This window comes from Cyprinodon tularosa, unplaced genomic scaffold, assembly GCF_016077235.1.
Source record: "Cyprinodon tularosa strain WSP-4 unplaced genomic scaffold, ASM1607723v1 ctg1147, whole genome shotgun sequence".
Taxonomy (NCBI): domain Eukaryota; kingdom Metazoa; phylum Chordata; class Actinopteri; order Cyprinodontiformes; family Cyprinodontidae; genus Cyprinodon; species Cyprinodon tularosa.
The window spans coordinates 1-72,089 of record NW_024037945.1 but is presented as its reverse complement, the minus strand read 5'-3'; the positions used below and the strand labels follow the sequence as shown (position 1 = coordinate 72,089).

Here is a 72,089-nt window from a genome sequence, read left to right as displayed (position 1 = left end):
TTATATGTGAGAAGGAGGATTTTAAATTCTATTCTGGATTTAACAGGAAGCCAATGAAGAGAAGCCAGGATAGGAGAGATATGATCTCTCTTTTTCATTTTCATTAGAACTCTGGCTGCAGCATTTTGGATCAGCTGAAGGCTTTTAACTACAGTTTGTGGACTTCCTGATAGTAAAGAATTACAATAGTCCAGCCTTGAAGTAACAAATGCATGGACTAGTTTCTCAGCATCACCCCTGGACAGGATATTTCTAATTTTTGCAATGTTCCTCAGATGAAAGAAGGAAATTCTAGAAACCTCTTTGATATGGGATTTAAATGACAGGTCCTGATCAAAAATAACACCAAGATTTTTTACTTTATTATCTGAAATCAGTTTAATCCCATCCAAATGAAGTGACTGGCTAATCAGTTTCTTTTTCAGAGACTCTGGTCCAAAGACTATAACTTCTGTTTTGTCTGCATTCAGAAGCAGAAAATTAAGAGTCATCCAGGTTTTTATGTCTTCAAGACATGCCTGTAATCTATGTAATGGGTTAGCTTCATCTGGATTTATAGACAGATATAGCTGGGTATCATCAGCATAACAGTGGAAATTAATCCCATGCTGTCTAATAATTCTACCAATTGGGAGCATGTATAAAGTAAAGAGAATTGGTCCTAGCACTGATCCCTGTGGTACTCCACAGGTAACCTTTGAGCGTGTTGAAGATCTATCATTAACATGAACAAACTGAATTCGATCAGATAGATAAGATTTAAACCAGTCTAGTGCTGTTCCTTTAATTCCAACAAAATATTCAAGTCTTTCTAAAAGAATATTATGGTCAACTGTATCAAATGCAGCACTAAGATCCAACAGGACGAGCACAGATACAAGTCCATTATCTGAGGCCATGAGAATATCATTAGTGACTTTCACCAGAGCTGTTTCAGTGCTATGATGAGCTCTAAAGCCAGACTGAAACTCTTCAAAAAGTTCATTATGGTGGAAGTGATCGCAAACTTGTTTGGCAACTACTTTCTCAAGAATTTTGGATAAGAAAGGAAGATTGGATATAGGTCTATAATTGACCAAGTCATCTGGGTCAAGAGACGGTTTCTTAAGCAGAGGTTTAATTACAGCAATCTTAAAAGCTTTAGGTACATATCCCTGTAACAGAGATAGATTAATCACATCTAAAATGGAGGAGGAGATCAAAGGGAATACCTCCTTAAATAACCTGGTTGGAACTGGATCTAACATACAAGTTGAAGGCTTAGATGAAGACAATAATTTTGCTAATTCAGAGAGTTCAACTGGATCAAAGCAGTCTAAACCCGGTTCAGATTCCATGACTACCTCAGGTACAATCGCGGATAGAGGAGTGCTTATGATCTTATTTTTAATAAGATCAATCTTATTTATAAAGAATCCCATAAAATCATTGCTGCTAAGAGCAGGTGGAATGGACGGTTCAACAGAGCTATGGCTCTGGGTGAGTTTGGCAACTGTATTAAAAAGAAATCTAGGATTATTCTTATTCTCCTCTATTAATGAGGAGAAGTATGCTGCTCTTGCTTTACAAAGGGTCCTCTTATACAGCAGTAAACCATTTTTCCAGACTAGGAAGGACTCTCGCAGGCCTGTGGAGCGATATTTTCTCTCCAGTTTCCTAGCATTTTGCTTCAAAGTACGCAGCTCTGCATTAAACCAAGGAGCAAGCTTTCTATTTTTAACGGTTTTCATTTTCAAAGGAGCTGCGTTGTCTAAGGCAATACGCAGAGAACTAGCAACCCCATCAACAAAATCATCAACCTGTGAAGGGGAATAAGCTAAGCTTTTGCACTCTGCAGCACTGCTCAGTGACAAAGAGCAGAGAGAAAGTGAAGCAGATTCTTTAAAATTTATAACTGCACTATCTGATAAAGATCTACTAAAATTGAACCTTCTTTTGGGGGAGGAGAACTCTGTTAAAGTAATCCTGAAGGTTATTAGAAAGTGGTCAGAGAGGACAGGGTTGTGAGGAAATACTGTTATTTCTTCACATTCTATGCCGTATGTCAGCACAAGATCCAAAGTATGAAGATGAGAATGCGTGGGACTATTCACATTTTGAACAAAGCCAATAGTGTCTAAGATAGCATTAAAGGCTGCTCTTAAGCTATCGCCTTCAATGTCAGCATGGATGTTAAAATCTCCCACTATGATGACCCTGTCAGTATTTAATACCAAATCAGAAAGGAACTCTGAAAACTCATCTAAAAATTCAGAGTAAGGACCTGGTGGACGATACAAAGTTACAAAAAGAAGAGGTTTTCTTGCCTTGAAATTTGGATCAGGGAAATTAAGGGTTAAATGTTCAAAAGAGTTGTAGGAATTAATTGTTTTGGGAGTAATCAGTAAGTCAGACTCGAAGATTGTTGCTACTCCTCCTCCTCGCCCAGAACTTCTGGGGATGTGAAAATTTAAATAGCTTGAAGGAGTTGCCTCATTTATGCTCACATAATCCTCTTGCTGCAGCCAGGTTTCTGTAAGGCAAAACAAGTCAATGTGATTATCACAAATCAAGTCATTAACTAGTAGACTTTTAGAGGAAAGCGATCTTATGTTAAACAGACCGCATTTAATTGTTTTAACTTTTTCCCCAATTGGAGTTATTTTGATTTTAATTAGATTATCATGATTTACTCCTTTGGGAATCTTTGCTAATTTATTAGATTTTGGTCGTGGGCAAGACACTGTCTGGATGGAGTAAAGAGTGGGTAACAGTAGAGAAGCTGCAGAGATGTGTGTTAAACTACAACTCTGCTTCCTGGTCTGCACCCTGGGTGGTCAGGGTTTAGGAACCCAGAACCCACTGTACCAGCATAAGGTCTGACAATGGGTGCTAGGATTTCATCCCGATACCTAATGACAGTCAGGGTGCCGTTGTCTAGCCTGTATAGGTCTGTGCATCCCTCCATGGACATGCCTCCCCTGACCATCACTGACCCACCACTAAACCGGTCATGTTGAACGATGTTACAGACAGCATGTTCTCCAAGGCTTCTCCAGACCCTTTCACGTCTGTCATTGTTGCTCAGGGCGAACCTGCTCTGATCTGTGAAAAGCACAGGGCGCCAGTGGCGGACTTTTCAATTCCGGTGTTCTGTGGCAAATGCCAATAGAGCTCCACGGTGCCGGGCAGCGAGCACAGGGCCCACTAGAGGACATCGGGCCCTCAGGCAACCATCGTGAAGTCTGTTTCTGATTAATTGGTCAGAAACATTCACACTAGTGGCCTGCTTGAGGTCATTTTGTAGGGCTCTGGCAGTGCTCCTCCTCGCACAAAGGAGTGGATACCGGTCATGCTGATAGGTTGTAAACTTTCTATGACCCTGTCCAGCTCTCCTGGTGTAATTGCCTGTCTCCTGGAATCTCCTCCATGCTCTCGAGTTTGTGCTGGGAGACACAGCAAACCTTCTGGCAATGGCACGTATTTATGTGCCATCCTGGAGGAGTTGCACTGCCTGTGCAACCTCTGTAGGGTCCAGGTAACGCCTCATGCTAACAGTAGTGACAATGACCCTAGCCAAATGCAAAACTGGTGAAAAAAGTCAGAAAAAATGAGGAGGGGATAAAATGTCAGTTGCCTCCACCCATAAAACCATTAGTTTTGATGTAGTCTCGTTGTTGCCCCTCTAGTGCACCTGTTGTTAATTTCATTAACACCAAAGCAGCTGAAACTGATTAACAACCCCCTTTGCTACTTTCCTGACCAAATCAATATCCCAGAAGTTTAATTGACCTGATTTTATACTCTGGTTACAAAATGTTCCTTTTTTTTTTTTTTTAAAGTGTATGTAATTGAGGGAAATGAACTGGAAATAGATTACAAACCAATAAATGTTTAACCAACATTTAAGTTAAACATAAAATACCTTTTAGACATGGACTCTAAATCAGACGATTATTCTTTATTATCAATATATCTTAAAGAGACTAATTTGAATATTTGCAAACTTTACTAGGGACAGATGGTGCAGGGAGGATGATGAGTAGATATTCAACAACTCTTTTTTATTTTTTAAATTTTAGTGGCCCAAAAGAGTCTGAAAATGCAGGGTAGACAATAAAAAACTTTGAGCAACATGTACAATAAGCCCAATTTAAAAACCAATCAAAATGCTGCTCGCTGAAATTTTGGACCTTGAGTGTGAGGCCAGACGGGCTTTCATTGATGCTGAAGTTATAAGGGACCAACCTGCAAAAATCTTTGATGCATATCTGTGCTTCAAAGATGTTCCTAATGTATGTTTGAATTTATTTATTTATATTTTGGTGGGGTGGGGTGTTAGTGGCACTGTCACTGGTTGATTGACTCTGTCTAAGGCAATTGATGAGTTACCATGAATAGTGGATGGCACCAACAGCAGATACATTGAGGAAATTAAAGGAAGTTGGGCAGACTTTTGTTCAAAGGCGCAGTTCTTTGGTGTGAAGAAGAAAGCCCTGAAACACTTCTTTCCCCTTGGATGTCCATGGTGGTACTGTAAGTAGCTGTCCCTTATGCAAATGTTTAATTATTTAAGTCATATTAACACCATTACCTTTATCTTTTAATTCTTTAGTGGAACACAAGCTCACCCTTTTCAAAGTACTTCCTTCCCTTTTCCCCTCACCAACCTTACTACCAAAGAAGCTTGGAAGCAGCTGTGAGGCACTTCTGCGTGTCCTCAAGGTAAAAGCCTTCCTTACTGTTGTACATGCTCATATTTACAGCAATATAGTTTATGCAAGAAGGTATAAAGTACCTCAAGGGTCTCTCAAATTGCTTACTAATATATATGGGTTTTATATTTTATGTTCTTTGACAATCATACGAGTTTTGCCACTTTTATTTTACAAGTTTTCACAAATGTAGCACTTTTTTATACAAGTTTTGATCTAAGCACGAACATGTTTTTACTCTGTGTCCATAAGCTCTGAGCATGATGTCACCTGTTTTTGTACTCACGAGCTCTCGGTACCATGTTCTGAGCATGACTTAACTTGTTTTGGTATCCACAAGCTCTCAGAGCCATGCTCTGAGCATGATATAACTTGTTTTTTGTATCGGCTGTCCACAAGCCCTGGGTGAGATCAGGGGATGCCGGTACCATATTTTGGTTACTGTAATCATGCGCTCCAGGAGTGAGAGGGAGCGATCATTTTCCTGATTCGGCGAAAGATTTTCCTTAAAAGTTGTACCTCAAGGGTCTCTCAAATTGCTTACTGATATATATGAGTTTTATATTTTATGTTCTTTGACAATCATACAAGTTTTCACAAATGTAGCACTCTTTTTATACAAGTTTTGATCTAAGCACGAACATGTTTTTACTCTGTGTCCATGAGCTCTGAGCATGATGTAACCTGTTTTTGTATTCACGAGCTCTCTATACAATGCTCTGAGCACGACATAACTTGTGTTGGTATCCACAAGCTCTCGGAGCCATGCTCTGAGCATGATATAACTTGTTTTTGGTATCGGCTGTCCACGAGCCCAGGGCGAGATCAGGGGATGCCGGTACCATATTTTGGTTTCTGTAATCATGCGCTCAAGGCGTGAGAGGGAGTGATAATTTTCCTGATTGGGCGAAAGATTTTCCTTTGAAGTTGGGCATAAAGGACGGAGTGGCGGTTGGCACTGGCAGAGTCTGCTGGGGTTGCGTAAAAACGCCTAGCTGCTCATGTTGATAACCTGCCGGGGTCGACAGGCTCTCCGATCCTTTGTGTCACAGTAAGGGGAACAATATAATTTGTATCGGAACAATATAATTTGTATTCAGCACCGTTCTTTGGTTGATGTGCTTGCTTTGCTGTTTTCTGTGGTGGAATAAAACAACACATTTTACCCTAGCAGAAACAGTGTGTATGTATCTGTGTGTCATCTTTATTACCGACTCATCCCGATCCTGTCTGAATTTCACACTACATTTTCATATAAGGAAATAGAAAAAAAGCCACAAAACCTTTCAATAATTAATTTCCAAAACATTAAAAAATATACCATCTTTCATCAGGAAGTCCATAAACTGTAGTTAAAAGCCTTCAGCTGATCCAAAATGCTGCAGCCAGAGTTCTGATTTCTGAAATTAAAAAAAGAGATCATGTCTCTCATATCCTAGCTTCTCTTCATTGGCTTCCTCTCAAAGCAAGGATATAATTTAAAATCCTCCTCCTCAAACGGCCAAGCTCCATCTTATAGAAATCTGATTGTTCCTTATGTTCCTAACAGAGCACTTTGCTCTCAATCTGCAGGTTTACTAGGTGTTCCTAGAATTTCTTAAAAGTAGAATGGGAGGCAGATCTTTTAGTTATCAGGCTCCTCTCCTGTGGAACGACCTACCAGTTTTAATACGTGGGGCCTTTTAAGGGTGGACTTAAAACTTTACCTTCAGAGGAAAATCAGAGGCAGACCCAGCAGGACGCTGCACTCGTCTGCGATGAAGGCCGACCAACTGCTGCCTGGTACACGAAGCCTGGGCCGACAGCTCCAGGGCTGCATGTGCAGCGGAGCCAAACAACTCTCCAGGAACCACTAGAAGGCCAATCAGGTTTCTTCTACATGCCTCTGTTAGAGGAGACTGAGCCAGACAAACCTGGCGACGTGCCTGAACAAGGGTAGACAAGACACGTCCAATGTCCCTTGACAGAATAGCAAATGCATGGAGAGATGTGTCCATCAGTCCTTGAGTAGGGGCATTGATCGCACCACCTTCCAAAGAAGCTGAGAGACCCAGCAATAAATGCGACAATTACCAAGTCCCTCCAAATATGACCCAGAGTAATAGGCTCTACAGAGCAGCATATCAGTGACACGGTACTGAGGACAAGGACATCTGGCATTAGCTCTCAAAGCCTCTTGTGGCACCACAATGAGGGAAGCTATGGCCATCTCAATAGAAGGCATATGGCCCAAGCCAAAATTGGGCGCATCTTGCATGGCTGCCAGTGCCCTGCAATCAGAGGTTTAGCCGTGAAAAGGCCTTAGTGTCCGCCCAACAGGCATGGACCTCCTGCATACTCTGCAGACGGGGGAACCATAAAGGACGACCTTACAGTAGAACGCCCAAAGAAAGCACTGGAAGCCGCAGGTTGGTCCTGTGCAGTATCCAGCTGCAACGGGGCAAGAGCAGTTCTCAGAGCGCCCACTATTGAACCATCTTCCTCTGACTGAGAGCCAGAAGAGATATGCGAGCTGGTTTCTGAGAGAAGTGAGCCGGCTGCTTATTAGTAATATAGGCAGGCCCGGAAAGGGCTGCCAATAAACAAAATGCAAGCCCGGAAAACGGCTGCTATCAGAAAATATAGGCAAGCCCGAAAGCAGCTGTACAATAAACAAAAAGCCAGCCCGAAAGCGGCCGCACAATAAACAAAAAGGAAGCCCGAAAGTGGCTGCACAATAAACAAAAAGCAAGCCCGAAAGCGGCTGTACAATAAACAAAAAGCAAGCCCGCGAAGGGGCTGTACAGTAAACAAAAAGGCAAGCCCGCGGCTGCCAGTTAATAAGCTGGTTGGAGTTAGCTAACGCCGAAGCATCAGCAACAGGGAATCGCGGTGAGAACGTGTCTCCGCTTGCCGTCGATAAGGAGAGAAATACTTACTGGACAAAGAAACCAAGAAGTGTTAAGAGCTTGTGCTTTTGAGCTTGATTATATAGGCTCACAGGTGCACCGGGGGTCATACGTGACTATGTTGGTTTAAGATTCTCAACCTGTGCATGTGCAAGAGTGATAATTCGTGCTTTAAGCACAGCCTCTGGGGATCAGTAGGGATGAAATAGAACCATTTTTATATCCTTCATTCCTCTAGTTGCTTGGTTGTAGCGGCACTGGACACACACAGTTATAGCAACTGAAACACTTGTTTTATCAGGTGCCAAACCAACTGGGCCAGAATACGTACCTACATTATTTCCTAATCTAAGTTCTCCAACAAGCAAAGGAGGATGTATCCAATGGCCAGATTTGAACACACTCAGTCTCTAAAAAGCAAGAAAGATTAATGCTGATGAAGGAGCAACAAGAAAGACTGGAGAAGACAGAAGGTGAATGCCATTAAACTATTTATTTTAGATCTTTAGTTTGTCTTAAAATATTGAGAAAACATGGAAAAAGATTGTTTTTAATTTACATGAAACCATATAAAGAAGCACATTTTTACAATCCACAAGGTTTTTATTGCTGTTCATTTATTAATTTAGAAGTGATAACAATAATTGAAAACATCCACAGCAGAATATAATGCAAAAAATCAGTTGAATAAAATAGGCGACAGTTACTTTCAATCATAGCAGGTAAATAGAACATCTACAGAATCAAGATCAAAACTATAAGAATTAGTGTAAAGGAAAATTATACTTTAAAAAATTCTTTAAAAAGCAGATACTTCACACTTCTAGAGAAGTGTCAGATTTCTTAAATAAATCATTAAGACAAAGGCTTTTTACCAAGTTAAAGCAGGTTCAAACTGATTAGTAAAAATAACATTAATCTTGTTTATATTTTTAAACAAACATATTTTATCACTTTTGGACTTTTACCTGAACTGCAGACTCCAGCCTCTAAACTGAGTTCTTTGATGTCCCGTAGTTTAACCAAATAATCCCAGCACCCCCTTTCAAGGTGGCTGGAGCTACTTTGCAACATTAATTAGCTTGTAGCTGACTAACTCTGAGACTGACACACACTTATACACTCACCGGCCACTTTATTAGGTACCCCATGCTAGTAACGGGCTGGACCCCCTTTTGCCTTCAGAACTGCCTCAATTTTTTGTGGCATAGATTCAACAAGGTGCTGGAAGCATTCCTCAGGGAGTTTGGTCCATATTGACATGATGGCATCACACAGTTGCCGCAGATTTGTCGGCTGCACATCTATGATGCGAATCTCCCGTTCCACCACATCCCAAAGATGCTCTATTGGATTGAGATCTGGTGACTGTGGAGGCCATTTGAGTACAGTGAACTCATTGTCATGTTCAAGAAACCAGTCTGAGATGATTCCAGCTTTATGACATGGCCCATTATCCTGCTGAAAGTAGCCATCAGAAGTTGGGTACATTGTGGTCATAAAGGGATGGACATGGTCAGCAACAATACTCAGGTAGGCTGTGGCGTTGCAACGATGCACAATTGGTACCAAGGGGCCCAAAGAGTGCCAAGAAAATATTCCCCACACCATGACACCACCACCACCAGCGTGAACCGTTGATACAAGGCAGGATGGATCCATGCTTTCATGTTGTAGATGCCAAATTCTGACCCTACCATCCGAATGTCGCAGCAGAAATCGAGACTCATCAGACCAGGCAACGTTTTTCCAATTTTCTATTGTCCGATTTCGATGAGCTTGTGCAAATTGTAGCCTCAGTTTCCTGTTCTTAGCTGAAAGGAGTGGCACCCGGTGTGGTCTTCTGCTGCTGTAGCCCATCTGCCTCAAAGTTCGACGTACTGTGCGTTCAGAGATGCTCTTCTGCCCACCTTGGTTGTAACGGGTGGTTATTTGAGTCACTGTTGCCCTTCTATCAGCTCGAACCAGTCTGGCCATTCTCCTCTGACCTCTGGCATCAACAAGGCATTTCCGCCCACAGAACTGCCGCTCACTGGATGTTTTTTCTTTTTCGGACCATTCTCTGTAAACCCTAGAGATGGTTGTGCGTGAAAATCCCAGTAGATCAGCAGTTTCTGAAATACTCAGACCAGCCCTTCTGGCACCAACAATCATGCCACGTTCAAAGTCACTCAAATCACCTTTCTTCATAATGATGCTCGGTTTGAACTGCAGGAGATTGTCTTGACCATGTCTACATGCCTAAATGCACTGAGTTGCCGCCATGTGACTGGCTGCTTAGAAATTAAGTGTTAACGAGCAGTTGGACAGGTGTACCTAATATAGTGGTCGGTGAGTGTAAATGTCCCAAATCTTCATCTGAGACTCCTCTACAGAGGATCTACTTCATTCTAATATCCATAATATCCATCCAAATAGCTCCAACACTGTGCCAAAAAATCTTTGGCCATTTAAATCTAACTTACTCAGGCCCAAATAATGAACTTTCAAATATCCACATCCACATATTCATCCAGGACCTTAATATTTACCAGATTTACAATATAACATCTTAGCTGTTCTAGTTTCTATATAAACAGAGCTATTAATTAATGGCTTTCTTAAAACTTTACTAATAAAAGACCATTAACCCGTGAGTTTCTCATGTAATGAGGTGAAGGATTTTCTAGATGGACATTTTATCAGCAGTCAAACATGTAAAACACCTCTACTGTTCATTCCTGTCGCATCTAACTGCTGCGACTTAAGAGAAACAAATTGTCTTATAAAAATATAAATCATTCCACATCATGCTTGAATAAACGTCATCTGAATACTCCGTTATCTTCTCGTTAACTTTTATCACAAATCTTTCAGGAAAACAGCTTCACACCTGTGTGAGTTATCATGTGTCCAGTCAAATTACCTTTTTGAGTAAAACTTTTGCCACAAATCGTGCAGGAAAAAGGTTTCTCACCTGTGTGAATTCTGATGTGTTTAGTCAAACTACTTTTTACAGTAAAATTCTTGTTACAAATGTTACAGGAAAAGGGCTTCTCACCAGTGTGAATTCTCATGTGAGACATCAAAGTACCTTTTTCAGTGAAATTCTTGTTACAAATGGTACAGGAAAAAGGCTTGTCACCTGTGTGAATTATCATGTGAGAAGTCAAATGACTTTTTCCAGTAAAAGTCTTGTTACAAGTGGTACAGGAAAATGGCTTCTCCCCTGAGTGAATTCTCATGTGAAAAGTCAAACTACTTCTTTCAGTAAAATTCTTGCTACAAATGGTACAGAAAAAAGGTTTCTCACCTGAGTGAATTCTGATGTGTGTATCAAGCCTATATTTTCGTGTGAAGCTTTTTCCACAGGATAGACATTCAAAAGGTTTCTTACCAGTGTGGATTGCCATGTGAGAAATCAAACTACCCTTTCCAGTAAAATTATTGTGACAAATGGTACAGGAAAAAGGCTTCTCACCTGTGTGAATTCTGATGTGTCTATCAAGATCAGATTGCTGAGTGAAGCTTTTTCCACAGGACAGACATTCAGAATGCTTATTACCGGTGTGGATTGTCATGTGAGAAATTAAACTACCTTTTTTAGTAAAATTCTTGTTACAAATTGTACAGGAAAAAGGCTTCTCACCTGTGTGAATTCTGATGTGTCCATCAAGACTAGATTTCCAAGTAAAACTTTTTCCACAGGATAGACATTCAAAAGGCTTCTTACCAGTGTGGATTGTCATGTGAGAAATCAAACTACCTTTTTCAGTAAAATTCTTGTTGCAAATGGTACAGGAAAAAAGCTTCTCACCTGTGTGAATTCTGAGGTGTGACTCAATATTAGATTTCTGAGTTAAGCTTTTTCCACAGGAAAGACAGTCAAAAGGTTTCTCACCAGAGTGAATTCTCATGTGAGTTGTCAAACTACTTTTTACGATAAAATTCTTGTTACAAACGGTACACAAAAACGGCTTCTCACCTGTGTGAATTCTGATGTGTCTATCAAGATCAGATTTCTTTTTGAACATTTTTCCGCAGGACAGACATTGATAAATCTTCTTACCTGTATGAGTTCTCATGTGATCCATTAAATGTTCTTTTTTCAGAAAGTTTTCTCCACATGTCAAACATGGGAAAGGTTTCTCTCCCGTATCTTCTGTCTGCTGCTTCAGAACAAGCTGCTCGTCATGCTCACTTATGAGAAGCTCCATGGTTTCCTCTTTTGTCCAGGGATGTACCGGCTTTTGCTGCTGTTCTTTCATCCATGGAGCTTCTGGTTCCAAATCCTCCTCTTTTCCAACATAATCTTGCGGGCAGTCTGGAAAGACAAACACAGCAGAAAGACTTTGTCATTAAGAATCTGTAGGTAATCCATTCAGAAAGATTTTCAAGTTTAGATGATAAATGTAGAAATAACCTTGCCAGATGTAGTACTCTGTGATTGTGATGTCTGAGCTGCATTGCATGCTGGGAGATGTAGTTCCAGTCTGTTTGTATGCACGAATGACAAAAACATGACGACTCATGGGATTAAGTCTTGGTTGATGTGACGAGGCTAAATAGAAATGTTTGCGGGTGGTCGGTCAGATGTTTAAATTGCATCATCTGCTAAGCAGTATCCGCCATGGTGTTGCATCTTGTTTGGTCATGCCACCAACCTAGCGTAAAGCGGTGCACATTCTGCATAAATGGACCATAGATGGACCATGGCAGTGGTGAAAATAAGCCGGAAACGTTTGATGCTGTGCACTCGACTCTGAAAAACTCTGCTGTTCCAGCTTTGCTTTTACAGAAATGCGTCTTTGCGCATGTGTAGCTCAGAGTCTACGTATTATGCTCCACACTAATGGTTTGCTCTCAGCAGTATGGCTCTTCCTGCACTAGCTACTTAATAAAGTATGTGGCTGATCATCATCTGCCAAGCGTAAAAAATCCTTTTGTCTAACTATCAATATCTTTCTATCCATTTGAAAATTTCAAAAATGTTGTAAATATATTGAAATTTAGGTCCGGATTGCAATGGCATTATAAGGCAATTATGTAGGTTCTCTGTGTATTTTTATTTTTTTTTATATCAGACCCCCAGGAATTTTAATCTGCTTTGACCACTGGGCAGCGGTAACCAAGGGGAAAATACTCAGAAATAAAGCCAAATTTGCCAAAGTAGAAAGAATAATGTTTGTTGCTCTTTTGGAGCAATGAAGGTTTTATTGATCTGTGTGTAATGCATAATTCATAGTACACCAGGAAGTGTTTGGTTTTAGAAACCTTGTCAAAAACCATTGCTTTATTGTAAATTTTGTTACCTCGTTTGCTATATTAACCAATTTGATGTATTGATGTAGATCTGCAATTTTCACAACTTTTGTGTGACACTTTTGTATGAAGTAGAGCAGTAATTCATGAAAAGGTATATTTGAATTCTAGGGATGAATTTTTTTCTAAAAAAAAAAAAAAAAAAAAACCTGACTAAAATTAGACTGAAACCTTTTTGAGGTTTAGTTGACTAAAACTGACTAAAACCATCACATATTGTACTTACTAAAATGTAACTATAACTAATAGTTTTCATCTTAAGATGAAAACTAAGGCTAAATCTAAGACAGCTGTCGAAAAACAACACAGGTATTCAGAACAAGCTGCTCTTCATGCTCACCTATGGGGAGCTCCATGGTTTCCTCTTTTGTCCAGGGATGTTCTGGCTTTTGATGCTCTTCTTTTATCTGCAGAGGTTCTGGTTCCTCTTGGTCCAAACGGGAATTGCTCTCCTTTTCAAAGAGCTGCTGGTCAGAGAAATCCTCTTCTTTTCCAACAGAATCCTGCAGGTGGTCTGGAAAGACAAACAAACTGTCCTTGAGTTTGAGTTTGAGTAGCGAGTGGATCCTGTTAAGCAAACCGAAGATATAAAATTCATTCTGGCCTAAATTTGCTTATTAATTAATTAATTATTTTCTGAATACGTTTAAAATAATATAAGATAAAAACTGTCCATTAACAATGCTCCCTCACAAAAAAAAAAAACAAATACTCAGAAGCTCCATGGATCACAAGGGGTTTGCAAAATCCTCTCCAGCAACCTGAAGCTAATAAGTTCATTCTGGCCTAAATTTGTTTCTAGGGCTGGGTACCGAACATCAGTCCTTTTATGGTACCGACCGAAATGCTTCGGTTCTACAGAGTATCGAAACATGCCTCGTCTTTCGGTACCAAGTTTCGGTGATTGGCTGTAACACTTAACGTGACTGCGTCATCCAGGAAAAATACACAGGTGGTCCCGCCTACAGCCAGGGTTCATGTGTATCTGTTGTGAACTGGTTGTGAGCTTCGCGGAACCCCTTTAAAATGCCCCCCAGGTCAAAAGTGTGGCTTCACTTTATTAAGACTGATGCCAATAGTGCGCAATGTAATACATCGTGCACGGAAACAATTTAAGATCAGAAAGATGCTCCGTGTTTGACAGCAAGAAGAGCGGACCGCAGCCGGCGCGACCATCCTCCTCTCAGCAGCCCGTGGGCGGAGCAAAGCCAGAGCGGAGTGAATCATGCTGCTTTCACACCGGATGCAGCAAGAGCAGCAAAATCACGTCTGCTGCTTCCTTTTTGCTGCTTGTACCAGCTTCTGACGCGCGGCTGAAGCAGCTTTGCTGCTCTGGCTGCGCGGTGCAAAAGTGTGTCTGACGCGCGTTGGGCGGAGCTACTCTATCCTTTATTTGCTGTGATCAGTGGGAATAAAGTAGTTTTATTATGTTTTTAAGTGGGAAAATCCACCTGAAAACTTAATCAGTGCAGTCAGTTCATCCAGATTAACATCTTGCCTTCATATATTTCTGTCGGAGCCGTTCAGACTCTCACATACCAGCGGTGCGCTGTCAGTAGGATCCCATTCAACGGGCTTGTTTGTCTCCTGAGAAAGCAGACATGTTAATTTTTCTAAAGAAAAACTGCTAAGTAATGAAGTGAATAGTGAATATTAGACACTGACTTGTCTGCAACTGTTCTTCTTCACTGAAATTTTTTTTTTTATGTAAGAGGAAAAATGTAAATAGAAAAATCAGAGTACTTTACGCAATCACATTGTAATCAGAGTACAATCACAGTACTTTATTATGTGGTGGAATTTTCTTTTTCTTGGAATTGATATTATAAAACTGGTATCGAAAAAAGTATCGTTCAGGAACCGGTATCGAAGTGAAGGTATCGGTATTGGTACTAGGGTTGTCACGATACTAAACTTTTCAACTCGATACCGATACTAAGTAAAATATTCGATACTCGATGTTATTTTCGATACCAAAAGAATAAAAACAAAGACTCCAAAATTCAACAGAATTTTTTTTAATTATTAAACGAAATACAATAAATAGATAAATAAATACAATAAACAATATTTTGAGGTTGTATGCTGTGCACAATATTAAGCAAGCTTGATAAAAAACTTACAAAATTAAAATGAAGTGTTCCTTCCTTGGCTATGCTTTGCACACAGAACAATGACACTAGCCAAACCGGTTAAGAAACAAAAATAATTCTCAGCAGCTGCACCTGTTACAGAAAAAAAGTCTGAAACCGAAAAGTGCACAGAATTATTCAATCACACAGTGGTCAGAAAGTGCATTTTCCTTTCATCTGCGCATAAAATGAATGACTGTTTAGGTGCCACTGATGGTGGCACTGTATCGATACTTTTTAAAATGAGTATTGTATCCGGATACAACTTTTCAGTATCGATACTTTTTTGAGTATTGATACTTTTGACAACCCTAATTGGTACCGGTACCAAAACTTTTTGACCAATACCCAGCCCTATTTGTTTCCACATAAAAAATTTGAGAAATAAAAGTATTTACATCCAACACCACAATGTCTGTCTGGCAAATGAAGTAATGTGACACCCTAGCCTCAGCAGAGCTTCCTGTACACCTCTGCCTGAAAGAGACAGACCCCTGCTGAACGTATCAAAGTCTGAGCTGATTTTAAATGTTTTCAAATGAAATGTTCCCTGTTCTATTTTATTGAAAAGAAGCATAATGGTAAGAAAGAGAAAAACAAATGCCTAAATGATAAAGCCATCTGTAGCAGCTTCCTCATTTTTACAAAAAATGTAGCCATCACCGTGGTGATGTTTAGAATCCCGTTCCCAGCACCAGCCCTAAAGAGAATCCAGCCTTGGAGGATTTTGAGGAGATAAGGAAAGCACTGGATTTCCTTTTTGGAGAAAACTCTGCCATTCGGCTCAAGCAAAAGTCCATTCTGGATCTGGTTGAAGAGATAAAGGCTTTGTGACTGCTGAATGACATAAAGAAAAAACTGATTGTAGTTTTTGGAAGATAGAGTGGCTGACTTGGAACAGTACACCAGAATGAATGATGTGATCATCACCGTGTTTCAAGCCCCGCTTTTATGCCAGTGTGTTTGCAGGGCCTTGTCCGGTTGGTGAGCCGTCACCCGATGAGATAAAGTCCACTGAAGAACAGGTGACCTCTTTCCTCTTGTCGAAGGGGATAAAGCTCGAATGTACCTCTGTTCAAGCGTGCCATGAGGTTCATCATGAGGTTCATTAACCGGAAACAAAAAAAAAAATGCTCGGCTTTAACAGGGAAATCTGCTTAATAGGTAAGCAGAACATCGACATTGTGAGGAAAGCCGGGTTCCTGAGGAAGCAGAAGGAGATCCAGTCCACATGGACCACAAAATGTAAGGTATTCATCAAGCTGAATGGAACACCGGAGGAGGCGAAGGTTCTGGTCATTCAGGACATCACAGAGGTGGATAAATATGACTGAACTCTTCAAGGAACATTTGGAGCACAGCTGATATCATGCACAACTCGCTGTCACCATGTCACAAGTTACAGCAACTGTTTCTTCGCCGCTTTAAGTTTATATGCACACTTCAACAACATAGAAGACTGTCTGAAACAGTTTAAACAGCCATTTAGCATCATGACCATCTGTAGAAGGTAGTGAGGATGGGTGGGGGCAGGTGGGCTCTCCTCAACCTCCACAAGAAGTTAATGCCCTTTTGATCAGTGAGGTGGTGTTTACAGTGCAGGTGAGGGAGTCTGATGTGCACCCCCAGGAATTTGGTGCTGCTGACCACCTCTACAGCTGAGCTGTTAATGACCAGTGGAGCGTGGTTAGGACGGTTCTTCCTGACGTTAACAATGATCTCCTTCATCTTCTCCACGTTCAGGATCAGGCTGTTATCTTTGCACCAGTCCACCAGCTGCTCCACCTCCTCTCTGTAGTCCAGGTCGTTGTTGTCTCTGGCCCACCACCGTGGTGTCGTCTGCAAACTTCACCATGTGATTGGTGGTGAAACTGGGGACGCAGTCATGTGTCATCAGGGTGACAGCAGGGGGCTCAGGACGCAGCCCTGAGGGGAGCCTGTGCTTAGACTGATGACATCAGAGGTGTTGTGTCCAACCCGGAGTGACTGAGATCTGATGGTGAGGAAGTCTAGCAGCCAATTGCGCAGGGGTGTATTGAAGCCCAGATGTTCCAGTTTGCCCATCAGCTGCTGTGGGATGATGGTGTTCAAAGCTGAACTGAAGTTCAGGAACAGCATCCGCACATGGGTGTTCTTCTCCTCCAGGTGTGCCAGGCTCAGTGGAGCGGTTTCGTCGGTAGGTGAACTGAAACAGGTCGAATGTTGGCGGTGTGACGATGTGTTCTTTAAAGGGATAGTTCGGTATTTTTGACATGAATCTGTATGGCATCCCGATCACCAGCGGCATGCAATCACACTGACTTACCCCTGGCAGCGTCCTGTGAGCAGAGTTATCGTCCAGTTTTGGTCAAGCCGAAAGTAGTCCTGCAGGTTTTTAGGTACAGCGAAATAAAACGTTTCTCTTCCCAAAACATTATGTGTCCAAAAGAGTGATATTTTCGCATCCCAAAAACATTGTAGTGGAAAAAGTCACACGTCGTTATCAATTGGTCCTATTTTCTCTCTGTTCGTATCAGTGCGCGCCGTCATTCAGACAGCGAGCCCAACAACAGCCATGTCTCCTTCCGCGGCGGAGGGAGACATGGCTGTGGTTCGGCTTCGCTGATCTAAGCGTTATAGCCTTAGCCCCTCCAGGCTAATAGGATTGTCCAGTATTCCTGGATGCAGCTATGACTCTGTCAGAATGATGGCGCAGCAGTTACATCTCTTCTTTCTTGAAGACAGTTCCAGTCAGATATCATACAATTTGTTTTCCTGTGAGCGGACGTTGGAGAGCAGGATTGATGGAAGCGGAGGTCTGGGGGGATTTCTCTTTAGCTTTGCAGTTAGCCCCCCTCTGCATCCTCGCTTTCTCCGTCTTGCACATCTCTTCCTCCGGCAGTTACGTTCCGCTGTTTTTTTGTTTACATCCGTCCGTAGTACTCTGCAGGTTTTTAAACGGTCAAAAATGTCTAGATTTAAAACATTTTGTGACTAAACTCCAGCATGCGTTGACATCATAGATCATAGATGTGGGTTTGATGTCTAGTCTGTATAGTATTAAGCGGCATATTAGGAGCCGTTCTTGGCCGCTGCTTTGGAGCGCCTCCATGGCAACTGTGCAATGACACTGTACATTAGCATTAGTCTGTTTAAAAAAAAAAGGGGGGCAGACTGATGTTTTTCAACATGTACTGGGATGAGGAGGGGAGGTGAATGACATAGCAGTACCAAGTCACTGCAACTTCAGGAAAAAGGAACGTAAGAAACTAGACCTGGAGAAAACCTGGAAGGTCAAGGCATCAGTGGTGCCTGTGGTCATTGGGGCACTCGGGGCAGTGACCTCCAAAATTGAGGTGTGGTAACAGCAGATCCCTGGAAATACATCAGACATCACAGTCCAGAAAAGTGCAGTTCAAGGAACAGCAGACACTGCGCAGAACCCTCAAGCTTGGAGAAAATAAAAGTGAGACCGTATGGAAGTAAATCTGTGCCTCTGGGACCCCTCAATGGGGTCACTGAAATATAAATGCATGTTTGTACTTACTCTGTGTTAAAATATATTCAGAAAACTCATTGTTGCTAAATCTATATAGTTGAAATTTTATTTATGTTCACTTCAAGCTAAAAATTCACATTACTATTTCACAGTTAATACAGTTTCAATACCTGGTTTTTTTTTATTTGACTTTTCATCATTAAAAAAACAGCATATAAAAAAATTGAGCCTTTCAAAATTAAAACTCAATATTTTCAGCAACTGAGATTCAATTGGCTCAATTTTACTGTTAAATTCAGCGTCTAAATTCAATGTAAAAAGGGAAGGGTTACTTTAGGTCACAGACATTAGCAATGGATCGTGGCGTCCAACACCCAGCCAATCCTGTTACAGTTTCTTAGTCCCGTGATGGGACGTTTGTGGCGCTCATACTGAAGGAAAACCAGCATCACAGACGCGGACATGCAAGGTAACGCTAACGCATAGGAGAGTTAATTGCTTTCATTTTTCTGTAGTATTGCAGCAAGTTGCAATTGCAAGCAAGTATTGTAACTGGATTGGCTGGTTGTATTGTATTGTAATTGTAATCAGACCAGAGAGGTTGCAGAGATAGGATGGTACCAAATAGCAAATAAATGTTAGAGAAGGATTTTAAAGAACTCCAGTATCACAGTCTGCCACATCATCACATCATTACATGTTTGTGAATAAGGAGACATCGCTGGCTACAGACATATGAAAACAATACAGTGTAGGGCTGCAACTAACGATTATTTTAAAAATCGATGAATCGGCCGATTATTTTTTCGATTAATCGATGAATCGGACAAAAAATATTTTTTATATTAACCTTTTTATTCCAAAATAAACATTTTAGACAGAACAAACAAGCACACAAGTACAGGTTGCTCATTAACTGTACTGGTACAATATGAAAAATAAATGTTACGCAAACTTACATGAGAAATGTAGCTGTACATTCACAAAATATAGGCTACTTTGTTTCATAAAGCACAAAAAAAGACATTTTTGTTTTTAAAGCCCCTAAGGGGTTCAAACAATAGGTCCCCCCATTTAAACAAATGAGTTTTTTTTTAGACTAGAAGAGTTCTGCCTTTTAAGACAGGAAAGTATAACAGTTAAAGATGCTACTTGAGAAAATACTGAACCATAGAGATAAAAAATAGCCCTGTGATTCAAATTATAAATTGTATTTGGAATAAAAATGAGAGAACTAGGGGTGGTAAAAAACACATCCTCCAAAGACAGATATTTACATGGGAATGTGGCATATAATTAATTGACATATTACTAATCCTGCTGGATTTTATTCTGCTTTACTTCCATAAATTGCAGGATCTTCTTTTCTTTATCTTTGCCAGAAGATTTACACTTTAAAAGCCTTGCCCTCATAATTTGCAAGTTAATTTATTTATAAAGAAAATATAAACGGTGCTTAAGCTAATTCAAATGAAATCAAAAGTAAAATAAGTAGCCAACCTTATCCCTGTCTGTAACCTACTAACAAGGTAAGGAAATTATCAGATGAGCTACCTGAGAAACTAACGTTACGTTTCCCCACTTTAAAACCAAACAAACATGGTTACTCATCCTGCTGATCAGCTCTCTTCACTGCCATTGAAGGCTCCAACGTGTTTTCTTTTCAGGTGCTGCATCATAACAGTGCTGCTTCCGTGCCATGTTAATTTGTTTTGACAAAAGTTGCATGTTACGACTTTTTTCACTTTACAAAGCGCAGGCTATTTTAATTATTGTGATCAATTTGCGCCGTCAATCCCGGAGCATGCGCGCTTCATTTGCAGTCTGGACGCTGAGGGTAAACATCCTGCGGCTCTGAGAGCAGCGCTGAGAGGGACTCCTGCGGGAGAACGGGGTTGGGATGGGGTAGGCGCCCCACGGCAGAGTAGGAACGATACATGCTTTCACATAAGAGTCTCCAAAAGCCGCCAGTGACACCGTAAAAAGTCGCCAGATTTGTCGCTAGTTGCTTTTTTGAAAAATAGTCGCTGGAGTAGTCTGAAAAGTCGCTAAATATAGCGACAAAGTCGCCGAGTTGGCAACACTGCACCTGCGGCGCTGACTCGCTCTGACGTATTTTTTTTTTCTTCCCCCGTTTCAGTCAAGTGGATGTGATGACGGCGGCGGCGGATGACGCATTAATCGCGTGACACAACTAATCGATGATGAAATTCGTTGCCAACGCTTTTAAACTTCGATTTTTATTGATTCGTTGTTGCAGCCCTAGTTCAGTGTATTTAAATATTATTAGTGTAGTTAAGAGTAATAGAATACTCTGATAGGCGGTACCGTATGCACAGCCACCCATACATTTTTTTTGTTTGTCATTACTATTTACAGAAACATATTTCTACAGGCAGGAGTGGACTGGTACAAAAAAATTGGCCCTGGCATTTTGGACTAGACTGGCCCATCACATTTCTTTGGGTGTACTGAATGTTTATACCATCTGTGCAACACCAGCTGTGCAACACCTTGAGGCCAGGTTCATGAAAATTAGTGAGAGTGGACACTTAAAATACTTCCAAAATCTTAATTTATTAACACTGTAAAATGTAAACTCCACCACAGCAACAGTTCTTAGATCAGGGAGAGGGAGAGAAAGAGAGAGAGAGTGAGAGAGAGTGAGTGAGTGAGTGAGTGAGTGAGAGAGAGAGAGAGAGAGAGAGAGAGAGAGAGAGAGAGAGAGAGAGAGAGAGAGAGAGAGAGAGAGAGAGAGAGAGAGAGAGAGAGAGCTCACAGGAAAAGGATGCCAATGACAAATTGATGAATCATTAGAAATCCTGTCAGAGAGGAAGCACTCAGTGTAGGCTACAAAAAAATCATTAGCCATTAGTGCTAGCAGGAAGTTTATGGGTAGCAGCACCTGTGTTTACTAAACTAACTTTACCATGGAACATTAACCAACATATTTTTAATGGGGTTATTAAATCATATTCATCAAGGGGTTGGTTGGTTTATCCTATCATCATTACCAGACATCCCAAGTTCCAAAAACTAATTTCAGGGAGATGCTTGTACCCCAACCGCCCACCCCCCAGGGAACAACAGACCCACACCGTGCCCCATACATACACACTGAAGGCCAGCAACTTTTCAACAACTGATATAATTATAGGAGATATTATTATTAACTAACAGTAATTTCTTAAACACTAAACAGAACAGTAGAGGTCTTTTATTTTTAATACTTTCAATCTTGTAGCCTTTAACATCAGCTGTGTTTTCTGTTTTTCATGGAACTTCAGCATACAGTTCACCTCGCCACGGTGTCATCATTCCTCACCATGGCCGGTTCTAGACAGGGGCCAACGGGGGCCAGTTCCCCTGTAGATCATGTCCTGGCCCCTGTAATGGCCCCTGTACTGAAGACATAATACTTAAAAGAAATTCTAATAATGATCTGGGCTGGAACAGACATGATTACTGATAGGTCCTTTGGATCTATTTTATTATTTTTCTTTACAAATTCTGTTTTACTAATTATTCAAAAACAATAAGGTGATAGCTTCAGTGATATTAAGATAGGCTGCCAGTTTTCATCTACTAAATGTTTTTTTTCCACAGCAAATACTTAATAAAATGCTCTAATTTTTACAGATGAATTTAACAGTTGAGTTTCAATTCAAATTAATAGAAAACTAGTTTTAACTTAAATTAAGTAAAAAAACATGTAAAATTCCTACATTTTAAATGTATATTGACCTCATAAGAAAAACAATTTTTATTGAACCTAATTGAAAAGAAATTTCACTTCATGCAGCTCTCTTAATATATTTGAATCTCTTGCCCTGTTTTTCATTTGATGCTTTTTTGTGCCCCCATGAAAACACGCTGGCCCCCTCCTGGCCCCCCTGGTACATTTGGTCTAGATGTTTTCGTAACCAGAGAAACTTATCGGATTGATCCAATCAGCTCTCTGATCAACCAGTCGCCTGGAACGCTGTTCGAACAGAGCATCGCTTTGGACAGATACGCTGCACAGCTTTCACCTTGTTAGCTGGGCCATCGCAGTAATTCTAATCCGCACATGATGCATGAATCATTGCATTGCCTGCACGCTCTCACTCGCATTAAAAAAACACCACCTCACAGAGTCTAAAATCCGGGATCATTTATCAGACTAGCGGGCAACAACTATCGATATCAGGGAGACTCCCGGAACTTCCGGGAAACTTGGGATGTCTGCATTACATAGTTTGGGGCTCTGAAAACTGTCCGGCTTACCGCAGGTTCTACTACTGCAGCAGCCGCACTGACATGTTCACTGCTCGGTTCGCCATCGCCTCCGCTACAACCACCACCACCACCATCATAATTTACTTTAGACACTGGAGCAGATGAAGGGCCTGCTAATGGGAACACGTCAGTCAGTTTGACACATTTCGCTGCGTCCGTTTGAAGAACTCGTTTCTTTGCGTTTCTTATCCATTACTACTGTGAACACCGCTGCACAAAGTTCCAATGGAGAGTGAAGGTGTTTTTCTACTTTGTGATTGGCCTAGCCCTTTAGACTGTCAGTGATGATAACCAATGAGCTGCAGTAGCCTGTGGTAAGAGCCGGATGATCGGAACAGACTCTTGTGCTGCTGACTTTATTTTTCTTCATGCATTATGCAAATATAACGAGGCCGATAGATAATAGTAATGATAAAAAAATAAAAAATAATCATAATAATACATATTATTAATATACATGTCGGGTCTGCCGGCCCAAACAGCACGTCGGCCCATCGGGCAAATGCCCAGTACGCCCGACCAGTCCATGACTAACTAGAGGTATATACAAATATAATGTGTGTTTTTACTATACTGTAAAAATGTCCAAAGCTGTATATTGATTATCTATTCTTCAGCTGCAAAGTATTTATATTTGCAAAAACACTGTACAGTACAGTTTATTTATTTTCTTATATGCATTTATATTGTATGTAAACGTTATTTTTTGCAATGTTTAGCTTTTTTGTTTTTTTATTTATACAGTTTTATGTTTTCCTTATTTGTTTTTTTTTTGACTCTTTCACTTATTCTATTATTTTTCTACACTTTTTAATCTTTTGCTGCTGTAACTCCACTATTTCCCCACAGTGGGAGATTCTATTCTATCTATTCTGCTGTTTATTTAGTAATGTCTTCCAAAGCTCTGATGCCCTCATGAAGTTCTCCCTCCAGCCCTGATGTCAACAGTCTGTTGATTTAAACAAAACACGCTGCAGTGCTGAGGCATCCTTCTAATGTTCTGCATAGAGCAGCAGGTCGACCTCCCCAAGATGGCGGCCGTAATTTCTGCGCAGCCAGTCCATGCGGGGTCTACTCTTATATTATGTCCATGACTGCAACGGCTTTTTCCGAGTGCAGTGAACTCGGAGGGAAGAAGAGGTTTAACTGGAGCAAATTACTAACTAGACCGCAGTCATTAAAACCCAATGCTGTAAGTGAGCGAACTGACCGCAGTAAGATGGCCGCCAGAAATCCGCTTTAGCTAAGCATCTTGATCTCCTCTAATCAATTTTCCAATCAGATGAGGCTAAAATCCACAGTGTGCATCATCAGGGAATCGTTTCTATCAGGTGTTTCCTACCTATCCGGTGTAAGATGATCTGGGGGATCCTGGTGAAATCCAGCAGTAGATGTTGATCGTCCATCTTTTCCTCCGAATTGACCAAACTCCCTTTTAACTCCGTGAATGTTTCTTCAGCAGGAGTTAACTGCTCGGTGATAAACTCTCCTTGAAGCTGGACTGAAGACATTCTCAATGCAAACACTCCCAGATTATCACCCTCTCTACAATGATTCCACACACAAGCTAAGCTAATGCTGCTAATGCTACCTGATCCCTACCAGCAGCCCATTGCGCATGCGCAGCTACCTCTACATCCGGCTCATCCTGGTTATTGATGTGGATTTAACGTTGCTGTTTAAACAGAAAAACAAGGACAATATTTCAGATTCAGTTATCGTTCAACAATGTTTAGATGAAAAATACTATGGATATTTGTTTTATTTATGGATACATTTCTACGGATGCTTCAAAAGATTCAATAACAGGAATGGTGTTTACTTTGTAGTTCCAGAATTTAATTTTAAATCAGGTAGAAGAATCAGAAGAGTTTTGGAAATGCTGCGTAGACACTAAAAAAACTTTGAGCAACATGTACCCATGAATGCCCAATTCAAAAACCAATCAAAACGCTTCTCACTCAAATTTTGGACCTTGAGTGCGAGGCCAGACGGGCTTTCATTGATGCTGAAGTTTTGAGGGAAGAAGACGACCTACAAAAATCTTTGATGCTTAGAGTGTCCCAATGACCTTAGGAGCTATGCTGTCTGGGGGGTTTATGCCCCCTCATAGGGCAGACAGGTCCTAGGTGAGGGACCAGACAAAGAGCAACCTAAAGGCCTCTTATGATGAGAAAGACAAATGGATCTAGTGCTCCCTGGCCCGGACGCGGGTCACCGGGGCCCCACTCTGGAGCCAGGTCTGGAGGTGGGGCCAGCTGGCGAGCGCCTGGTGGCTCAGGCGTTTACCCATGGAGCCCAGCTGGGCACAGCCTGAAGAGGAAACATGGGTGTTGTCGGAAAATTTTGATTTTTCTTTTATTATATATTAATTTATCCTATTTAGTCACTATAAAAGTTTTCACTCAGTCTGTTTCTCTCTCAAGGCCACAGAATTCCCTGCAGGATGGTGTTTGTAGACCAGACATAGCTTCTTCCCATAACAAATCAGATTCTTTCTCAAGGTTTATTCATAACATGTTACTGTTTAACCCAAGTGTCTTCTACTTCTACTACTACTTTTCCATTGTTGTAAGTAAGGGGGAACAAATGTTGCTCTAGCAGAACAGGGCAGGATGCTATGCCATAAGGGCTGTATGATGACTGTTCTGTCTTTGCAAAGATATGAATAAATGTGCAGACTAAGTCAAATCCATCAATCTCCATTTATTTAACTAGGGTGAATAGTTGAATACTTTTTCCGACGTCAGTGGGTCCCCCTTCCAATGGGCTCACCACCTGTATGAGGGGCCAAATGGGTCGGGTGCAATATGTGATGGCCTTTCTGATCCTCGGCTGAAGGAGCTGGCTCTTGAGACATGGAATGTCACCTCTCTGGTGGGAAAGGAGCCTAAGCTATTGTGGGAGGTTGAAAGGTTCCAGCTACAGATAGTCGGACTTACCTTGGCACATGGCTCTGGCTCTGGAACCAATCTCTATGAGAGGGGCTGCACATTCTTCCACTCTGGAGTTGCCCCTGGTGAGAGGGGGCCTCAACATTGGTGCCTGTACGTTGGGGTTCACACCGGTGAATGAGAGGGTTGCCTCCCTCCGCATATGTGTGGAGGGACGGGTTCTGACTGTTGTTTGTGTTTATGCATCAAACAGCAGTTTAGATCACCCACCCTTTTTGGAATCTTGTGGGGGGTGGGGGGGTACTAGAGAGTGGGCCTCCTGGGGACTGCCTTGTTCTTCTGGGGGACTTCAATGTGCACGTGGGCAATGACAGTGAGACCTGGGGAGGCATGGTTGGAAGGACTGGCCCACCTGACCTGAAATCGACTGGTGTTCTTTGGTTTGACTTTTTTGTTCGTCAAGGATAGTCCATAACGAACACCATGTTCAAGCATGAGGGTGCCCATATGTGCTCTTGGCACCAGGACACCTGCCGCATGTCTTGCACACTTGGGTGAAGAGAGGGGCAAAGCTCTCCACCGACCACTACCCAGTGGTGAGTTGGCTCTGATGGAGGGGAGGGACGCCAGTTAGACCTGGTAGGCCCAAACTTATTGTGAGGGTTTGCTGGGAACGTCTGGCAGAGTCCAGAGAAGGAGCTTAAACTTCCACCTCCACTTTGAACATGTTCCAAGGGAGGTGGGGGATATTGAGTCTGAGTTGACCACATTCAGTGCCTCTATTGTTGAGGCGGCTAGTCAGAGCCGTGGCTTCACAGTTGTCTGTGCGGCAACCCTCGAACACGCTGGTGGACGCCAGTGGTGAGGGAAGCTGTCGAGCTAAAGAAGGAGTCCTATCAAGCTTTATTGACCTGTGGGACTCCAGAAGCAGCTGATGTGTATCGGCAGTCAAAGCGGCATGTGGTTCGGCTGGTCACTGAGGCAAAAACTCAGGCATGGGAAGATTTCCGAACGGCTTGGAAGCAATTCTGGTCCACAATCCAGCATCTCATCGGTGGTAAGGCCCCAGGGGTGGATGAGATTCGCCCTGAGTACCTTAGAGCTCTGGCTGTTGTGGGGCTGTGTTGGTTAACGCGACTGCAACATTGCGTGAACATCAGGGGCAGTTCCCCTGGATTGGCAGAGTGGGGTGGTGGTCCCTCTAATTAAAAAGGGGATCTGAGGGTATGTTCCAACTACAGAGGAATCACAATCTTAAGCCTCCCTGGTAAGGTCTATTCCGGGGGTTCTGGAGAGGAGAGTCCGTCGGATAGTCGAATCTCGGATTCAGGAGGAGCAGTTGGCTTTTCGTCCTGGCTGTGGAACAGTGGATCAGCTCTACACCTTCAGCAGGATCCTGGAGGGTGAATGGGAGTTTGCCCAACCAGTCTACATCTGTTTTGTGAATCTGGAGAAGACCTTCGACCGTGTCCCTTTGGGGTTCCTTCGGGGTTCCTGTGGGGGGTACTCCTGGAGTATGGAGTACCGGGACCTTTAATAAGGGCTGTTAGGTCTCTGTACGATCAGTGTCAGAGCCTGGTCTGCAGTGCCGGCAGTAAGTCGGACTCGTTTCCAGTGAGGGTTGGACTATGCCAAGGTTGCCCTTTGTCACCAATTCTGTTCATAACTTTTATGGACAGAATTTCTAGGCGCAGCCAAGATGTTGAGGGGATCTGTGCACTGTACTGGTCTGTTGTGTTGAAGAGAGAGCTGAGCCAAAAAGCTAAGTTCTCGATTTACCGGTCGATCTACGTTCCTACTCTCATCCATGGTAATGAGCTTTGGGTCATGAACGAAAGAATGACAACCCGGATACAAGAGGCTGAAATGAGTTTTCTCCGTAGTGTGTCTGGGCTCTCCCTTAGAGATAGGATGAGGAGCTCAGTCATTCAGGGAGGACTCCGAGTAGAGCCGCTGCTCCTCCACATCAAGAGGAGCCAGTTGAGGTGGCTCGGGCATCTGGTTAGGATGCTTCCTGGACGTCTCCCTGGTGAGGTGTTCCAGGCACGTCCCACCGGGAAGAGGCCCAGGGGGAGACCCAGGACACGCTGGAGGGACTATGCTTCTTGGTTGGCTTGGGAGCGTCTTGGGGTCCCCCCCGGAGGAGTTGGCCCAAGTGGCTGGGGAGAGGGATGTCTGGGCCTCCCTACTGAAGCTGCTACCCCCGCGACCCAACGCCGGATAAGTGGAAGAAAATGGATGGATGGATGGATGGATGGATGGATGGATGGATGGATGGATGGATGGATGGATGGATGGATGGATGGATGGATGGATGGATGGGTGGGGTGGGGTGGTAGTAGAATTATCAATCGTTGATTGACTCTGTCTATGGCAATTGATGAACTAATTAATGGGATTAATAGTTTCTTTCATATGGATTCTTTCTCATATAGGCATAAAAGGGAATGAGATGGCTGATAAATATGCAATACAAGCTACTAAAAGCAGTCAAATTGATATAATAGAACCATTTAGTAAAGGTGAAATGAAATCAGTAATTAAGCTAAAAGTTAGAGCAAGATGGCAGAATTATTGGGAATAAGAAAGAACTGGTGAAATAGTATTGCATTATGAGGAAAACATAAAGAAATAGAAAGAAAGAAATAATCAGATCAAAATTCTACTTTGGTCATACAAGTTTAAATAGGAAATCACAAGGAAATGTGATTTTTATTTTCAGGAAGAATCAGTGGAACATGTTTTATTGTTTTACACAAAATATGTAATTGAGAGAAATGAATTGTTAAATAGATTATAAACTAATAAATAAAAGCTTAACATAAAAGACTTTTAGACATGGACTCTAAATCAGAGTGTTATTCTTAATTAATATTGCGATAACTTGAAATGACCAATTTCAAGAAGATTTAGTTTTTAGGTTTTTTTTGTAGTAATAGTAGTAGGATATTGTATTAGTTGAATCCTGATCCACACTGCATTTCAGTTGGTGGCTGTAATGCACCAAAACTTCAATTAAATTAAATTCAGTTTATTTATATTCTTATATTTATATTCACAACACATGTCATCACAAGGCACTTTACAGTTCACCAGATCATACAATCAATTTGAGTTTTCTATCTAAGGAAAACCCGTTGATTGCATCAACTCGTTGACTTGAATGCAATCCCTCACACTAAGCATGCTTGTAGAGACTGTGGAGAGGAAAAACTCCTTTTTAACAGGAAGAAACCTCCAGCAGAACCAGGCTCATTGTGAGCGGCCATCTGCTGAGGCCCACTGGGGTTCAAGGAGACAGAAGCAGAGACACAAAAAGCAGCTGTAAAAGGTGGCCCCATCCAGGAAACACACAGCCAGGCAGACGAGCTCCGAGCCAACTCCCATGTCAAAGGATGAAGAGAGCATATCGCGCCAGTCACAGTCTGAGAAACAGGACTACACTGGAAAAAAGGCCAATCTCCAACATCTATAAACAAGGGTGTTGTTTGCTGTTGTTATAAGCTTATCAAAAAGGAACGTTTTAAGCTACCCTTAAAAGCAGACAGGGTGTCTGCCTCACAGACTAAAACTGGTAGCTTGTTCCACAGGAGAGGACCCTGATAACTAAAGGATCTGCCTCCCACTCTATTTTTTTTTTTATTCTAGGAACCACTAGTAAACCTGCAGTTGTTTGCCAACCACCATAAAACACAAGAAGGAGAATAGAGTCTGGCTACAGACCTGCACTGTCTGAACCCAGAGCTGCAACCAGACTCTCTTGTGTAAAATATGAGAAGATGTAGACATTCATAAAACATTAATCAAAATCGGTTAAAATGGAATGATTAGAAATATTTTTATAAACAATAAATATACAAATATATACATGGGACAACAACTTCAAACACATTTGTAATTGAACAAAACAGAAAACAAATGCACAATTTCGATATTTACAATCATTAAAGAAATATTTACATGAATGAAAATGCAATTCAACTATTCACATAAAAATGTTTTAAACCTTTCTAAATGTAATCCTGCTCCTGCAGAGCCTGGGCTCTGATCCTTGGAGCTGACACTGCAGCCTCCAGTCCTGCTCTCAGGGGCTCTCCACTCTGCTGCTCCTGGTTGTCTCCTTGGAAGGTTTCCTCTGCTGCCTCTGGTTCCTCCTCCAGCACCTCCATAATGTCCCCCTGACTGAGGCAGAAGTTACAGCAAAGGTAGGTTTTACCTCCAGTGCTTTTAGAAATATTGCTCCTCACCTGCCTTCATAATTCTGAAGGAGCTTTCTATGACAGCTCTTGCAGGAGAGTGATGGCAGTTAAATCGAGCTTCAACTGGATCCCTCACAGGTTCTCCTTATATGGTGTGAGGAGCGTGATTGGCATTTCCAGGCATGGATAACCACCATCGCCAAGCATCACATACTGGTTTGGTGGGTAGAGGGAGTGGATGTATACAGGTCATTTTTTTAAGAAATCTGGAATCATGAACTGAACCTGGATACCCAATAAAAATATCAAGAAATCTAGTAGTGTGGTCACATATAGCTTAGATTTGAACTGAATTGAATAATTTGCGGTTAAAATAACATTCTGCGTTTTCTTTATGCGGCTTGATCCGGATGCCATCAATGCTGCCAACCACATTTTTGAAGGCAGTGGTTCCGGAAAGCTGCTGGATGCCAACTGCTACCTCAGCCAGCTGGTTTCCATGGGGGAAGCAGATCACACTGTTTTTCAGGCCTAGAATACCCTCTGCCACCCTGTGGACAATGTAGCAGATGGTGGATGGAGGAATATCAAAGGATCTGGAAACAACACGATAGGACGCACCACTTCCAGCCAAAAGAAGAAGGCTGGAACTTCTAGGTCTTGCCTCCATCTGTAGTGACGGGCTTCTGGAGCCGCTCAACCAGAGCTGTTATTCTCTCCTGGGTCAGGAGGAAATCAGGGCGAAGGTTTGAGCGGCAATCAAAGTACAGCTTCAGGCGGGGGACTTATGTATGAAGGAGTCAATAAAGATGTGGTTCACCCTAAAAAAATGTTAAGTCTGTTTATAAGGGCTTATTTTGTTAATATTTACTGTTTATTGTATGTTCACTTCATTGTATTTGTGTGATATTTTTGATTTAGGTCAAATGAATAATTTAGGTAATATAAAACCAGTTTGAAAAGGTTTTAACTTTGCCCAGCAGATGGCGTGATGTTACACATAATGTAAGTTACTCTAAAATACTTGGATTTGAATGGGTTACCTTAAGGCTGATTTATACTTAGAAACCAGGCTGTCTGCGTGTGTGGCAGTGAATGCAATTGTGCCCCCCTCCCCACCCCCCCACCCCCGCAGATGGTGCACCTATCCAACTTTGTAGGTGACCGCAGGCAGGAGGCCTCTGATTGGTAAAATCTACAAGCGCTCTACCCTATGCGCTATGGCGTAAATATCGTTGTGCAGAGACTGCAGTTGCTTAGGGGCCCACGACCTCTTATGGGCCCCATCACTGACATCTGGTGGGTCCCCTATGCAATTGTAGACTAGGACGTCTCTTTGCAGATGTAAACCACCTGATACTAAAATGACAGACCAAATCTTATTTATGACGCACCACATGCCAGATTTCAACATGATGGTGAACCATTTAAACACAACACCAATAGCAAAGCAGACAGTGGTACTGTTTATTACTATGTTAATAACTGTATAGTTCATTAGATGGTTTGTAAAAAATACAATCAAATAATATGTTTTACACCACAATAAAGATCTTAAAAGAATGATGTATTTAAGTATTTTACTTTTTACACTACGACTTGGAATTATGGGTGATCCAGAGCGTAGATTAAAACCATAACCGTTACGTACAATGTGTTAGCGACGATGGATACCAAAAAGAGGTACTTAAGCGGATTCAAGCAAAGAAAAAGGGAAGAAAAGCTGCTGGAAGAATGGAAAAAACTTCCCAAAATAAACACTTTCTTTCAAAGAACCAAAGAGGGAGAGGTGGACATTGCTGCTACAGCGAGTAAAGATTGCGACCAGGAGATGAATGGAAAGAGCGTGGGTGAGGAGGGGAGCCGTGAAGCTCAAGCTAGCCAGATGGCTTGTTGTGCTAACATGTGGTGGTGCGCTGTCACCAATGGTTCCACTCAAGGTGCGCAGTCACTATTTTTCCGTGTGTGATGTGATCTTATACTACTGAGAATTGCATAATTGTATCTTCTTGGCCGATTTATGGAACTGTCGCCATATATTGAACCTTTATCAGGGTGTAAAAAATACTAAATGGTACTTGTGCATTGGTGCTATTCTACACATGTACACTGGAACTTGATGTGAACACTGACCAATTGCTGATTTGCTTTTGGTTTACAGACACAGACATCCCAAGTTCCAAAAACTCATTTCAGGGAGATGGTTATCAGATCATGTCCTGGCCCCTGTTATGGCCTCTGTATTGAACACATAATACTTAAAAGAAATTCTAATGATGATCTGTGCTGGAACAGACATGGTTACTGATGGGTCCTTTGGATCTATTTCATTCTTTTTCTTTTTTCTCTGTTTTACTAATTATTCAAAAACAATAAGGTGATAGCTTCAGTGATATTAAGATAGGATCCCAGTTTTCATCTGCTAAATGTTTTTTTTCTTCACAACAAAATAAAAAAAAAGTAGTTTTTACAGATGAATTTAAAAGTTTTTCTTGAGTTCTAATTCAAATTTTATAGAAAAGGGTAGTTTAACTTAAATTAAGTCAAAAATATGTAAAATTCCTAAATTATAAATGTATGTTGACCTCATAAGAAATATACTTTTTATTGAACCTAATTGAAAAGAAATTTCACTTCATGCAGCTCTCCTAATATATTTGAATCCCCTACCGCCACTGTTCCTCCCCTTCACTAGATGTGGGTATACTTTAGTAAATTCTGCTGTAAAATTAGTCCTATATTCCCGTTTTTTACTCGAGAATTCAACCTTTGCTGTTTCACAGGATGCACAGCTTTGAGTGGTAACTAGATGACTGTCAGAGAGTAACCCAGAGAAACCTATCTGGCTGATCCAATCAGCTCTGACAACCGGTCCCCTGGAACGCTGGTTGAACAGGGCATCACTTTGGACAGATACGCTGCACAGGTTTCACAAGCAACCTCCTCCCCACACCCCGCGCTCTCTTGTTAGAACTACTGCGCAATCGCAGTAGTTCTAATCCACTCATGGTGCACGAATTATTGCAAACACAGATTCGCAATGTCTAAAATCCTGGGATAATTTATCCGACTTGCGGGCATCCGTGAACAACTATCGATATCAGGGAGACTCCCAGAACTTCCAGGAGACTTGCAGACAACACTGGACACGGATCCCAGCTCTGAATCCAGCTGTGAGCCGAGCTCATTTACGACCCCTGAGTCCAAGCTTTTAAGCAACGTTTCCGCTAGCTGGAAGAAAAGAGAAGCTTTAAGGGAGGCACAGAGGGAGCTAAACCTCCCAGGACATGCCACGGTGACAGACTGCCAAACACAACCTGAGTCCACACAGAGGATGATTTCAAGAATCCAAGAACAACAATGTACCTTGACCAAGTTTCTGTTCACTGACCGCAAAGCTGCTGCCTTCAGGCAAGACCTGGATGTCTAACAATCCATGAAAAGGGCTCTCAGCCCTCTGCAGGACTTCACGGATGCGTTTTCAGCTGAGCAATATGTAAGCATATCTTACCCGAAACCCATTCTACATATTCTGATCACCTTGCTACTGGCTGAAGACCCAGAGGACACCGACCCTACCAAGTCACTGAAAGCTAAAATCCTAAGATACCTCAATGAAAAATGCTAAGTTACACAGGCCCTGCTGAACATCACAACGTTCCTTGATCCAAGTTTCAGAGCTTTTGAAAAATAAAATGCACTGATTCTTTTTCTTTTTTTTGTCGAGCTCCAATGGGTTTGTGAGGCAAATCTGAAAACTTTAATAATTTAGATATTTGTGTTGGTTTAATTAGTCCTAAATTCCAATGAGAGATTATTAAATTAGACTGAGAATAATTATTTAACTTGTGAGCAAAACATGGACTAAAACTGGACTAAAAAAAGCACCAGGTAAAGAGAAAACAAACCACTGGATGTGATCCTACACTTTTGAATTAAGCTAGCTGCTGTATTTTTTTATTAATTTACTCGATTGCTTAAAATCGTCCATAATTCACAAAGAGAATTATTCTAGTCCAGATGAGATAAGATTAAAAATTAAAATGAAATACCTCATAATGACAGCTCAGAAATGCCGATCTTTGTTCAATATCTGGCACAGTGAATAGATGGGCTGGTGCAAAAATACGGGCTGGATATGAATCTGGCATGTCCTTGTGTGTGAGCACCAAGGTTGTATTAAAAACACGTACTGGATTTTGATCACCATGGTATTTCATACATAAATAAGTGGAACGGAGATGAGTTGTAATGTCTGTCATCTTTTAGTGTGAGAAATTCGGAATATGGAGTGAGAGAGTGCGAAAACACAGAGATGGGTGAGTCTCACTCCCAATGGGTGAGAGTTGACAGTGCTGTTTTAAGTTTGCTTTTATCTGAAAAAATCTGTTTAATTGCTGGGTGCTAGTGGAGAATGAATAAATGCTCTTTTGATGAAGTTAAATCTTGTAATTATTGTCTAATATATAATTAACAGCAGAGCAGAATATTGTTAGTCCTACCAATATCTGACTTTTCCCCATGCATTTAAATACAACTTTATCTTTTTCAAACTTTTAGGCCTAGCTGGCTTGGCAGCCATTTAATCAGGTGATGTAACGGTTATGGTTTTAATCTATACTCTGGATTACCCATAATTCCAAGTCGTAGCGTAAAAAATAAAATACTCAAATACATTGCTCTTTAAGATCTCTATTGCGGTTTAAAACATTTTATAGGAGTGTATTTTTTGCCAACCATCTAATGAACTATACATAGTTATTAATATAGTAATTAAAACTACTGCTGTCTGCTTTGCTATTGGTGTCGTGTTTAAACGGCTCACCATCATATTGAAACCTGGCATGCGTTGGGGTATAAATAAGGTCCAGTCAATTGAATTAGGAACAGGTGGGTGTAAGAGAAATTTTTTGCACTATTACATCTGCAAAGATACGTCCTAGTCCACAATTGCGTAGGGGGGCTACCAGGTGTTCATGACGGGGCCCCTAAGAGGTCGGGAGCCCCTAAGCAACAGCAGACTCTGCTTGCTGATAGTTATGCCATTGATGGTGATACAGTTGACTGTGGCCTCACTGAGAGCATGATTGCAGTACTTTTACAAGGATCTTTCAAGAAGCAACAGAAATGTAATCAGTTCTTGTCCAAATAAAAGGACTCAGTGACATCAATCACTTTAGAACGCGTTGTTACACTTTGACTCGGTGTAAAAGGAATAAAACAGACAAACACAGGAGGGTAATTTTCGGTGGCTTTACTCAATGTTAACTTGTGTAGCGGCACCCCTTACTTCAGCATCATCCAGGTAAATGTATGAATGCAAGTTAAGTTGTTCTCCTACAAGGGAGTATTAGGGCCAGGGTAGCGATTTTTTAAATTTATTTTGAGAATATAGTTGTGACATTGCAAGAATAAAGTTGCAATATTACAAGAATGAAGTCAACAACCCGTTTCAGATAGAAAGCTTTGAGCTAACCAATATCATTTTAATGATATTAATAATAGTTTGTAGAGGTCATCAAAGTTCAGTAAACATCTGTTCATGCTAAAACTGTGAATTTCATATAAATTATAAGTTGCTAACCTGTGAATATGAGTAAATTTTTACTTTTGCTGCACAAAATAGCACAAATGTAGCATGACACGAGATTTATTTATTTTTGCAAATGTGAGCAGGACCGGGGGAGTGGTTGACCTCTGATGACCCCCGGAGAACATTTTTCTTTATATCTTTAGAATGAAAGGAGCACAAATGACAATTTTTCCACACAAACCAGCAAAAAGATAGCTGAGGTGATTGACACCAATTTTGTCTGATTTCATAAAAGTGTAGGGGGGGGCTGGTTGACCATTGATGAGCTCTAGAAACATTTCTTGATATCTTTAAAATGATAGCGGCACAAAGTGGCTTGAAAAGAAATTGATTTTCTCACCCTGATGTGGAGTATGTTAGTCTAGACCAGGGATTCCCAAAGTGTGGTGCTACTATGTGGTGCATGAGGTGATAAAACTGTAACGGCGGCAACAGTGTTTTCCCCCCACACTATAACAATGTTTCAATAAACAATTCCTATGTAAAAAGTTAAATCAACAGCTAAATTTTATAAATAAAATGTATTCCCATGTAAATCCATTTATTTAGAAGAAGTCTTCTAAATTATGTTTTACGCATTCTATTATATATGTGCACCTAGCTTATGGCCTCTACTTCATTCATTAAGCACTGATGCTTAATTGGCTGAAACTATGGAAACTGTCAGGCAGGGGAGACATCTGAGATTTTGTAGTCATTGCGACAAAAGGCATTAAATGAAAAAGCATTTGATCTATAAATATAATGTAAATTGGATAGAAACAAGATAACTACCTAGAATATTATAAAATGTTAGAAATCCCCTTCCACACACAGTAGGTTCTCTTATAGAAACTCATAGAAACTTGAGAGGGTTTGTTTGTTCAAATTCTTATGTAAAAAAATCATCCTAAAATCAATGACATTTTCAGCATCATGGAGAGGTATTGCGGTTTTGGTGATGTTTAGTTACATTTTTAAACTACAATATTTAACTTTATGTAGTATTATAGGCTATTATGTTAGTTTTCTGTGTACTTATTTTGGTTTTGCTTTCAAATGGTGTGATTCTTTATCCCCATGCCCAACAATTCACTTGACTGGCCAAGACTGGAAATGTAATGAGACAGAGACTGGATCCAAATAAACCAAGACAGGTTAGTGATGTTTTGAGTGGTTTATTGAAAGTGTTAATCTGATAATATGTGTGGGCAAAAAGGCTGCAGGTAGACAGGGGGGCAGATTGAGGGAGGAGACAGGCGGGCAGATTGAGGGAGGTTTACCAGTTAAATCCGGGACAGAGAGGCAGGCAGTTTAGCGGAGGTTTTCCGAGTCAGAGATCCAGAGAGAGGGGAGCATGCAGGGCGATCAGAACGACACAGAGATCCAGGGATCCAGAGGCAGAGCAGAGAGGGTAGGCAGAATCAAACAGGGGTCAGGCAGGCTCGGAGTCAGGAGGCAGATCGGGTCAGAAACAGATAGGCGGTCAGGTACTCTTTCAGATGCTTGACTATTCGTAGCCGGTTGGCTCGAGATAATCTGGCACAGAGGACTGATCTGATGGGGTTTTTAAAGTGCTGGAAACAGGTGACTCCGGTCAGAGCTGACTGCGGACGGGTGGAGCAGAGCAGGTGTATGGACTGAGTGACCAGGCCAGAATCAGTGCAGAAAGCATTACAGTAAAATGGCTTTTACCAGGAGAGCTGCAACCATTGTGAAAGCAGAAGACATTGTGATGTGTCAAACCCAAACAGTTGATGAAGGGATCATCTCAGCCTTCTGCACTTTTTTTGTCTTCAACATGGCTTGTCGTTGAGGACGTGGGTGAAGCCTTGACAGAGAAAGTTATTGAAAATCCTCCCTGTTATGGTGAGCTGTTAACTAGTCTTAGGGAAGTAATATTTAAATGTCAAATCTGTCATGGTGGGTCTAATACTTGCCCACATGCTGAAACACTCACAGAGAGATTGTGAAAGTTTGAAAGCTTATTTTCCTTTACTTAAAACAGAGAGACAGAAACTGGGTTATCTCAGCTTGGGGGTCCTGCGGCCAGGAATCCAGGTGCGACTGCACAAAGGAGAGAGTTATTAGGTGGGTTCAAGTGGAAAAAAGCGAAAGACTGATGCTCTGTTCTTACTTGAACTCACTGCTTGAGTTGGAGGGTGGTCTGAGGTTCCAGTTTGTAGAGCCCTTGGCTTGTTGAAATTGGACGAGTCGTTGGAGGGCGGACAGGTAAGTTTATGGTGGCACAGAGGACCAGCAGAGCAGACCGTCAACTGGAAATCTTGAAGTGGTTGGAGTTCAGAAGAGGTGTGTTGTGGAGCTCTCAGCGTCTCAAGAGGTTTTCTTCCAGGGCTGGAAGGACTTGAAAAATCCCAGAGGATAGGTTTCCTGCCAAAGATTCACAAGACAAAAGGGTAAGAGCATGAATTAACTAGAAAAGTTCAAAGAATGACTCAGCAAAAGCTCAGAGGGGCTAGAGTACCCAAAACAGGCAAACACTCTGGTGAAGAGGCGATGACAGTCAGGGGGCCCCAAGCAGGGGGGCCCCAAAAATGATTAACCAGGCCCTGGTCAGTCGTTTTTGTTGTTGTTGTTTTGTTTTTTTTACCATTAAATAAATTAAACAAGTGATATAAATGAATAAATGAATGAATATCAATTAATAAATGAAAAATTCAAGACAAAAAAAATTCTGATTTGTCCACAACTGCTCATGCGCATTCATCACTTCGCGACGGCAGCCGCGATGGCGCTGGCGGGTCGCGGTACGCGCACGTGCATTGACAATTCACGCCGCCGCGCACATCACGTTAATAAGATAGTCAAAGCCATGTCACAAAAAAGGATGTATCCCTCTGGTGCCGAAAAAAGAAAAGGAAAGAGTAAGAGAAAAAAGAGCAAGATAAAGGTATGTTTGCATGATTATTAATGGACCGGTATATTTTGTGCAGCAGCAGCACAAATTGAGCTCATGTCACTTAAGGGAACAGCTAGCTTGTCGTCTTAACAAATGTCGTGATATTTATCAGCCATCCATCACCAGAGTGAAATCCCCACCATTAACAGTGAAATATTACCCATTATTAATATACATTTATCTAGGTAGGTGTGTATTTCATGTGTTGATACATATCGGCGAGGGAGACCCAACACATGCTGGAGGGACTATGTTTCTCGGCTGACCTGGCCTGGGAACGCCTGCTTGGGATTCCCCCGTAAGAGAGGAACGTCTGGGTCTCGCTATTGAAGCTGCTACCGGACCCCGTATAGGCGGAGGTTAAATGGATGGATGGATAGATATCGGTTTAAGTTGAAGAAAACACAGACGCCAGCTTAGCTAGCATTGCTGTTTGTGTTAAAGTGAATCTACAGTACTACCTTAATAGACAAAGCACGTGCGCTCTCTGCTCTAAGATCTTTGGTGAGAGATGGTATTTATCTTTATTAGAAAACATACCAAAAATGATAATAGACTGCAGTTTTATTAATATGGTGGTGAGTGATGAAGCAGGGCTTTCCTCATATTTAGGCTGCAGTAGATCACCATGTTAAGTTTTCATCATATGGCAATTATGCCTTATTTGCCAATAGAATATGAATTGTTAGGTGAGGTGTGGAGTTTCTTGTGGTGCAAGATGTGGCTCTCATCAAATCAAATTCTGCTTAGGGCCCCCCAGATGCTCGGGCCGGCTCTGACTGGATACTCAAAAGAAAAACATGACAGAAAACAGAAACCTAACAAAGATAATATTTCACTCACTCTTTAACTTATTCAATAACTGAATGAGCGTTTTACTAAAACCCTGTCTCTTTAGAATGTCTTAAGTTTCAGATCCAGACGACCTCCATCATCAGGAGGACCTGTATCCAAAGAAAAGATAGGTATTTAACTCATTCAATAACTGAAGGAATGTTTTACTTAAACCCTGTCTGTTCTCTAGGTCTTTAGTCTCAGATCCAGAGGTCACCCATCATCCGGAGGACCAGCATCCACAGAAAAGATAAGTATTTCACTCACTTTGTAAAATATTCAATAACTAAATAAACTATTTACTAAAACCCTGTCTCTGTCTTCACTATATCTTAAGTTTCAAATATAGAGGACATCCAATGATCAAGAGGACCACCATCCACAGAAAAGATAAAAATTTCACCCACTTTTTAACTATTTCAATAACTAAAGGAACGTTTTACTAAAACCCTATCTTTTCACTAAGTCTTTAGTTTCAGATCACGAGGAATTAAGAATTTAGGAAGAACAGCATTCACATAAAAGATAAGTATTTTATTCTCACTTTAACTAATCAAATAACTAAAGGAACTATTTACTGAAACCCTGTCTCTATACTATGTCTTTAGTTTCAGTCGGACACAGTTATCCGTCATCAGGGTGACAGCAGGGGGCTCAGGATGCAGCCCTGAGGGGAGCCTGTGCTTAGGGTGATGACCTCAAGAGTTGTTGTGTCCAACCTGGACTGGCTGAGGTCTGTTGGTGAGGAAGTCTAGCAGCCAATTGTGGAGGGGGTTATTGAATCCCAGCTGTTCCTGTTTGCCCATCAGATGCTGTGGGATGATGGTGTGGAAAGCTGAACTGAAGTCCAGGAACAGCATCCGCACGTGGGTGTTCTTCTCCTCCAGGTGTACCAGGCTCAGGTGGAGAGCAGCAGAGATGGCGTCCTCAATGGAGCCGTTCCGTCGGTAGGCAAACTGGAACGGGTCGAATGTTGGCGGCAGACTGGAGACGATGTGTTCTTTGACAAGCCTTTCAAAGCACTTCGTCATGATTGAGCGACTCGCTGGTAATCATTTAGTGAGGTGACCTGAGGCTTCTCTGGGACCAGAATAATGGTGGCAGACTTTAAGATTGCTGGCACTATGGATTGGTCCAGCGAGCTGTTAAAAATGTCTGTGAGGACAGCACCCAGCTGATGTGCACACTTGTTATATACCCGCCCAGGTATATTATCAGGCCCTGGGGACTTCCTTGGATTGACTCTCCTCAGAGATTTCATTACTTCAGCTATGTCCAGGTTGAGTGTTTTTTCTCCCTGGTGTGAAACAGCTTTTACTGCTGGAGTGCTGTTTAGTGCTTCAAACCTTCCAAAGAAGTTGTTCAGTTAATTTAGGAAGTCAGTGTTTGCTGCAGCTACCGAAGGGGATTGTGTGTTCTAGTCCGTGATCATCTGAATGCCTTTCCACATCCTCTTGGTGTTACTGGCGTCGTGGAAAATATCCTGTATCTTCTGGCTGTGGTTCTGCTTCGCTGATCTGATGGCAAGGTTTAAATTGGCTTATATGCAGGGATAAGCATGACCGAGAGATGATCTGATGACACGAGGTGGGGGCTGCTCTGAATGCATTTTTCTTTTTTCAATGAATTTCTGTTCAGATTTATAGCTCAGAGATAGCCTGGTATAGAGTCTTCATGGTCTCTGCTGTATTAGTGCTGGGAGGCACATAAACAGCAGTGATGCTAACTACACTGAACTCTCTGGGTAGATAGAAAGGCCTGCAGTTAACAGTCAGAACTCGATGTCTGGAGAGCAGAAGTCAAATGGTTGGCAAATAAGTTTTAATGAAAGATTAATTGTAAAATCATACATTTATTATGAAGTTTGGGTCATAAATATTTTTGTTTCCTTTTGAAAGGTTTAGAAAATGTGACAAATTTAAACAGAGTGACCTTAATTAACTGAATTTAAATCTAAGGTATAGCTTTGCATATTTTATTATGCCTGAGGTTATGCTTATTAAGGTTGGTTAGATAATATAAAAAACTTCCATTAATATCTGATAAATATTTAACAAACTATTTCCTTAGTCATAATTTTTAATGAAAATTGACTTTTTGTTGCAAATTATCTCCTGGATGATCAATAAAACAGGAGCTTTTGGAGAAGAATTATTGATTTAATATGAACTGAGAGGCAAAAAAATTCTGTAAATTTTGGATGATTTACCGGGAATTGAATAATTATTCATTCAAATGGGACAGAGGCAGGATCAGCACTACATTTCTGCATTTTTTTATTAAAACATACAGCAAAGAATTGTGGGTAATTCACCAGAGAAATCTGCTTTGATGCGCACTTACCTAAAGTGCAGATGTAGGGCCCATAGGGGGCAGGGCCAAATACCGCTCTGAAGGATTGGGACACACTACACACTGGAATCCTCAAAAGAAACACAGAGTTAAAGAGTGCAGGTGACAGGAGCGTGGTTATTGCAACTGGACCTCTAACTGAAGAGGACCTGATTTCAGAACTCCAGTCTGAGATTTTTTTCCAGAAATAAACAGAACATTACAGTCACAGTTGGTCTGTTCGAGCAGAAGCAGCAGCAGATGGCATAGAAGTGTAGAGTGGGGTTTATTTCATGGTAGGGAAACACCTGCAGCTCCTCAGCTCTCACTCACAGCCTGCTGCTCTACAATCTGACGGGATCATGTCTCATAAATTAAATTAAATCTAAATCTTAGCTTGGAGTTTTGAATAAACAAAGCTGGATTCACTCACTTTCTTCCCATAAACTTCTTCACTGTGCAGCTCTGCTGTCTGGATAATTAGTGTCTGGACCAAGTCTGTGTTGAAGAGAAACTCCTGGACTTCTCTGCTCTCAGTCCTCTGAGTCTAAAAACTGATGTTACTCTGAAAGTATATTTAATTTTCAGCTCACAGATTAAAGATTAGCTACTATAACTTTATATGACTTCAGCATTTTCAATGATTAACCTACAGCAGCTTCCTGCTGCATATCAGACCATCAAAGAAGGTTTGAATCTCTGGTTCTGATGGTTAGAACACCTATAACTATTTCACCACAAACCAAAACTAATTATCATCTAAAAATATTCAACCAAATAAATTCAGAATAATCAACAGTTATCAGTTCTGAGAGCAAGTGTTTGGTTACTGTAAAGGAAACACAAACATATTTCTTTTATAGTAGATGCAACATTTCAAATGTTACTATTCTTGATTTATTGATGATCAAACAAAGTCAATCTAAGGGTGATTCTCTAACTACGGGCACTTTTATGTCCTTTGATCATATTTCATGAAAAAAAAGGGACTTTCACACCTTTATAGGTATCTTTACTATGAAACTGTTTTAGGACATTTGTTTTAGTAGTATGTGATGCCTTTTCACCTTTTTTCAGCCTCATTTACATGTAAATATTACCGTTTTGTGCTTGTCAAACACCCAGACTTTTGATTTTCAATGATAAAAATGAATAGTAAAAAAAAACATTTTTTCCAATGTTTTAAAATATCATTGAATAAAATATCAGTAAAATAATCAAACTATAATAGGAGTATTTAATGTCATACAACTGTGATTTTCTAAACCAATTGTAGTGTCCCACAATACAGTCGTAATTTCCACCACAACACTGTAATATCCCTTTAAAAAGTTTGTGATTGTAAGATTGTTTGGGTAGTTGCTATGGAGATGAACAGTGACATCACAGCACAAGTCTGACATGGTGGGAATTTTGACTTCATTCATTCATTCATGAAGTAAAGCCAAGGTAAATATTGCTTGAAATAAAAATATTTTTATTGTATGTAATTTCCAAACATGCTGTAACATCAATTCAGTTTGGAAATAAATTATTTTAACGCACATATTTGTAAGCATAAAATGCTAGAGACCCTTTCTTAGCTAATATGTGATGCTAGCATAGATTTTCCCACCAATTTCTGTCAGATTGTAATTTCCACCACATTGCATTCTTGGGTGGAAATTACAATGGTGTGGTGGAAATTAGATACACAACCTTGTTCTCTTACATTTTATTTATATAATTTTATTATTACAACAATGTGGTGACATTATAGCTCTTTTTTAGACAACTTTTGACATTTTTCTAACCATAATTTACATGCTAAGCATTTTGCGGTGGTGCCGTCCCCTCTCTCCCACCCTTAGTGCCACCTGTCCTATGCACATCTGCAATTAATTTATTATCCTTTAATAATGTATTCATGTATCATTATTAGTTATTATTTTTTAGTAATATTGTTCAATATTAATGTACTTATTGGGCTATGAATTCTTGAACTGGGTGCTCCATAAAGTTTTTAAAAAGGTTTGTTGTCTATATGGTCCTTTCATTGTAATTTCCACAAAAACTAGTAATTTCACCATGCCGTGTAATTTCCACCACACCATTTGTTTTTAAATAAATTGTTGCAAAATTCTGATCACTCATTAAAACCTTCTTCATAACTTAAGAGATAATGTTCCACTTTAATTAAAAACACAAGTATTTACACCTTGAAATGTATCTTGCTATATCTCAGGTTATGGCAGACTTAAGATTCGCATCTTGTCCTTATCACAATTAATTTACCTAATCCATAAATGTATGTGTTTTACAATAAAGGCATAAAGAGTTAAAAGTATATATGAAATTGTTCTTCCAGTGAAAAAACACTATGTGTATGAAAGTATTTTATAATAAATGACAAATATTTATGTGTGATGGAAATTACATTTGTGCCAGCCGAGTTGGGAAATCTGTTAAAAAACACCAATTTGTCTTAAAAAATCAGTGTGTTTTCTTATGCATCTTCAAACTAGACTAGTTATGCTAACTGATTACATTGTGAGAATTTATATTTTTATTATACTTTTTCTCTTCAAGTTTGCAAGGCCAATAGTACCCGTAGTTAAAGAATCACTCCTAAATATCTTTAAGCCTGGCCTAGGCCTATAACTTTAATCATGGAAGCTGCACATTCTTCTATGCCTGAGGCCCCAGGACTCCATGCTGCTCCACAGAACCCAGTTTCTAGTTCCAGCTCCCAGTCTGGTACTGGGAACCATGGAGCTATGGGCTGAGACAAAAACTAAGCTGGAAGTGGATCTGAAATAATCAGTAAATAAAATGCTGTTCCATTAACTTCAGATGGAGGCTTTTCAGGAAAACATCTACAGAAATCATTTGAATCTTAGTTGATCTAAAAAAAGTAAAGTTATTTTAGATTTCATGTTTGACAGGAAGAAGAGGGATGTTATTGATCTGATTTGGCCTAAAACAACTTGCCAGAAATGGAAAGTAACAACCGGTAGTTACATTTACTGCTGTAACTTTTATAAAATAATTCGCTTTTATGAGTAGTTTTACTCACTTCCTGAGTAAATGTTCTTGTTCCTCTACACACCATGAGGAACTGGACCTATTGGAGATCAGGTGAAAATACAGAAAAGAGTCGATATTTTAGCTGTTTTTTTGGAGTTATATTTACTTCCACGTATGCATTCCCTGCTGTAAAGATTGGTCTATAAGTTTATGTTGAAATAATGTTAGTTTCTAATCATGTTATTTGGATTGTATTTAATTTTACTTTTAAATATTAGAATTTGCTCATAACTCTGTCCGATTCTCTCATTCTAAACATTAAATCAGATGTTTAGAGCCCACAATTACTTGGTATTTTACTGTAGTACCGTTTTTGATATTTTATTTCATTTATAATTCAAGTGTATAAGTGATGTGATGTTTATGGTGTCTTGTGTTTGAATTATTTTAGGGTCCTTATTATTTATTTGCTTGTGCAATGGTGCTCCATTTTATGGTTTGGCAGGTCACTGTCTGACTTTATCTGTTAAGATGTTGTGTTGAATAGAAATGCATGTACAAATGGCCCTGTCATTGTTTTGTACTGTGTAAGATTTTCAATAAAAGAAAGCAATCCAGGGAATAAATTGAGATCAGTGATGTCATTTCCGGTCACGAGAGAGTGATAAAACAGAAAGGATTTAAATAGATTTGTTCTCAGGAAATACATGATTATTCTTTAACATATTATAGTTAAATATGTTTACTATTTTGGAGGGATAACTTAATTAAGGTCTTTTTTACAAAATAAAATCGAGGGTGACCCGGAAGTATATCCAGCTGCGCGTGCGCAATGAGCTGCTGGTAGGGATCGGGTAGCATTAGCAGCATTAGCTTAGCTTGTGTGTGGAGTCATTGTAGAGAGGCTGATAATCTGGGAGTGTTTGCAGTGAGAATGTCTTCAGTCCAGCTTCAAGGAGAGTTTATCACCGAGCAGTTAACTCCTGCTGAAGAAACATTCACGGAGTTTAAAGGGAGTTTGGTCAATTCGGAGGAAAAGATGGACGATCAACAAATACTGCTGGATTTCACCAGGATCCCCCAGATCATCTTACACCGGATAGGTAGGAAACACCTGATAGAAACGATTCCCTGATGATGCACGCTGTGGATTTTAGCCTCATCTGATTGGAAAACTGCTTAGAGGAGATCAACATGCTAAGATAAAGCTACCTTCCGGTGTGATTTACTGGTTGTTGCAGCTGGAAACGGCTGAACTGGTTTTAGCTGCACCACGTGTACAAGGGAGTGAAATGTAATAATTTAGGAGAGAATTTAATCTGATAAAAATCTAAATCACGTACATGTAAAAGCAGAAACGTTTTTATTCTTTTACTTTGAGTTTAAATCCCAGAGTTAGTAGCTACTGCTGCAAAGTGTGAATCACACACAACTGTGCTTTAAGGCTGCAACTAATGATTATTTTGCTAATCGATTAATCAATTAAAAACCAGAAAGCAAAAGGTTCCTTTAAGAAGTACTTTTGTGAAATTAAAGCAGATGAAAGTCAAACTTTTCCACTTGAGGAGTTCTGGATAGAACGTAATGACATTTTTTTTTTAAATCTTAAATGAAAAGTGGTTACATGCTTTTTTTTTTTTTTTTTTATTTTTTTATTATCAATTTTAGTAACATTGCAGCTCAAGGTGAGTTCCTCTGTCAGTGAAAGAAATATTTTAGAGTGTCTACACTTTAGTTAACAATCGATTACTTAATTAGTTGACGATTATTTCAATAATTGTTTAATCATGATTAATTCACTAAATTCTTCCAGACCTGCTGTGGTTTTATATCCAAGCAGAAAGGATGAGAAAAGTTTCTAACCGCAGCATAAAGGTTGGAAATCAGCTTCTCCTCTAGAACCGACTGTTTATGCAGCCTGTAGAACAAAAGGCAGAAATAGAGAAACAATCAGATTACATTGTGACAAACGGGGTCTATAACACAGATGATAGGAGAGATTAGGTGGCTGCATTGTTGCCCCATTAAAACAAACAAAAGTAAACAAACAGGTCAGAATAAATTTCCTCATTTCTGGCCTCAGATCTATTAAACATGTGTTTGATGTTTGTGAATAATAGGGCTAGGTATTTTCGCCAAAGTCCTGAATCGATTAGATTTCAATTCATACAGTTGTAAATCGATTAATTTCGATTCAATCTGTTTTTACAATAATAAAAGTGGTTCAGCTGTTTCAAAATGCTCATGTATTTTATTTTTTCCTGTCACATTAAACACCAAGTGCAAACTTGTAAATCATACAGTTTAAACTTGAGATGTGAACAAAACTGTCTCATGTGCAAACTTGTTTGTGAAAAAGTGAAGCCTCACTCGAGTGAGCAGACGTGACACAGCAGGGACAGCTGACGTATGAGCTGCATGTAGGGCTACAACTAACGATTATTTTAAAAATCTATGAATCGGCCGATTATTTTTTCGATTAATTGATGAATCGGATAAAAAATATTTTTTATACTAACCTCTTTATTCCAAAATAAACATTTTAGACAGAACAAACAAGCACACAAGTACAGGTTTCTCATTAACTGTACTGGTGCAATATGAAAAATAAATGTTTGTGTTAAAACTACGCAAACTTACATGAGAAATGTAGCTGTACATCCACAAAATATAGGCTACTTTGTTTCATAAAGCGCAAAAAAGACAGGTATTTTTGTTTTTAAAAGCCCCTAAGACAGTGGTGTTTCCGTGCCATGTTCATTTGTTTTTACAAAAGTTGCATGTTACGACTTTTTTCACTTTACAAAGCGCAGGCTATTTTAATTATTGTGATCAATTTGCGCCGTCAATCCCGGCGCATGCGCGCATCATTTGCAGTCTGGACGCTGAGGGTAAACATCCTGCGGCTCTGACTGCAGCGCTGAGAGGGACTCCTGCGGGAGAACAGGGTTGGGACGGGGGAGGCGCCCCACGGCAATGACGATGGCGGCGGATGACGCATTAATCGCGCGACACAACTAATTGATGATGAAATTCGTTGTCAACGCTTTTAAAAGTCGATTTCTATCGATTTTATCGATTCGTTGTTGCAGCCCTAGGTGCATGAGCTGCATTATCTTTACTGCACAAACCATATTTACAGCCTTGTCTGTAACATCTACAGAGTGTTTGCTCGTCAACCCCCATTTTTTAATGTCTATATTTGCAGCTGTCTGGCTTGAAGTCATCTTGAGTGCATCTTTCCTGCTCATTTGATTGTGAACGTCATACGCGTCACTATAAAACTAATCGATCTCATTCCCTAGACATCAATTTTGCAAAAATGTAAAGGAAACGATCCAAAATCGATTATATCGATTTTTTTTTTTTTAACCCAGCCCTAGTGAATAATGTGAAATATTGTGGGAAGCTGAAGTGTGATCAAAAACCTCATTGTGGCTGTTATGACACTGCCATGGTCTGTAACCATGTTCATAAAGTTACCTGTGATATCATATGCCCATCTGTTTCTTATTGGAGCCAAATTATTATATTTGCATCCAGAAAAAAACTTTCAATTAGTAATGTTTTTAAATTCCCAGGCAGTTGAAAATACTTTGACTGGCGCTCATCTTTGTATTTCTTCTTTAATTTCCCCCAGATGCGCATTATTTTCCTCTCAGAAGACTCTTAATTCCTACAACACAGTCTCCCATTCAGCCATGTTACTACTGTTGCTTGCTTAGCTCAAATCAAACGGAAGAAAGCCGTACTCCTTCACAGCTGAAGAATGTGCATATATATGTATGTGTGTGTGTGTCTGTGTATATGTACACTGCTCAAAAAAATTAAAGGAACACTTTGAAAACACATCAGATCTCAATGGGGCAAAAATCAAGCTGTTTATTTATACTGATATGGACTGGGTGATGTGTTAGGAACAAAAGGATGCCACATCATTTGATTGAAATGAAAATGATCAACCTACAGAGGGCTGAATTCAAAGACACCCCAAAAATTACAGTGAAAAAATGATGCGGCAGGCTAGTCCATTTTGCTGAAATTTCGTTGCAGCAACTCAAAACGGTTTTCATTAAGTTTTATGGCCCCCACGTGCATGCCTGAAAATGTTATGGCATGCTCCTAATGAGACGACGGACGGCGTCCTGGGGTATCTCATCCCATATCTGGACCAGGGCATCACTGAGCTCCTGGACAGTCTGAGGTACAACCTGGCAGCGTCGGATTGATTTAGGTCAGGCGAGCTTGGGGGCCAATCATTGTTATCAATTCCTTCATCCTCCAGGAACTGCCTGCATACTTTCGCCACATGAGGCCAGGCATTGTCATGCACCAGGAGGAACCCAGAACCCACTGCACCAGCATAGGGTCTGGCAATGGGTGCAAGGATTTTATACCAAACCGGTCATGCTGAACGATGTTACAGACAGCATGTTCTCCACGGCTTCTCCAGACCCTTTCACTTCTGTCATTGTTGCTCAGGGTAAACCTGCTCTCATCTGTGAAAAGCACAGGGTGCTGGTGACAGACATGTCAATTCCAGTGTTCTGTGGCAAATGCCAATCGAGGTCCATGGTGCTAGACGGTGAGCACAGGGCCCACTAGAAGACGTCGGGCCCTGTGCTCGCCGCCCTGCCAAAGATAAATGCATGCATGCATTATCACGTCATTTCCATTAAATCAATGTAAACAGGTCTTAAAACAATATTATCGTTTATCGCAATAATTTTTGAGACAATTAATTTCTTTTTGAAAAATGTGTTATCGTGACAAACGACAGAAGGGAATACGTCTGGAATAACATACCCGTAAAACTAGATAAAGGCCCATGAGGTAAAGTTATGTGACATATAATTTTAACTTAAATTAATTAGGCTACAGCTGAAGCCATTGCCATGTTTACAATCAGTAGAGCGGCTGACCTTATCTCGCATTAATTAATAAATTGCTTAAAACTTACAAAGCAGCACTTAAAATCCGAAAAACAATTTTACTAACCTCAAAGTTCTTCATCAAGGAACATGCATCTTCTCCTAGATGATTAATAAGACATCAAATGATGACCTCTCGTTTTTGCTGAATGGATACCCCACCCTGCTGAACAGAATTTTTTTAAATAACTAAAAGAAATGTAAAAATTTCAATCAAATCAAGATTAAATATTTTAAACATTGGCAGAATAGAATAGCTAGTATTTTCGGAGGGATGCTAAGTAGATGCTAGTAGCAAGAATAAAAACAAAACAAACTCAGTCATGGCTCAGAAAAACAGACAGATGCAGACATAATGCTAGGATAGTTCTTTTTTTTTTATAAAAAAATGTCATTACCAAAGCCTTGCTCAAACTACAGGAGTTTTAAAATCCTAACCGATTTTGAAATCTGGTTGCAGCACACACTAAAGGAGAATCTTTGCAGATTTTCCTACCTCAAATCTTAAACATGCTCTCACTACAAGATTTGAAAATTGTGGTGATTTTCTTAAGATTATCTTGCCAGATTTAACACCTCACGTGATGCGATCTCATGGAGAAGCGCATGTAAACAAAATGGATACTGTGTCGCTGCAACTTGCTGAAATAATATTTATCCTTTGTAGCAATAAAAAACAAAAGAAAATCCAACAAGTGTAGACGAGAAAGGGGTTGTCTGATCTTCAGCGAGATCTAGAGGTATGATTAACTGTTTTGAAATGTTTGCAGTGGTATGCTCGCAAGGCTAGATTGCAGATTACAGTAGTTTGGCAACATGTTAGCACTAGTTTATAGCGCTAACGTACTGCAGTGTAGAACTGTGTTTTAGTAAAATTGAAAGGTAAATTAATTCCAACATAGAAGCAGGAAATGTAGCAACCTTATGCATCAGGTCTGGTCTCAAGAAATGTTGCTATACAAGTGGTTATCAGCAAGTACCGTTAATTTCTATCTCCTTTGTCCACCTAACCTGTATAGCGGCTTTTGCGGTTGATATTTTCAAAATGTATGTCACTTAGTAAACCTGTCTCTCATTGGCTATATTGAAAGTACTGACATAATCATAGCAGTTACATGCTGATTTATAATCCTAGATATTGTTAGGTTTATTCTTTATACATCATGTGCATTGTTATTCTGTTAGCCAGATTAGACAGAGTAATATTTGTTGGGATTGGTTGGGGTTGATCATTTTTTTTAGGCCATCTGTAAGGAATGGTTAAGTTCTGTCAAAGTGAAATACTGTTAGCGGATGAACACATTAAGACACAGTGCCAATTCCAATGGAATTATGTCTTCAAAAAAGATCATGTAGAATATCTGGCGGTACCCCGATAGAAAATGAAAATAACTTAATTTTACTGGTTATGGGACGACCTTTCTTCACACCATAACAGTGTACCAGAGTATGATTTCCTTTAGACATTGAACATGTAAATTATAGTTCTCTTCTGTTCTTGGTTGAAAAGCTCCCTATCACACTTCCTTTTGCTGATAGTCCGAATGGTGTCCAATACAAAACCTACAGATGTAATGTCCAGAAAAGTTTTCTGCAAGCCCACCCAAAGAAGGAGCACCAAGATTGTCAGCGCCATTGATATTTCAACTAACCTGAGGCAAAAATAATTCCTTCCTTCTCATATATTGTGAGATCTTTCAAAAGAGGCTCCAGAACAGCTTCATAGCCAATTCTTTTTTTTTTTTTTTACATCTTTTACCTTACAAGGGAGAGCCAAATAAATGGATGTTAGCTGTGACAAGCTAAAAGCTAAGCCACTAAAAGGCAGAGAGTGCATAACATTAGAGATTGAACTAACAGATTCTTCAGAGTGGGAGAATAGAGACAGAATAATGAAATAGGGCTCCCTATGTCCTCCAGAAGTCTAAGCCTATAGCAGCATAACTATAGAGATAGCTCAGGATAACCTGAGCCACTCTAACTATAAGCTTTATCAAAAAGGAAAGTTTTAAGCCTAGCCTTAAAAGTAGACAGGGTGTCTGCCTCACAGAAATCTGAAGGGTTTTAACTACAGTTTGTGGACTTCCTGATAGTAAAGAATTACAATAGTCCAGCCTTGAAGTAACAAATGCATGGACTAGTTTCTCAGCATCACTCCTGGACAGGATATTTCTAATTTTTGCAATGGTCTCGAGATGAAAGAAGGAAATTCTAGAAACCTCTTTGATATGGGATTTAAATGACAGGTCCTGATAAAAAACAACACCAAGATTGTTTCCTTTATTATCTGAAATCAATTTAATCCTATCCGAATGAAGTGACTGACTAATCAGCTTCTTTTTCAAAGACTCTGGTCCAAAGACTATAACTTCTGTTTTGTCCGCATTCAGGAGCAGAAAATAAACAACTGAAAATCTTCCAGCGCTGTGAGCTTTTTTATAACTGTTCTCACTTCATTTTATGGTGCAAACAATTTTTACAGAAAAAACAGCCCTGTTGCCCTGCTAATTGCTACATTTCAACAAAAATTAGGAAGCTGTTCCAGATGGGTCTTATCATTCAAGCCTGTTTTTCGCTATTGCTATAATGCTTCTTTTTAATCTGATAGAAGACAGAACCTTCTTTAGAAAGTCATGTAAAATCTGCTCAGCCTCTGACACATTCATCCGAGATGTGTCTTTTCCTCGCCAAAGTGAACAGGAAGCACTGCTGAGGCTAGAATGTCGCATTACATCCTCATTTGAAAGCGAGTCACTGTGGTGTCGGATGTAAATACTTTACTTCTTTTAATAATTATTTGTGAGGAAACAAATTTAGGCCAGAATGAACTTCATACCTTAAGGTTGCTTGATATTATCCACTAGCTCCTCAAACTCAAGGACAGAGTTTCGTGCTTTTATGTGAAGTGTTCTTTATTTACCTGCTAATAGGAAGTCTTCCTGCTGTGTTTGTCTTTCAGATCACCTTCAGAATTATGTTGGAAAAGAAGAGGATTTCTCTGACCAGCAGCTATATGAACAGGAGATGCATTCCAGTTTGGACCAAGAGAAACCAGAAGCTCTGCAGATAAAAGAAGAGCAGAAAGAACCAGAACCTCCCTGGACAAAAGAGGAAACCACGGAGCTCCCCATAAGTGAGCATGAAGAGCAGCTTGTTCTAAAGCAGGAGCCTGTTAATAGTGTCAAGAAACCTTTTTGTATGACCTGTGGAAAAAGCTTCACTCTGAAATCTAGTCTTAATAGACATATCAGAACTCACACAGGTGAGAAACCATTCTCATGTTTGATTTGTGGCAAAGGTTTTAATGTAAAAGGTTATTTGATTGACCACATGAAAACTCACACATGTGAAAAGCGTTTAAAATGTCTGCCCTGTGGAAAAACCTTCACAAGGAAATCTTATCTCAAGGAACACATTAGAACTCACACAAGTAAGAAGGCTCAAAAATGTCTATCCTGTGGAAAAAGTTTCAGCTTTAAATCTGCCCTTTACAAACACATCAGAATTCATAAAGTAGCGAAGCCTTTGAAATGTCTGTCCTGTGGGAAAAACTTCCCCTGTAAATCTGCCCTTGATAGACACGTCAGAATTCACACAGGTGAGAAGCCTTTCTCCTGTACGATTTGTGGCAAAACCTTTACTCAAAAAGGTTATTTGACTTACCACATGGGAAGTCACACAGATGAGAAGCGTTTTAAATGTCTGTCCTGTGGAAAAAGCTTCCCCTGTAAATCTGGCCTTAATGCACACACCAGAATGCACACAGGTGAGAAGCCGTACTTATGCACGATTTGTGGCAAAAGTTATACTCTTAAAGGTCATTTGCATGACCATATGAGAACTCACACGGGTGAGAAGCCTTTCGAATGTCTGTCCTGTGGAAAAACATTCACAAGGAAATCTTATCTTACCGCACACATCAGAATTCACACAGGTGAAAAGCCTTTCTCTTGCACAATTTGTGGCAAAACCTTTACCCATAAAGGTAACTTGACTGACCACATGAAGCATCACACAGGTGAGAAGCCTTTCAAATGTCCATCCTGTAGAAAAAGCTTCACCTGTAAATCTGCCCTTAAAAAACACATTAGAATTCATACAGGTGAGAAGCCTTTCTTATGTACGATTTGTGGCAAAAGTTTTACTGCAGAACGGTATATGACTGACCACATGAGAAGTCACACAGGTGAGAAGCCTTTCGAGTGTCTGTCCTGTGGAAAAAGCTTCACTTATAAATCTGCCCTTAATAGACACAGCAAAATTCACCCAGGTGAAAAGCCGATTTTATGTAAGATTTGTGGAAAAACTTTAACTCGAAAAGGTCATTTCAATTGTCAAATGACAACTAACTCAGAAAGGCCTTTTCTTGAATGACCTGTGGTAGTTCTTTAATTTTTCATCCATGAAACATAAGACTATCTAAAAAGAAGGAGCTTTAAAGTTTCTAAAATAAGTTTCAAAATATTATTTTGTAAATATTATTTTTATTTTACTGCTGTGTAAACAAAAAAGAGATTTAAAATTCCACCTGGATTGTTGGACTAATGGAATTCGACAACCACATGCAGCCAGTTTTACTTGCACCCCTACTGGCTGGCATCATTGGAAACTATAGTGGGTTTTACCTTTCCAACAAGGGGTTGGAGGTTTTTGTCTGACTATTTCTGAAGAAGCAATTTGCTTGATTAACACATTGGGTGTGCTAAATCGGCACATTAGGCTCCAGATAAGACCGATCGCCTTATCCATGGCTACAATGTCCATTTCATCAATCTTTGCAGTGTTATTTCTTCTCTCGCCAATATATGACATGACTATGACAATATATCACAATGGTACAGAAAAGAAAATGAATGATTTGAAATGATATTGCAAGACCAAGATCTTCAGAAAATAGCTGGCTTTTTGGTGCGAAAGATGAGGAATTAACTCGGAGACAAATTATGTACTCTCTCTATTTAGAGCATTTTACATTACATCTTTGCTATTTTAAAGTTGTACGGAAACATGTATATAAATGTACTCTTTATCAGACCCAAAATTTTGAAAATTTCTATAAGAAGAAAAAAATCCTGCCTTAAAATCTGTTTTTTTTTTTTTTTTTCTCGTTATCTTATGCAGCTAATTAGTTATACGTCAGTTTGTACACCTAAATTCAGCCAATCATATATCAACAGTCATATGTCAATAAATTTTTTTCCGACATACCATCTTGATTCATATGTCACAGCAAATATACTTAACGGCTGAATTAAGAATCACTTACTTTCCCATTGAGTTCCGTCCCAATGTTCACGGGGATGGACGTCTGTGTCTTCGGCAGGCGTAGAGCTAACAGAACTGGCAGCGCTGCGAGGCAAGGGCTCCAACACGTACGGCTGTAAGCCTTCTACACCAAACCAAGCTTCTGCCGCCCTGGTGTCCTCTTCCACAACATCTTTGTCCCCGCTTTCCTCCTATAAATAAAAAAAACGTATGATGGAGGAGACTCATCCACGACCTCCAACACTAAACTCTCCTCCTCATGCATGTTTCCGTTGTCCATAGACGTTCCTTGACAGTGTCGTTGCTAAGTGCTACTCGGTCCTAATGTAATTTCCCTTTTTGAACCTACTAGCGCTAAGTTGCTAACTGGTTAGCAAGATATCCTCCGAGAAACCGGCCACAATCAAACTTGCTTGTGAACCTTCGGCTTCAACATTCCCATGCACCACTCAGGAGAATTCAGAAATACAACAGTTGGAACAGCCGTTTCCCAACGACTTTAAAAAAAGAGGGCACATGCAGTTGCTTCCAAAAGTATTCAACCCCCTTGAACTTGTTGACCTTTTGCCCCATTTTAGGCTTTAAACATAAAAATATAAAATTGTAATTCTTTGTAAAGAATCAAACCCCTATGAGATGATGAACAGGTCCTAGCCATTAGGAAGTTTTAAAAAAAATCCGTCTTCACCTTCTGCCAGGTGATACCTAAATGGAATACAGTGATTCATGACAATTCAACAATAAACTAGTTTTCCATGTAATGTTATCAGGCTTACAAGCAGTTTTGATATGGTTTAGTTTTACTGAATATGTATTCCTAATATCTTTAAAAACGTTCTTTCATCGTCAAAATGACCATTTCAAACAAATTGACATTATTTACATCTAGAAGAAACATACTGGATGTCTAGAAATTAATTTTAGATCTCCATATTCCCATTGTTACTGGTCAGCATTTTTATTATTTTTACACTGATGAAATGTATTTCAGATATCATAAATACATATGCAGTCAAGATGATAAATGTCAAAATGGGCATTTAAAATGTGCAAACATTTCTAGATATATAGAACTTAATTCTTACTAGTATAATTTTTTTTTTAATACTTTCCGAAATTCAACTTCTGCTGCAAATATGTTATTGAGAAAATCTATTATAACAGTTCTGTCTAGGAGTGTGATTTTGATCAGAAAGAATTTTATTTAAGTGATCTACAAATGGAACAACAGAGAGGAGATGAATGTTAAGATGACCTGCCATAGGGGACTGCATAAAAACCTAGGTATTAACTTGAGCACCAATCTTCTCCTTCACCATTTTCCTCTCCTTTGTAGTTGTAGTGCTATTTCCCTCTTTTAAAAATTTGTTTTTTTCTTTCATTTCTTTGTTGAACCTGCTTATTGAAACAGTCCCAGTATCTTGTAATAAGAACAAAGTGATCTGATTTTCAATTCACTTTATTGATATTGTTGACATTATGCATGTTTATTGTGCTCTCATTTGTCATTTAATTTTTATTTTTTTTATTGGTCTGCTGTATGTCACATAAATTGTTTGCTGCCTGATTTAGAGCACCTGTGTAATAATAAAAGGTGTGCTGTTAGAGAAATCTCAACTACACCAAAAGTCATACATGAGTTTTGTGTTTTATATCCGCTGTGTTCGAAAACGTTACTCTGATAACAGATATGCTGTGTATAATGGTAAATTTTAATAAAACACAAACTTGTGAAAAACTTTTTATATGCAGAAAGATTTCTTTGACTAGACTTTATGTAGAAAAAAAATATTTGAAACATCTGTGCCATAATCACAGGTCCACCTGCCACACTGTCCACTAAAACCGTGGAACAAATATGCTTCAATAGATTCAGTACAAATTTGCTGCAGTCATTATCAAGATGTGGTTTTATACAGTTTAAGGCTTTATCAAGATTTTCAAATGGATTTTTCATGATGTTTTGCAAATAAAAAAAAACAAGGCTTTAAAGGGATTTTTGTTCGGTTTGATCACCTATAAATCAGAGATTGACTTAAAAAAGATAGTTTAATGTTTGTTTGTTTTTAATTACATTTCCACCGTATTAATTGGAGCTACACCTAATTAATGTAATTTCAGGAGGGAAGTACTGCAAAACCCATCCGGCCTCTTCTTGCTATTTTTATTCAAGAAAAGTTTTTGTTTACAACAGAAACTATTGTCTACTTTGTACAGATGTTTTTTTTACTGCATTTTCTGTGGTTAATGTTTACGATTAATGTAATTGCTACTAGATTAACGTACTGAGCAAAATATTAAAACCTCTTGGATTCTAAAAAATTGTTCTACTTTTAGGCTAGGCTTAAAACTTTCCTTTTTGATAAAGCTTATAGTTAAAAACAGTGATGTTTGCTTAGATGCTGGTTGAGTAGAGAAGTAAGAGATACAGGGAACGGCGTGATCAAGTGGGATAAGAATTGTTCAAGACCAGATCATTATAGGCCGGTTGGTCCTACAACATGCTGGAGTAGAATCACGGAGAAAATGGTTCATGAAAGACAAACGTTTTTATTGAATCCAATGGATATTTATCTAAGCATCAAAGTGGTTTTAGGAGAGGAAGGAACACTATGGGCCCTGCAATATGTTAACAGCATGAGGTAATGAAAGCTAAAGTTCATAAAAAAAGTGTTTAGGCATTCTTTCTAGATAGAGAAAAGGCTCATGATATGATGTGGAAAGAAGGTTTAATGATTAAACTGTGGAAAATAGAATCTATACTGTTTAGATAACTTTTAACAGAGCAAGTAATACAGGGAAGAGTTGGGAAGATTATTCAGGGAAATATGGTTTAGAAAATGGGACTCCAAGAAAGAATAATATGTTCTTTATTATTTTTAGTTTTAACGGTGAGAAGCCTTTTTCCTGTACGATTTGTAACAAGAATTTTGATGTAAAAAGTAGTTTGAATAAATGCATGAGGTGAGAAGCCTTTTGTATGTCTGTCCTGATGAAAACGCTTCACTCAGAAATCTAATCTTGATGCACACATCAATCACATATATTTGTGACAAAGGTTTTAAACAAGAAGGTAATTTGGGACTCAATTACATTTATTCATGCATGATGTGGATTGATTTATATATTTTTTTAAAAGATTTGTTTAATAAAAGTCCCAGCAATTAGACACCACAGGAATGAACAGTAAAAGGCGTTTTCCATGTTTGACTGGTGATAAAATGTCCATCTAGAAACTCCTTCACTTCATTACATGAGAAACACACGGGTTAATGGTCCTTTTTCAGCTAAGTTTTGAGAAAGCCATTAATTAACAGCTCTGTTTACATAGAAACTAGAACACATAAAGGGTTATATTGTTAAACTGCTAAATATTCAGGTCCTAGGTGAATATGTGGATCTGAACATTTGAAAGTTAATTAGTTTAGGGCTGAGTAAATTTGATTTAAATGGCCAAAAAGTGAACATTGCCCTAACTAAAAAAAAAAAAAAGACGTTTACATTCACAATTTCTTACTTATTCTGTCATGAAGGTAATAAACATAATAAAGTGCAACAACAACTTTTGGTTACAGTTCAATTTAAATTCCGTTTATTTATATAGCGCCAATTCAAAACACATGTCATCTCAAGGCACTTTACATCTCACCAGATCATACAGTCCAATTTATTTAAAGTTTCCTATCTAAGAAAAACCACTTGATTGCATCGACTCATTGACTCAAATACAATCCCTCACACTAAGCATGCTTGTAGCGACAGTGGAGAGGAAAAACTCCCTTTTAACAGGAAGAAACCTCCAGCAGAACCAGGCTCAGTGTGAGCGGCCAACTGCCGAGGCCGATACAAAAAGCAACTTTAAAAGGCAGCCATAGCCAGGCAGACGAGCTCCGAGCCAGCTCCCATGTCAGAGGATGAAGGAAGCACATCCTGCAAAAAACACAGGGCCGGATCTATCAAAGGTTTGCGCGTATAAAAACGTGAGCTATTTCACTGCGCACGCTAAAAAATGTACAAACTGATCTATCAACAGCGTGCTAAAAGGATTTGGTCTTTAAAACGTGCTAAATAGCGCCTCTTATCCATTTAGTACTTTTTCTGCAATGAATATGCAAGATGGGGCGTTTACACGCAAAAGTGCGTCTTGTGGGAGGAGAACATGTAAATATATTAATTTAACACTCGCAAAGTGATTTATCAAACCTGAAAGCAATTTTGCTAACGGTATCTGACTCTATATTTAACACGTTTCAAAAGAAGGTGCAAATGGTCTGTATGCGTAATTGCGCACACATGGCAGCGGTTATTGTCGCAAGAAGGAGACATCGAAATGAAGCAAGGAGACGCAGAGAACGCATTTTTTCACTCCGTGTGAATATTTTTGGAATGAACGAGGAAACGATCATCAAAACATATCGTTTATCCAGCATTGCCATTTTGGAGCTGTTGGGGGAACTCCGAATGGATTTGGAGCCAGCCACAAGGAGGACCCACGCAGTACCAGATCTCACAGAACTCCTTGCAACGTTGCACTTTTTTGCATCTGGGTCATTCCAGCGTATGGTTGCAGCGAGAGCTGGGATCTCCCAATCTCGTTTTTCAGAAGTGCTGTCCGACGTTCTAAATGCCATGTCGCCCTGACGCCCTACCGGAGAACCCCGACCCCCCCCCCCCCCTGCGCCTGTGGAGCAACATGCAAATGCTGCAGGGATGCGTACGCGCAGTAATCTCATCCACAGTCCCATTGTGAGCCATTTGGTATGTGCATTTTTCTACAGGCCAATACAAAACACCTGTTTTTTTTGTTGTTGTTTTTTTACTGCAGTGAAGTAGAAATTCAGCCACAGACCACCTTAGGGAATAAAGGTTGCCAAAGTTTTTTCTTAATATATATTTCTTTTTTTTTTTTGTTGGGTGTCACTGTAAGATTTAAATTTCTTAATGCACTAGTTTGTAGAAACTACAAACTACTTTGCCGCAAACCACAAAACGCGCAAAACCATCATTTAAATAGGGCGTCTCCAACAGTTTTGCACCTGCCACCAGTTACGCAATCACTCTTGTTAAATCACCCGCAAACCATGGTTCAGCCCCTCGCGCAAAATTCCAGTTTGCGAGCGCAAATTACTGCACGCAAAATTGGATCTTGATAAATCCGGCCCACAGTCAGAGAAACCAGACTACACTGGAAAACAGGCTGATCTCCAGCGTCTATAAACAAGGGTGTTGATGACAGCAGCATAGCTAATATTTTTCTCCGGGATGGTGTCACAGCCAAAAAGGAACAGACGAAGCAAATCTACTATGAGAAAAAGCAGAGAGAGCATTATGTTAGAGATTGAACTAACAGACTCTACAGATTGGGAGAATAGAGATAGAATGAAGCAGAATGATGAAATGGGGGTCCCTATGTCCTCCAGAAGTCTAAGCCTATAGCAGCATAACTATAGAGATAGCTCAGGATAACCTGAGCCACTCTAACTATAAGCTTTATCAAAAAGGAAAGTTTTAAGCCTACCCATAAAAATACAGATGAAGTAAGTTTACTGTTGAGAAGTTATAGATGTTTCAAATGAAAAAAATGCAGACGGAGCGCTACTGTACCATTTTGGCATAGTGTGGCAACACTTTTTCTGAATGACTTCATCTGAAATAAAAAAACACTCAAGTTTTATTTTTGGGTCTAAGAAACTGAAGATGGCTGATAACTGATTCAGGATAAAATATCTTCAGATGAAAATGAAAGTAAAGGTAGACAGCTTTAATGTGCTTTACTCAGTTTTGCTGATGATTTTGGAGGATTTTTAAGAGGTCAGCTGCAAATGATCAGTGTCTTGATTCAGTGTCTTTTTGGCTTTAATTAGCAGTGCATCCATCATGTATGATGTTGAAACCAGGCCCACCAAAACTCAAACTGTTTTTGGCAGAGTTTTAGAGCTATGGTCAATGGATATTAGAATGAAGTAGATCATCAGGTTTCTTTTGAAGTGTTTGGATGAGGCAGGGTGTTCCATTCAACACACCTCACATAACTCAAAGTTTCACGTACGTCAGAGGTTGCCATGATATGAACCTCCTGACCTTCTTATCTCCCTGTACGAGCAATATAGTTGCCATAAGCCTTTGTATGACATGACGTATAGACTTTGCCTAAATAATGAATATCCGGTAAGAATACTTTATTTTGTGACATCTACTTTCTGTGGCACATGCAAATGTCATCATTTTCATAGCTTTATTTTGGTTTTGTGACAGAGAGCTTCAACCATTAGTTACATTTTTCACTTTTGTTTTGGTCATTTTTACAGTTTATTGTATTTGTAGTTTTATATATAACTCGCAAATGGTTACCCTACCGGAGTTCTCAGTCAATGCGTCCTGCATCTGTCTATGCCTGCTGTTGTTAAATTGAACAGATCCATATTAATCCTTTTGTGTTTCCCCTCCTTTCTGTCTGATCTGCATTCCAGATAATTATGCATTTCGCTTGTTCACAGATACACTCGATCTGTCTATTTGACAGACTAAGAGGGGGGACTCTGTGATTTTATAGTGCAACAGACATTGTAGGGACAAGCAGACTGCCTAGAAAGGTTCCGGTTTGAGATGGAACAGAGGATGCACAGATAAAGTAGTTAATGTGAATGAAGGGTAAAACATTAAAGGACAACTGTGGCAAAGTCTGTAGTTGGCCACCTCAGGTCTGTCGACTTAGGGGCGTAATTTGGGAAGATATTCCAGAACATGCATCCAGAATAGGTTTGGTCTACGCCTGGTGTGTAGATGGGTCTCACTGCTGAGGGGATGCTGTCCCTCTTCCTTCGATAGCTCAGTTGGTAGAGCGGAGGACTGTAGAGAGCATTAGAAGATATCTTTAGGTCGCTGGTTCAAATCCGGCTCGAAGGAGAGAGTTTTGTCAAACTACTGGCAGAGATAGCGATAGGAAAAAAAAAGCCACTTCATGGCAGTCGTCCTTTGTGAACCCTTTCCGCAAAGTCCTAAGGGATTTTGTTTGTGCTTTTCAGTAGATTTTAAAGCTCTAACTGTGTTTTTCCTTTGAGTATTGGTAGTATTCTTTAACATTGGTATGTTGTGTCTGCAGCTACCATTGTCACAGGATGCCGGTTTAACTTTACCTTAAAACTACAGGAGTGCAATGTGGATACCTATATCAGGCACGTACCTTTGTGTCTTTCTAAACATTTCTTAGTCAGAGTTCTCAGTCAATGCATATTGCATCTGTCTTTGCCTGCTGTTGTTAAATTTAGCAGATCCATGTTAATCCTCTTGTGTTTCATCTCTTCTGGCTGCACTGCATTCCAGAAAATTATACATTTCGCTTGTTCACAGAAAGACTCGATGGGTCTATTTGACAGACTAAGAGGGGGGATTCTGTGATTTTATAGTGCAACAGACATTGTAGGTAAAGCAGACTGCCTAGAAAGGTTTCAGTTTGTAATGAAACAGACGACGCACAGATAAAGTAGTTCATGTGAACGAATGGTAAAACATTAAAGTACAACTGTGGCGAAGTCAATAGTTGGCCACCTCAGGTCTGTCGACGTACAGTAGGGTCCCAATTTGGCAAGATGTTCCGGAACAGGCATTCTGCAAAAGTTTCTTCTACACCTCGTCTGTAGATGGGGCTTACTGCTGAGTGGGTGCTGTCCCTCTGCCTTCGATAGCTCAGTTGGTAGAACGGAGGACTGTAGAGAGCAATAGAGGATATCCTTAGGTCGCTGGTTCAAATCTGTCTCGAAGGATAGAGTTTTGTCAAACTACCCACAAAAATAGCCGTAGGAGAAAAGCCACTTCATGGCAATCATCTTTTGTGGACCTTGGATGAGGGTAGCTGTGATCGTATGGTGGTCAGTACTTTGCGTTGTGGTCGCAGCAACCCGGGTTGCAGTCTTTTTCACGGAAGCACTGTTTAAAAGGACATGCTAAAACCAATTCCAGCAGAAATATTGCCCAGTGTAGAGGAAGAGGTTTCTTTTGAAGTGTTTGGGATAATGCAGGGTGTACCCCTGAACTTTCTTTCATTCAACACACCTCATATAACTCAAAGTTTCACATCATTGCTGCAGAACACTACATAATAAAGCTATGGCTCCATCTGAATGAGAGAAAATTAAGCAATAGCATTACGTCAGACGTTGCCATTATATGCGATGTACAGATAGATCTGGCAGTAAGGTCTGAATTTGGAGGAGTTGGTGAATGGACCTCTTGAGCTTCTTATCTCAACACACCGCATATAACTAAGCTTCACATCATTGCTGCGGAACCCCCTAAATCTACCCACAGAGATACAATTTAAAACTGTTGCTCTGTTTTTCCATTAGGTTTTGGTAGTATTCTTTAACATGAATGTGTTTTGTCTGCAGCAACCATTTTCACAGGATGCCAGTTTATTTTTTATCTTAAAACTACAGTAAAAGTAAAATATGGCTTCGTTCCTTTAATATTGAATGAGTTAAAGAATGAGAAAGATACTTATTTTTTCTGTGGATTGCGTTCCGCTTGATGTTGCAGGACCTCTGGAACAGCTACTAAAGACATAGTGAAGAGACAGGGTTTTAGTAAAACATTAATTTAGTTATTGAATGAGTTAAAGAGTGAGTTAAATACTTATTTTTTTCTACAGATGCTCGTCCACCTGATGCTGTAGGCCCTATGGATGGGAAACTAATGACAGAGTGAAGACACAGGTTTTAGTAAAACATTCCTTAAGCACTGAATCAGTCAACAACTTGGTGAAATACTTATTCTTTCTGAGGATGCTGTTCTTCTTGATGATGGAGGCTTTCTGGATCTGAAACTAATGACAGAGTGAAGAGACAAAGTTTTAGCAAAACATTCCTTTAGTTAATGCATAAGTTAAATAGTCAGTGAAATACTTTTTTTTGGATGCTGGTGCTCCTGATGATGGAGGTCCTTTGGATCTTAAACTAAAGACATAGTGAAGAGACAGTGTTTTAGTAAATAGTTGCTTTAGTCAATGAATTAGTTAAAGAGTGAGTGAAATACTTATCTTTTCTGTAGAAGCTGGTCCTCCTAATGATGGACACTGTTCCTTTTGATAATGTAGGGCTTCTGAAACTGAAACTAAGAACATAGTGAACAGACAGGGTTTTAGTAAAATGTTCCTTTAGTTAATGAATAAGTTAAAGAGTGACTGAATAACTTATCTTTTCTGTGGAAGAAGTGTTGCCAACTCAGTGACTTTGTCGCTATATATTGAGCGGCTTTTCCGACCCCTCCAGCGACTCTTTTTCAAAAAAGCGACTAGCGACAAATTGTTTCTACTCTTGCCCTCCAGCGGCAGGTGCTGCTGTCGGGCGCCTCCCCCGTCCCAACCCCCGTTCTCCCGCTTCAGCAGGAGTCCCTCTCAGGGCTGCAGTCAGAGCCACAGCATGTTTACCCTCATCGTCCAGACTGCAAATGAATTACGCACATGCTCCGGGATTGCTGAACCTGCCGTATCTTTTTGTGAGCAGGCAAGCACAGCCTGTGTGTGTGGAGGGTAATCTTAATAGTTTAAAAATAATAATGATGATAATAATTACCATTATTTACTCACATTGTCATTGATTCTTTGTAGTGTGTCTCTCACTAACAATGCTCTTTCTCCCTCATCGCCAATAAAATGCACATCACATCATGTGTCAGATTATGCAAATAAGGTAATGATGTCATTCATCATCTTATAGCACAGCCAGTAGCTACTTTCCTTACTGAGGAGTTGGCAGCACTGTGTGGAAGCTGTTTGATGGAGGCCTTCAAACATAATGACATTGCGTATTTTCACGACTATAAGGCGCACTTAAACGTCTTTTTTTTCCCTCAAAATGTGCGGTACGCCCTTTGGTGCGGTGCGCCCTATGTGTGTTGTAACTGTGACTTTTGAGACCACCTCATTAAGGAGATGAAGAAAGAGTGGCTGAATGTAAGGAGACCAGGTGTTTTTTTTTCCACTCATCACCATCGCTGATGTGAAAAACATGGTGAAACAAATTAAGCTGTGCTTGCTGTTATTCAACCGCTGGACATCGGTGTGAACCGGACCCAGCAGGTGCAGCAGAAGCAGCATGTTTACATGCAAAGTCAATGGTTGATGTGCGTATAGGCGCAGCAAAAGGTCCCGCAGCGCGTTTTGAGCAGGAGGCGCTGCGCGTCGGGAGCGTTTAAGCATCTGGCGCGCCGCCAACGCGCTGCTGCAGCATGAGATGGAAAAATTGAAGTTTTGCTGCTGGACGCGCCGCATCAACCAATCGGAGAAGCTGATCTGGGAGCTGACAGCGAGACAGACACATCGCTCTGATGACATATGATATTAAGGCAAATGAAAAAGGCTGGATGGATGAGGAGATATTGAAAGAGTGGCTGAGGCAGGTGTATGTGAAGAGACCAGGTGGTTTTTTTCCACGCATCACCATTGCTGTTAATCTGTGACTGCGTGCGTGCCCATCTCACAGCCGATGTGAAAAAAAAGGTGAATCAAATGAACTCTGTGCTCGCCGTTATCCCGGGGGGTCTGACAAAGGAACTTCAACCGCTCGACATCGGTGTGAACCGGCCGTTCAAAGTAAGGAGCGGCGTGGGAGCGATGGATGACAGACAGAGACCACAGTTTCACGAAAAGTGGAATGCAGCACCGGGCAAGTTACGCCACCGTTTGCGGATGGATTGTTGATGCTTGGACTAACGTGTCTGCTGGCGCTGTTGTTCAAGCTTTCGCAAAAGCAGGCATTATTTCTGAGGAGCCGCCTGGCACGGAAAGTGACTCTGACAGCAAAGAAGGGGAAACTGGCATGTCTGATTTGGCGCAGCTGTTTAATTCAGAAACAGAGGATGATGACTTTGATGGGTTCGATTAATACTTTGTAATAAATACATGAATAAAGCACAATCATACTCAGTTTTGCTCCCGCTCTATTTTTCCACCTGAAAACTTAATTCAACAGCAGCCTCTGGGCCGGCTCTCCTCCGGTTTCACCGCGGCGACTGGCAGGTGTTTTTTCATCTAAATAATCTAAATCTCGCAGCTATATTTGCTATGATCAGTGGGAATAAAGTAGTTTTAATATGTTTTTAAGTGAGAAAGTCCACCTGAAAACTTAATAATTGCAGTCAGTTTATCCAGATTATCATCGTGCCTATACTATTTCTGTCGGAGGCGCTCAGACTCCCTCATACCAGCGGTACACCGACAGTAGAAATCCCTTCATCAGCAGCCTCTAGGCCTGGTAGCCTCCGGGTTCACCGCGGTGGCTGGCAGGTGTTTTTCATCTAAATAATTTAAACTGCAGGCACCAGGATACCGGCAATAAAAGCAAACATATTCCGTCGGCAGGTTTCAAGATTTTAAGTTAATTTAGGAGTGATCACAGCTCTGTCATCTGCGATGTGTCTGTCTCACGGCCAGCAGCCAGGTTTGATTAATACTTTGTAATAAATACATGAATAAAGCACAATCATACTCAGTTTTGCTCCCGCTGTATTTTTAAATACGCAGTAGAGCTATTTAAAGGTAGTAGAGGACATGTACCTGTATATAACAAACGCACCCTATAGTCCGGTGCGCCTTATGTGTGTGTAAAATACAGAAATGGCACACATAACTGAGACTGCGCCTTTTAGTACGGTGAGCCTTATGGTCGTGAAAATACGGTACACTGGAAAAAATCTAGATAAGTCATTTTTTCTTAAAAAAAGTGCATTTTATCTTGGATTAAGGAGGTAAAAGAATATTTTGCATATGGAACAAGAAAATGTAGACTTAAAAAAAGAAAACACCATTGCATTGTCTTAATTTGTCAGGACTCAGCCGACAGGGCCATGCAGTTTCTGCCGGTTCTGCTTCTTTCTTCCAGGTTCTGAGCTCCCACTGGGTCCTCCCTTTCTCCCGGCTCCAAGCAAGGTGCTTCGAGCCACTCTGGTTTTTCCAGCTGCCCCGGGTCATTGGAAAGTAAGCTCAGCTCTGTCACCCTCAAGCCCGAGCCCCACCTGTCACTGAGACACTCGCCACCAACTCCATCGATCAGAGCCTGAGTCCGCTCCGTCCTCCCCCGGTTAGGTTGCTGCATCCGGTGAAGTCGAACGGGTCCCGGTGCTGTTGCTTCCTCGTCGACTCAGTTGCTAACATTTTCTCTCTCAAACTCAATAAACAGTTAACTGATCCCTGTTGCCATGTGTGGTCTGCATGTGGGCTAAATACGTTCAGCCGAACATGACATAATTTAAGATATTTTTTTACTTTTTCTCTAGATGTTTTTTCCATCATAGTGAGGAGACAGGGAAAATAGGAGCAGTTTAAGAGGTTTATTTGACTAAAAAGAAATAAGGTCAGTTCGGAACGTTAGTAGTTAGGAAAGAGGAAATTGATTTAGACTAAGAAAAGCAAAAGAAACCTGCACTGTTGCTGTTCTACTTATCGCCAAGTATGGATAACCTATCCGGGGAGTGTGGAGGAATGGGTTCTGTAACTCATAGCTTTCCGATGGGAGGAGGTGGCTGAGTGACAAGTGGGACTTAGGCGGGGGCCCGAGCAGCACTGCAGTGGAGGCAGGTTTGGGGAGCAGCTGAAAGAATCCAGCGAAGATATCTCTTGTGACTCGATGGTAAAGAGGGGGCTCGAGGGGAATGCCAGAGCAGAATCAGAGCAGCAGAGATTCAGAGGCCAGCACGAAGACAGGCGGGCGAGCGATCCAGAGCTCAACAATTTGAGGGAGCCAGGAGACAGGTTAGAATCAGGAATCAAAATATCAAGTTACAGAGATGTGGACTGGCCTAGGCAGACCACGACTGTTTAACAGACTTAACGCTCTTCCTAAGCTCATCCGAGCAGTCTCAACGAGCTGCAGGTGTGGGACCACGCCCACCTGTCAGCAACAACTAAGTTGAATTGGGGGGCTAGCTTCTTGGCAGAGGGGTTGGAGAGAACGTCCTTTGAAGATAACCAAACCTTCTGACCGGGATGATAATCAGGGGCAGGAACTTGAAGACGGTCAGCAAACCTCCTATTCTGTTCAGCGGTGCGTTAAAGAGCAGTGACAGTTGATCTCCAAGTTTGTTGGCAGCAGGTGATATATTTTTGAATGAGGTGACTGGGATATGGAGTTCATTGGGAGGGAGAAGTGGATGTTGATAATCCAGAGCTATTTCAAAAGGACAGTGACTGGTTGCTGTGGAGATGTGGGAGTGAGGTGCGTACTCAACCCAGGGTAGGTAGTTGTTCCAATTGGTGGGGGATGATGAAGATGGTTTCCAGTTGTTGGTTCATTCTTTATGTCTGGCCGTCGGTCTGTGGATGATAACAGGAGGTGAGGGTGTAACTGGCACCGACAACCGAACAGAAGTATTCACACCTGAGAGATGAACTGAGGACCCCGGTCAGAGAGGTTATCGTAAGGGATACCATGGAGCTTGAAGAAATGTTTAATAAGCATTTGGGCTGTTTGTAGAGTGTTGGGCAGCTTGCCAATAAAGATGAGGTGGCAGGATTTGGAGAACCTGTCGATGACAGTGAGGATTGTAGTCATTCCCTGAGAGGATGGGAGTCCTCAGGGAATGACTACATTCCCTTAGGAATGTAGTCATTCCACTACCCATTCCCAAACATGGGCATTTAGGAATGGGTAGTGGTTCTAATAATTCAATATCATGGCAACCTCTGACACATGTCTGCTTGGTCTCAATTTTCTCTAATTCAGAAGGAACCATAGCTGTATTATGTAGTGTTCTGCAGCAATGATGTGAAACTTTGAGTTATATGAGGTGTGTTGAATGGAAGAAAGTTCAGGGGTACACCCTGCCTTATCCAAACACACCTCTCTTCCTGTATGCTCAGTAATACTTGCGCTGCAATTGGTGTGAGCATGTCCTTTTCGTCAGTTTTGCCGTGACCCGGATTCGAACCGCGGTTGCTGCGGCCACAACGCAGAGTACTGACCACTATACGATCACGACTGCCCTGCTCCATGTCTTTAAATGCACTCTCTGTTTTCTGCCCTACCTCCCTCAGAGACATTGATATCGCTGCAAAATGTGTAGAAAGACACAAAGGTACGTGCCTGATATAAGTATCCACATTGCACTCCTGTAGTTTTAAGGTACTTACTAGCAGAGGGAAAGTATCCCAACATGAGGAAATGTGCTATTTTCTTGACTGCATTGTTCGGCTCCACTTATTTATGTGAGTCAGCCTTTTCCTACATGAAGATAATTAAGTCCAAGTACCGCTCCACTATGACTGATGAGCATTTGGAAATGTGCTTGAGGCTGGCTTTCAGCAGCTACTGTCAGTGCAAGTCATCAGTGTGAACTCAGAAAATGGCAAAGAATGTACATAATTATGTTGTGCTGTTCAACATACGTATGTGGTTATACATCAAAATAAGTTGTAAGAATCCTCAATATATTTTTCTCAATAAATATAATGGGTGGATCATTTTGACTTGGTCATTTCAAAACTAGCTCCCATGCTGAAAAAGTGTGAGCACCACTGCCTTAGGACTTTGCGGAAAGGGCTCACAAAGGACGACTGCCATGAAGTGGCTTTTTTTTCCTACCGCTATCTCTGCCAGTAGTTTGACAAAACTCTCTCCTTCGAGCCGGATTTGAACCAGCGACCTAAGGATATCTTCTAATGCTCTCTACAGTCCTCCGCTCTACCAACTGAGCTATCGAAGGCTGAGGGACAGCATCCCCTCAGCCGTGAGACCCATCTACACACCAGGCGTAGACCAAACCTATTCTGGATGCATGTTCCGGAATATCTTCCCAAATTACGCCCCTAAGTCGACAGACCTGAGGTGGCCAACTACAGACTTTGCCACAGTTGTCCTTTAATGTTTTACCCTTCATTCACATTAACTACTTTATCTGTGCGTCCTCTGTTCCATCTCAAACCGGAACCTTTCTAGGCAGTCTGCTTGTCCCTACAATGTCTGTTGCACTATAAAATCACAGAGTCCCCCCTCTTAGTCTGTCAAATAGACAGATCGAGTGTGTCTGTGAACAAGCGAAATGCATAATTATCTGGAATGCAGATCAGCCAGAAAGGAGGGGAAACACAAAAGGATTAATATGGATCTGTTCAATTTAACAACAGCAGGCATAGAAGGATGCAGGACGCATTGACTGAGAACTCCGGTAGGGTAAGCATTTGCCAGGGATCTATAAAACGACAAATACAATAAACTGTAAAAATGACTAAATCAAAAGTTAAAATGTAACTAATGGTTGAAGCTCTCTGTCACAAAACCAAAATAAAATTATGAAATTGATGACATTTGCATGTGCCACAGAAAGTAGATGTCAGAAAACTATGTATTGTTACCGGATATTCATTATTTAGGCAAAGTCTATTTTTAATACAAAGGCTTATGACAACTGTATTGCTGGTACAGGGAGATAAGAAGGTTAGGAGGTCCGTTCACCGACTCATCCAAGTTCACACCTTACTGCCAGATCTAACTGTACATCGCATATCATGGCAACCTCTGACGCACGTCTGCTTGGTCTCAATTTTCTCTCATTCAGAAGGAGCCATAGCCATATTATGTAGTGTTCTGCAGCAATGATGTAAAACTTTGAGTTATATGAGGTGTGTTGAATGGAAGAAAGTTCAGGGGTACACCCTGCCTTATCCAAACACTTCAAAACAAACCTCTCTTCCTGTATGCTCAGTAATACTTGCGCTGCAATTGGTGTGAGCATGTCCTTTTCGTCAGTTTTGCCGTGACCCGGATTCGAACCAGGGTTGCTGCGGCCACAACGCAGAGTACTGACCACTATACGATCACGACTGCCCTGCTCCATGTCTTTAAATGCACTCTCTGTTTTCTGCCCTACCTCACTCAGAGACATTGATATCGCTGCAAAATGTTTAGAAAGACACAAAGGTACGTGCCTGATATAGGTATCCACATTGCACTCCTGTAGTTTTAAGGTAAAGTTAAACTGGCATCCTGTGACAATGGTAGCTGCAGACACAACATACCAATGTTAAAGAATACTACCAAAACTCAAAGGAAAAACACAGTTAGAGCTTTAAAATCTACTGAAAAGCACAAACAAAATCCCTTAGGACTTTGCGGAAAGGGCTCACAAAGGACGACTGCCATGAAGTGGCTTTTTTTTCCTACCGCTATCTCTGCCAGTAGTTTGACAAAACTCTCTCCTTCGAGCCGGATTTGAACCAGCGACCTAAGGATATCTTCTAATGCTCTCTACAGTCCTCCGCTCTACCAACTGAGCTATCGAAGGCTGAGGGACAGCATCCCCTCAGCCGTGAGACCCATCTACACACCAGGCGTAGACCAAACCTATTCTGGATGCATGTTCCGGAATATCTTCCCAAATTACGCCCCTAAGTCGACAGACCTGAGGTGGCCAACTACAGACTTTGCCACAGTTGTCCTTTAATGTTTTACCCTTCATTCACATTAACTACTTTATCTGTGCGTCCTCTGTTCCATCTCAAACCGGAACCTTTCTAGGCAGTCTGCTTGTCCCTACAATGTCTGTTGCACTATAAAATCACAGAGTCCCCCCTCTTAGTCTGTCAAATAGACAGATCGAGTGTGTCTGTGAACAAGCGAAATGCATAATTATCTGGAATGCAGATCAGCCAGAAAGGAGGGGAAACACAAAAGGATTAATATGGATCTGTTCAATTTAACAACAGCAGGCATAGAAGGATGCAGGACGCATTGACTGAGAACTCCGGTAGGGTAACCATTTGCCAGGGATCTATAAAACGACAAATACAATAAACTGTAAAAATGACTAAATCAAAAGTTAAAATGTAACTAATGGTTGAAGCTCTCTGTCACAAAACCAAAATAAAATTATGAAATTGATGACATTTGCATGTGCCACAGAAAGTAGATGTCAGAAAACTATGTATTGTTACCGGATATTCATTATTTAGGCAAAGTCTATTTTTAATACAAAGGCTTATGACAACTGTATTGCTGGTACAGGGAGATAAGAAGGTTAGGAGGTCCGTTCACCGACTCATCCAAGTTCACACCTTACTGCCAGATCTAACTGTACATCGCATATCATGGCAACCTCTGACGCACGTCTGCTTGGTCTCAATTTTCTCTCATTCAGAAGGAGCCATAGCCGTATTATGTAGTGTTCTGCAGCAATGATGTAAAACTTTGAGTTATATGAGGTGTGTTGAATGGAAGAAAGTTCAGGGGTACACCCTGCCTTATCCAAACACTTCAAAACAAACCTCTCTTCCTGTATGCTCAGTAATACTTGCGCTGCAATTGGTGTGAGCATGTCCTTTTCGTCAGTTTTGCCGTGACCCGATTCAACCAGGTTGCGGCCCCAAAACCAAGTACGAC

At 40.6% G+C, this 72,089-nt stretch overlaps 2 protein-coding genes, 1 long non-coding RNA gene and 3 other non-coding genes across 6 annotated transcripts; 2 read left to right on the top strand and 4 right to left on the bottom strand.

Annotated features, from left to right (window-relative positions):
• Positions 1–9,783: 9,783 nt before the first annotated feature.
• On the bottom strand, positions 9,784–24,169 carry LOC119796336 (gastrula zinc finger protein XlCGF57.1-like). The gene is made up of 3 exons (XM_038304843.1): positions 24,114–24,169; positions 13,224–13,397; positions 9,784–11,885 (listed from the first exon to the last, which is right to left on the bottom strand). Exons 2-3 carry the CDS (start codon positions 13,237–13,239, stop codon positions 10,435–10,437), a joined length of 1,467 nt encoding a protein of 488 aa, XP_038160771.1. The 5' UTR covers positions 13,240–13,397; positions 24,114–24,169; the 3' UTR covers positions 9,784–10,434.
• Positions 24,170–36,598: 12,429 nt separating this feature from the next.
• LOC119796379 lies at positions 36,599–37,829 on the bottom strand. Its single transcript, XR_005282455.1, has 2 exons — positions 37,574–37,829; positions 36,599–37,503 (listed from the first exon to the last, which is right to left on the bottom strand). It is a non-coding gene; the product is annotated as an uncharacterized LOC119796379 (long non-coding RNA).
• Positions 37,830–48,934: 11,105 nt separating this feature from the next.
• LOC119796385 (gastrula zinc finger protein XlCGF57.1-like) lies at positions 48,935–54,849 on the top strand. Its single transcript, XM_038304899.1, has 2 exons — positions 48,935–49,112; positions 52,418–54,849. The coding sequence occupies exons 1-2, from the start codon at positions 48,935–48,937 to the stop codon at positions 53,830–53,832; spliced, it is 1,593 nt and encodes a 530-aa protein (XP_038160827.1). The 3' UTR covers positions 53,833–54,849.
• A 6,692-nt stretch (positions 54,850–61,541) lies between these two features.
• trnay-gua lies at positions 61,542–61,629 on the top strand. Its single transcript is given in 2 exon segments — positions 61,542–61,578; positions 61,594–61,629. It is a non-coding gene; the product is annotated as a tRNA-Tyr (tRNA).
• Positions 61,630–69,329: 7,700 nt separating this feature from the next.
• On the bottom strand, positions 69,330–69,417 carry trnay-gua. Its single transcript is given in 2 exon segments — positions 69,330–69,365; positions 69,381–69,417. It is a non-coding gene; the product is annotated as a tRNA-Tyr (tRNA).
• Positions 69,418–70,907: 1,490 nt separating this feature from the next.
• On the bottom strand, positions 70,908–70,995 carry trnay-gua. Its single transcript is given in 2 exon segments — positions 70,908–70,943; positions 70,959–70,995. It is a non-coding gene; the product is annotated as a tRNA-Tyr (tRNA).
• Between the last annotated feature and the right edge of the window lie 1,094 nt (positions 70,996–72,089).

What these genes read in the sequence shown, in the direction of transcription:
- LOC119796385 (XM_038304899.1), top strand. Translation starts at nt 48,935, where the DNA reads ATGCTGAACGATGTTACAGACAGCATGTTCTCCACGGCTTCTCCAGAC. An exon ending in GAGGTCCATGGTGCTAGACG is followed by an intron (nt 49,113 to 52,417) that starts GTGAGCACAGGG and finishes TTTGTCTTTCAG; the next exon opens with ATCACCTTCAGAATTATGTT.